This window comes from Desmodus rotundus, chromosome 11, assembly GCF_022682495.2.
Source record: "Desmodus rotundus isolate HL8 chromosome 11, HLdesRot8A.1, whole genome shotgun sequence".
In the NCBI taxonomy this organism is placed as follows: domain Eukaryota; kingdom Metazoa; phylum Chordata; class Mammalia; order Chiroptera; family Phyllostomidae; genus Desmodus; species Desmodus rotundus.
This window is the reverse complement of record NC_071397.1, coordinates 4,698,659-4,766,906: the sequence shown is the minus strand read 5'-3', so window position 1 is coordinate 4,766,906 and position 68,248 is coordinate 4,698,659. Positions and strand designations below refer to the sequence as shown.

The window sequence follows — 68,248 nt, the reverse complement described above, 5'->3', positions numbered from 1 at the left end:
AAATACCAATGGCATGTTTTACAGAACTGGAACAAATAAGCCTGAAATTTAAATAAAACCACAAAAGACCCCAAACAGCCACAGCCATCTTGAGAAAGAACAAGGTTGGAGGAATCATGCTACCTGATATCAGCCTATACTACAAGGCTGTAGTAATTAAACCAGCATGGTACTGGAGTAAAAACAGACATAAATCAACAACAGAACAGAGAGCCCAGAAAGAAGCTCATGACTATATGGTCAAGTAATATATGACAAAGGGGGAGAGAACATCCAATGGAGGAAAGGCAGTCTCCTCAACAAATGGTGTTGGGAAAATCGGACAGACACATGCAAAAAAATGAAACTAGACCCCCTTCTTACACTGTATACAAGAATAAACTCAAAATGAATTCATGACAAATGTAACACTTGAAACCATAAAACCCTTAGAAGAAAACACAGGCGGCAACGTCACTGACATCTCTCTTAGGAATGTTTTCTCTGATCTCGTATCTCCTCAGACAAGAGAAACAAAGGAAAAAATAGACCAATGAAACTATATCAAACTAAAAAGGTTTTGCACAGCAAAGGAAACTATCAACAAAATGAAAAAAAAATCCAATGAAAAAAATGGGCAGAGGACCCGAACAGACACTTCTCCAAAGAGGACATACAGATGGCCAATAGACATATGAAAAGATGCTCAATGTCACTAATCATCAGAGAGATGCGAATTAAAACCGCAATGAGATACCACCTCACACCCATCAGAATAGCTGTCATCAATTAATCAACAAACAACATGTGTGGGCAAGGATGTGGAGAAAGGAGAACCCTTGTGCACTGCTGGTGGGAATGCAGATTGGAAAGTAGTATGCAGATACTTCAAAAAATTAAAAATGGAACAGCCTTTTGACCCAGAAATTCCTCTCCTGGCTATATATCTGAAAAAAACCAAAACACTAATTTGAAAGAATTGCACCCCTATGTTCATTGCAGTGTTATCTACAATCGCCAAGATATGGAAGCAGCCCGAGTGTCCATCAGCAGATGAGAGGATAAAAGAAGTTGTGGTCCATATATATAGCGGGATATTACTTGGCCATAAAAAGGGATGAGATTTTACCATTTGCCACAGCATGGGTAGACCTAGAGTGTCTTATACTAAGTGAAATAAGTCAGTCAGAGAAAGACAAATACCATATAATTTCACTTATCTGTGAAAGCTAAAGAACAAAGTAAATGAACAAACAGAATTGAAACGACTCATAGATACAGAGAATGGACTGGTGGTTGCCAGAGGGGAGGGGGGCTGGGGGACAGGGAGAAAGAGGTGAAGGGATGAGGAGTACAGATTGGCAGTTATTGTACAAAACAGTCACAGGGATGTGAAGTACAGCACAGGGAATATAGCCAATGTTATTGTAATAGCTCTGGATGGTGCAGGTGGATACAAAAATATTGGGGAGAATACTTTGTAAAGTTTATGATGGCCTCACCGTGATGCTGTATGCCTGAAACTAACACAATCACTAAAATAATACTGAATATAAACTGTAGCCGAACGTTTTTCTAAAAAAGAGCTTGCACATGCTTCCTCCAGCCCCAGCCCTCAGGAGACACCTGGACTCAGGAGGGATGAGGGAGGAGGGAGCAGGAAGGCCCCCACCTCTTCCTCCACTGTGCCAGCAATTCCCACTGATCCTTTACTGTCTCCATAGTTCTGCCTTTTCCAGAATGTCGTGTAGTTGGTCTCATGCAGCCTTTTCAGATCGGCTTCGTTCACTTAGTAACACGCACTCAGGATTGACAGCTCATTTCATTTTATCACTGAGTAGTATTCCATTGTCGGGATGTATCAGAGTTTATTTCCTTATCTTAAAAATAGAATTAGCCCTGGCTGCTCTGGCTCAGTGGATTGAGTGCTGGCCTGAGGACCAAAGGGTCGTTGGTTTGATTCCCAGTCAGGGCATGTGCCTGGGTTGTGGGCCAGGTCCCCAGTAGGGAGTATGCGAGAGGCAACCACACATGGATGTTTCTCTCCCTCTCTTTCTCTCTCCTTTCCCCTCTCTCTAAAAATAAATTAATAAAATCCTTTAAAAAATAGAATTAAGTACAGATACACTCACACACAGGCAAACTGCACACAGTCATTCAGCTCATTTGCAGACTGACAACTGAAAACAGTGTGAACGTCCAGAGTAGAGGCCTGGCTGAGGGAAGCACCGCCCACCCACGCTGGGACACTATGCAGCTGAGCAAAAGGAGGCGACCTCCTGCCGTGCTGATGCCTGCAATCTCCAGAGACACATCACTCCAGGAGGTCAAAATAGCTAAGTGCCAAGTAGTGTACGTGAAAACCGGTTTCACTGTTTATGTGAAAGAAAAGTAAGCTATGGTAAATATCGTGTTAGTCCGTGTTCAAAAAGATACCTCGGGAAGGCCTCCTGAGAACGAGAAGCCACGGCTGCCTCCAGGAAGGGCACCTAGGGGATGCGGTGGGGAGGAGGCTTTGCATTGTATATATTTTTATATTGTGTGATTTTGGAATGGTCTGTATTTTTAAAGTGATAAAAGTATTTTTTAAACAAGATTAAAAACCCAAATGCAGGGGATAATAAGAGCCCCTACATCACAGGGCTGTTAGGAGGATCTGATGATGCAGGGCCCCACCCACGGCCACTGCCCCATCAGTGGGCACTGTTACAGAGGCTGTGGCCATCTCTGCGTGGGGAGATGACAGTGCAGACCCAGTTGCCGGGGAGCTGACTAGAAATGCAGAATCTCAGGGTCCCCACACCGACTGAGTCAGAACCTGCATTTTAACAAGACCCCCCCCCCCCCCAGGGGACTCCTGCACGTATACACGTTTTGGAAGCACTGGTGTGGACGGTAGGGAAAGCCAAGTGGGGCCAGGCTGATGCGGGCACCCCAAAGGCCTCTAGTGGCTGGGAGGGGCCCTGGGCAGGAAGGCTGGGAGGCTGGGAGCCCAGACGAGACAGCTCTCACCCCTCGCCCTTCCCTGTCCACACGGGCTCAAGCCCTGCCTGGGTTCCTGGATGGAGAACCCAGGTCGGCACCTCTTGCTACTCCCCATACTTGGGCCCACGCTTGCGATGATGCCCTACGGTGGTTGGGGCGCCTCTCACCTTCATCCCGGCCACGTCGATGCGGGTCCTCACCTGGAACTGGGCGCCCACCTGGATGACCCTGGGCACGCAGTACAGCAGCATGTTGTTGAACTGCAGGGGGCACAGCAGGGGCGTGGGCTGCGGCGGCGCAGGAAGACGCCCAGGCGGGCTTCCCTGAGGGGGCCCAGCACCACTGTTCTCCCACCCCTCTTGCCACACTCTGGGCCAGCTCCCAGGATGCCACAGGTGTGACAAAGGGGTTGCCTGGCCCCCAATCCAACTAGGATGTCACTACAGGGTTGCCCCACCTGTGAGCATCCAGGGACCACAGCTGAGCTCAGGAACCTATGAGGCCTTTCTCGCCGGGGCTCAGGGGGACAGGGGCTTATGCAAGGGTAGCTCCCTCCTCCTGACCACCAGGCAGGACCAGTTTCCAGATTTCCAGGAGACCCCTGGCTTCTTCAGTGCAAACCCGGGCAGTTCTTCCTAGTATCTAACTTAAATCCCTCCTGCTGTGTGCTCCTAGAGCACAAATAATACCACAGGCTTTGGAGCCAAACAGACTAGGTTCAGATGCTGACCCTGTGGCTTCCTAGAGCATGTCTAGGAAACCCCTTTTTTGAGAATCCCTGAGGTCTGGAGGCAGCACTTGTCCAAAGTCAGCCAGGTGCCAAAGCTGAGGAGGGCGGAGAAGCAGGCTCTTCCCTCTTCCCCCTGCAGCACGGGGTAGACCCAGACAGGCGGGACCTGGGCAGTGTGGCCCATGACTTCCCTCCCCCGGGCAGTGGGCCCCCCAGCATCCCCCTACCAAGAAAAGGTACCGCTCCATGGGGTCTCTGCGGCGGAAGGAGATCTTGAGCACCGGGCCCTCACGGAGCAGGGTGTTGGAGGGGTCCACTATGTCGTCTTCGAGGCCCAGTCGCTGGTACACTTCCCACAGGTCCTGCAGCCGCTCCTAGGGACAGGGGTGTACCCTCAGCCCATCTCCTTCGAGAAGGTTTGCTTTGTGTGGACAGGGGTGAGAGGGTGAGGGGCAGCGGGGCCAGTGACAGGGATCAGGGGAGGAACAGATGCAGAGACCTGGGGGCGCTGGGGGCGCTGAGAGCACAGGGGGAGGTGAGAGGGCCCTGGGGATGCCCCGCTGTCCACGCCGAGGGCCGGCTGCTCACCATCTCTGTGATGGCTGCGTTGGAGTGCTGCGCTGCGGAGAAGATCATGTCGAGGGCTTCTGAAGGGGTGGGGAGCAGAGCCAGAGTCACCGCCTGAACGTCTGGGCTGGTGGCCGAGGCAGGAGGTCCTTGAGGCTTGACAAAGTAGCCTCGGGCCTGCTCTGAGCACCCTGGGGTAGCCCTGGCTGTGCAGCCCAGCACATGAGGTGTCTGGAGGATGGGGGCCACCTCCCACCCCAGTGGCGGTGGCAAGACTGGAAGCCATGGAAAGATAGGGCTTAGGTGGTTGGCTTCTGGGTCTCTCACTGCTCCCGGAACCAAGCCAGAGCCAGCGGGTGCTGGAAAGGCACGGGCTTTGGCCTCCTACAGGCCCGGCTTCAAATCCCAGCTCTGCTTTCTGGCTGTGTAACCTTGGGCAAGTCAATCACGGGACCCTCTCTGTTCCTTGTCTGTGAAAACAGCTAATGCTAAGGGTGACGTCTGCAGAGTACCAACGATGGAAGTCGACGACTGATGCTCACTATAGCCATTTTAGCAGGTGCTCATTAAATGCGTGGGAACAGCGCAGGCCTCCCCAGCCCCTGGGTCCCCTGGGGGTGTCCTCACTCTGGGCATCAGCCCGGTCTGGGGACTCGTGTGGCAGCTTCTGGACATATTCCTTGAGTAGCAGCTCATAGCGTGGGATCCTCTGCACGGGTTCCAGCATGTGGTGCTGCAGGGTCAGGCTGCCCGAGGCCTCGCTGCTCTTGGGGAGGCACAGGGGAGGCACAGTGTGGGGTGAGAGCAGGGAGGGGCGGGGAACTCCTGGAAGCGCTGAGCCTGGGAGATGCCCCAGAACACGGGGGCAACTGAGCTGCTGCCACAGGAGGGGGTGGCCCTGCAGGCTCTGCCCCGCCCCCCCGCCCCCACCTCACCTGAATTCGAGTGAGAACCTCCTGGAAGGGAGGAGACTTGTCAGTCCAGGTGGCCAGCAGCTCAGCAGCTCGCTGAAAGTTCTTCACGTACTCACTGTACATCTTCAGGAAGGGGGCGAGTTTCTGGATCACGTCACCGATGCGGGGGGTGGCTGTCCTGCAGGAGGGGCGCCCAGGTACTGTCCTTGGCCTGAGGGCCTCCTCTTGATTCCAGGCAGAGAAGGGTTAGGCCAGCCTCCCTGAAACCCCCAAAATAGCCTTTCCGCTGCCCTTCTGGGTGCAGTCATGGGGGGCATATCACCCTCCCACACGTGTGAGGGCAGGTGCCATTCTCTCCCACGGACTGGGCTCCCCCACAGGCTCAGCACTGTGTGCGCTCAGGACGGGTGTTCAGTGACCATGTGATGCTCGTTCTCGTAAGGACAACGAGGGCCACGTGCCACGCACTGCATGTCTCCATTCAATTCTCTACAGGCAGAGCAGTCCTTGGCCCATCTTAGACATGAGGCCATTGAGACTCAGAGGGTAGGAACATATCCAGGACCGTCCTGTGGTGGGGCCTGAAGGTCGTTCAGCCCAGGGCCCATTAGAGCAGAGCGGTGAGGAGCTGGCTGCCCGAGTCTGACTCTCCACTGTGCCCCTTACTCTCGCTGTGTGTTCACAGGCAAGCCGGCTAACCTCTCTGTACCTCGGTTTTCCCTTCTGGGAAAACGGAAATGACGGTGGGTAACCTCATAGGGTTGTCTTTCAAAAATACATATTATGAACACGTTTAAGCAAATGAAAGTAAAAAGAATGTAACAATGAGCTCCTACATATTCATCACTGGACTGAACAATTACTAACATTCTGCTTTGCTGAAGAATTTTAAACGACATCCCAGACATTGTGGCATTTCTTTGGCAAAATATATAAAGCAAGTAATTTTACCGCTGAATATTTTAGTGATCGTTTCTGAAAACAAAGAGGGTTTCTTGCACGACCACAATGCCATCGTCACACGGGGGGCTGACAGGAAGATTGAGTTAATAGGTGTGAAGCCCACGTAGGAAGGGCCAGGCACGTAGGAAGCCCTCAGTTAGGTCGGCCTCCTGGGTCATCCAGCCTAGCGGGGACCTGATCCATCCCCTTTCCAGGACACACACACACACACACATACACAGAGCCTCCCAGGGCTCATTCATCCAAGCGCCTCACTGTGCAGAGAGAGAGCCCAGAGCAGGACACTGTCAAGGCCACAGAGCCAGTGCCCTGTGGGCTGTACCCCAATCTGGCCAGGGCTGCGGTCAGGGGACTCGGGGCTCCTGGTGGACCTCACCAGTCATCCAGCCGCCGCTGCAGCTCTGGGAGGAAGAACTGTGCGTGGAACTGGTAGATGGATGAGATGTTGGAGAAGATGAGCCTGACCACGTCCTCAGGGAAGGCCTTGCTGCTGCGGGCCTCCTCCAGCAGCTCCTGGAAGAAGACCTGCAGCCACCACAGGGTCACCGGGCCTGCGGCAGAGGGGGAGCCACCCACAGCGCCGGGGGGGGGGGGGGGGGGCGGCGCGGGGGACAAGCACAGCCCCAGTGTCAGGCTCCCGGCTTTGAGTGCATTCACCTCCCTACTCCCCCATCACCCTCACAACAGCCCCGGAAGACATGGGCGGGAAGATGGTGTTCTGGTCCCTTTACAGACAGGCAAACCCCGGCCTAGACATTCAGGGACTTGGCCCAAGGCTGGCAGCTGAAGAATGCCAGAAATGAGCCCGTCTGCGGTGTGTCAGGAAGTTAGACTTCGTCAGGAGAAAGATTCCTCTGCTGATGTTTGGAGATTGGACCCTTTAGCCCGGGGCTCCTTAAGACAGTGGGAAGGGGTGATAATGCGGAGGGTGTTTGCTTTGGGATGACAGATGAGGACCCTGGGTGGGGCCTGGAAGGCCTGGCTGGTGTGTCCTCTGCGCAGGTGAGGCCCAGGTACCACGTCTGGAATGGGGAGTGGCGCTAATGGGCTATTCCTGATTTCTGCCCCAACTCTAGCCAGCGGGGTTAGAGGACTCAGGCTTCCCAGAATCAAATCGAGGCGTCCTCACTCTCAGTTCTGGTGAGGTGCGTAGAGAGGGAGAGCAGGGGTTGGGTGAGGAGACCCGGGTGCTGGGACTTGGGGGGGGGCGGGGGGCAGCCCAGCCACTGGCCTGGTCTAGCAGGTGGAGTCGCGTCACGTAGGCCTGCTCCGTCTCCAGCAGCTCCCGGACGATCCTCTTCTCCTCAGGCTCCTGCAGGAGGTTTGGGGGAGAATGAGAGGGCAGCTTTGGTCTCCTCTGATGGGGAGCTGGGGCATGGTCTCCAAAGACACCCCCGTGAAACACACCCCCGGCGCTGGAGCTCTCCCACAGTGCACCTGGGCTGGCGCTGGGGTCACTTTAACTGAGAGAACGGGACAGAAGTGAGTCTGTGCCAGTTCTGGGCCACAGCCCCAAATGGCCTGGAAACTTCTGCCTGTGCTCTCTTGGGAGCCTTGAATCCGAAGGTCTGGTTGCCCTGCTGGAGAGACCTCATGGAAAAGAGACGCCCTGCCGCGTTCCAGCTGAACCCAGGCCTCGGAGGTCCCAGGCTGGAGAGTTGAGCTTTGTGGGCATCCTGGCCCCAGCCACCATCTGACTGCAGCCATGTGGGAGACCCTATCACGGACTGAGTTGTGTGTCCCTCAAATTCCTATCTTGAAGCCCTAACCTCTGATGTGACTGTGTTAGACACAGGGCCTTTAAGGAGGTGGTTAAGTTTAGCTTCAGGTCCAAGTACGGTGCAGCCGTACTTGGGCAGGAATTAGTACTGACCTCTGTTTCTAGTTGGGATTGTTGCCTCCTTCAGAGGGTAAACTGAGGCCGCACCTGGAATGGGTACCTGGTTCACAAGTGGAGACTGTTCCAAGTTGCGTGGCCTTGGACAGGTTCCTGAAGCTGTCTGAGTTTGCATGTCCTGGCCTAAAAGGCTATTCCATGCAGGGATATGTGAAATAAAGCCGGCAAGTGGAGTGCACACTAAACAGCTAATCAAAAGCCTTTAACAGGGACACTTTAGCTTCCAGATGGGAAAGAGTGTGTGGGGAAGAGGTCAGTGGAGGGGACCCCCCAGCTCTCCACTCCTACCCCAGCCCCCAGGCACCTGTGTCCCTGGCCCGGGGCAGGTCCTGGGCTGGCAAGATTTCCTCCAGGCCCCACTGGAGAGCTTGTCCTTCAGGGAGCTCAGGTACCTCCTGCTGACTGTCCTGGGCCCAGACCCCAAGGCCTCCTCCGTGTTGGGCTTCTCCCATGGTCCAGCAGGTGGGGGAGGCTTGGCCTCCAGAGTGTGGGCTCCGGGCGCTGCTCCTGGCATCCTGAGAAGAGAGCAGACCTGAGGGTTTCCTGTCTGTAGAGTGGGGAGAGGAATAGCAGCCCCCTGGCCAGGATTTTGGGGTGATGAATGCAAACCACAGGGGTGCCATGGCCCCTGAGTGCCTGACCCTCAGGAGGAGTTTGCTAAGGAAGACGTCCACTTCCTTCCCAACACTTTCTTGGAGGGAACTCCAATCTTCGAAATGAGTCAGCATGGACTGTGCTTGGTTCTCTGGGGAACTACATACTTCCCATTTAAAATGCAGCTGGGAATGCACACAGTGGCTTTGAAGTGCCCTGAAGCCCCCTGGCCAGCAATCACTCCCACCTGTGGACCTCACCCCTGCTTTTAGTCTCTGCAGCAGGAAAGGCCTTAGAACCTCAGTACCTGCTACATCGAGGGAAGGTGGGAGCCAGAGAACACTGTGAAGGGAGGGTAGAGCTGCTGAAGCTGAGGCTTTTCAGTGGGAGCTGTGCCCTACACACCTGTAGCGTGGGCGGGGGGAGAAAGACAGGCTGGGAGATGGACAACCTGCCAGGTACAAAATTTGCAACATTTTTTGAGAAAGCTTCATTACCCCCATTTTTCAGCTAAGGAAACTCGGGTGCAGAGAGGATAAGTCACTTTCAGCTAGGGAGTGGCAGAAGTGAGATTCAGATCAGGCAGGCTGGCTCCTGAGCCTGTGCCCCAAACTGCCCCCGCCCATTCGAGTCAAGGAGAAACGGGTCCAGAGAGCCAGTGCGGCCTCTCCCACATCACACAGCTGGTCCGTAGCGGAGAGAAGATTGGGGCCCAGCGCCAGCAGCCCCTCACAGGCTCTCCTGCCCCTTGCTGGTGCCCCAGTGCCTGGTTCCTCAGCCTGTGTCTCTGCAGCCCATGGAAGTAGCCAGGCCTCAGCCTTTCTGTCCTACGTGTGGTTTCAGCTTCTGCATTTCTCTCCCAGTGCCCAGGCCCGCTTCTCTTTCCTCTTCACCCCTCAGTTTCAGATCAGCTAAAGCGCTGGAAGACCTCCCAAGAAAGCCCTGGCCAAGGCAGCTGGCATGGGCCCCTCACACAGTAAGGGGTGGCTCTCACCCTCTTGACAGGGTCCGCTCTGACCGCGTTCGGGTTTGGGGGCTGCCTCCTCCTGCTAGGAGTGTTGCCAGGCAGGGCACACGTGCTGAAGGTCCCCACTGGGCATGCCTGGAGTGTCGGCTGGGCGATGCCATCCCTCCACACCCAAGGGGGCTGCTAGAGCTGTCCTCGGTGCTGGACACACGTGCTTGGCAAAGGACCCTGGGGGAGGCAGGGCGAGGTCACCCAGCTCAGGAAGCTGAATTGCCCGCTAGCTCCACGTCTAAGCCACTCCCGCCGGCCAGCCCACTGGAGGCTTTGTCTGCTCGGAGTGCCCTCCGCACCGCGTGTGGGCCCCTCCCGGGGCCTCTACTGTCCGTCCGTGAGCTGGCATCGTGTTCATGCCAGGAGCTTAGCATGGGAAGAAAACAACCTTCCTGACAGGGATCGTCCTTTAGGCTCCCACGTTGGCTACAGTTCCTGTGTGGGGCTGGGCTGGGCCCCCCGCAGCCCCTCGGGACAGAGGCACTCTTGCCCGCAGCTGCTGCTGGTGTGGGGCTGACGGGCCATTGACTGGGCTCCTGCTGGAACTGCCCTCCCGGAAGACAGCGGCCTCACCACCCAACGTCCACATCCAATGACTAGTGCCTTTGGGGTAAAAAGACTCAGCCCTTTGCCTCAGCTGGAACAGCCTGAGGGGCAGCCCAGTCCGGGGCTCCCTGAGCCAGGCTGGGGCCTCTCTGGCAAGTGCACGGGGGTCCAGCTTCTCCCTCTGCCCCATGCTGCATTCCTCCAGAGATCTCCTGGAATAAATCTCTCCTCAGAGCCTATTTCCAGAGAACCCACCCATGACAGTCCCTAACATGCCTGCAGAGTGGGTTAATGTCACACGCACGCATGCACACACACACCACCCCTGACAGAGCCACCAATGACCTCCACGCATCGGACCCAGCCTTTCTCTTTCAGACGGAAGGCCCTGCATCACCCATTGCCAGTGAACTTGAAGCACTTAAAGGCTCCCCACCTTTCTGTGCTTTTATTTTCTCATCTATAAGATGAGGATAGAAACAGAACCCCCCCCCCGCCCCTGCTAGGCTGTTCGATGATTGAATGAAGTGATACAATGCACTCAGAACAGGGCCCCCTCGGTAAGCAGACCATACAGCCTGGTTTGTCTGGTACAGTCTCAGATTTTCCTAGCACCCACCCCCACCAAAATAATTAATGGCATTCACGTTCAGTGTCCAGCGTGTCCTGGTTTGAGTGAAAAATTATATGGTTATTCTAGTCATAAGGAATAAGTGCTTCATAAGTATTGGCTCTAATTTCCGCTGGAAGGGCAATGGGTGGGGTTCTGCAGCCCACTCTCACTGACAACTACACGCTCCTGGACTCTCCCTGACACACCAACCTACACTCTCATCCCTACCCAGCTCCTCCATGCCCGACAACGCTCTCCTGTGCCCTGAGGAACCCGTGACCAAGCAATGTAGGAGCTGTCCAGTCAGGAGGCGGTGTCCAGGACAGGGCCCAGAGAGAGAGAGCTGCTCCTTGAGGGCCCAAGGTGACCCTGGTCCTGCTCCTCAGCCTGCACCGCCCAGGGGCCCAGGGTGGGCAGAGGAGCTGAAGGGAGGCTGCCAGTTGGCCATGGTGATCCTTCCCACCCCCACCACCCCATACCTGCTGTTCTCAAACACAGTCACCAGGTTGGACACAGAGGTCAGCTTCTCCTTACTCGCCGCCTCCATCCTGCAGGCCTCCAGGGTCCCCGGAGGCAGGGAGAGAGCCCTCCAGCCAGTACACTCAGCCACCCCCACCTGGGGTCACAGGTGGGCTAAAGCATCCGGAATCTGCTCCTCTCTTTCCCAAGGGCTCAGCAGGCCCAGGGGTCAGCTTCAGAGTGAAGAAAGAGGAAGTGGTTCCAGAGCTACAGCCCTGAAGGGGAAAGGCTGGTGCTCCCCGAAGGGGGTGGAGCTCATTCAGCCCCACGCCCCCTCCCAGGGGCTGACCTTTCACTCCTGTAGACCCCCACTTGCAGAAACCACACAACAGGGGTCAATGGGGCCTAGAGGCAGTTTCTGGAGCTGGGCCCTTGGCTGTATTCTTGGCTGGAGCATCTCTAGCCAACCACTCGCACAAGGCTCAGGGGCTTCTCCTTGGTCCTCTCTCAGCAGCTTCTTTTCTGCTTCTGACCTTGTTCACTACTGTAAGAAAACAGCTTTTTTTTTTTTTTTGATTTAATTAAAAATAACCAAGAGTCTGTTAAGGGCTGGCGGGGAGGAGTAGGTGGTGCTCTCACCTCCCTGGTGGGGTTCTCATTTCAGTGGCTGCTGTCTCCACCTCACTGCCCTGGGGGAGGGCAGCTTCCTCCATGAAACTCTGATGATAATAACAGTTAACACACACTCTTCAGTGTTTTACAAGTATTTTCTCATTTAATCTCACAAGAGCCTACAAGGTGGATCCCATTATTATTTCCAACCTACAGAAGAAAAAAGTGAGGGTCAGAGAGGTTAAGTAACTTGCTCAGAGTTACCCGGTAGGAACACGAAAGAAGCCATGTTTCCAAAGCAAAGGGGAAGGTCCCACAGTGCTAGCAAAGATTCCGTGGGGAGCCTTGGTGACCACGTTCTGACTGCTCCCAGCACGTGGGGCGCCTCTGCCTGACGTCTCCTCCACCACCTGGTCTTCCAGCCTTTGTAGCACAGATAGCCACCGCTTCTGCCTCCCTTGGAGCCTCTCAGGCCCTTCGGGGCCCTCCCACTGGTCTCTGGCCTCTGTCTTCCTGAGCCAGGGCCCTCCGTTGAGACTGGTGCTTGTCCTGCTGTGGAGGGACTTGGTACGCAGAGTGCAGGCCCAGCGCCAGGCTCCCGCGCCTGTGAACCACCGCACCTGTGAACCACCGCGGCCCACACGGCAACAGCTCACTCTCTGAGCTTCTCCTGCACAACTCCTGCCGGCAGATGCCTGGCTCCTCCCCACCCTAAATTTTACTAATCCTCCTCACTTCTTGGTTTTACTTTTTAGTACGGAATAATATAACGCACCCCATGAAGCTATGACCCGCACCCAGCAACCATCAGCTCTGGCAGCCACAGAGGCATTCACATTCCCTCCCCTTTCTCACATCATCTGAAGCACATCCCAGACACCAGATGATTTCACCCATGAATATTTCCTGCGTACCTGAAAGACAAGGACATATACACAACCCCCTCGCCCCCACACACATACATATAAGGGTAATGTATTCTGTGCACGCACACACACATATATTTCATACATGCTGCACACAGCTGACCCTTGAACAATGCACGTCTGAGCTGCCCTGGTCCACTTACACACACAGATAGTTTCAACTGGCCACGGTTCAACCGACTCTCGCAGATCAAACCCGCTTTCTTCAAGGTTCAACTGTGTTTTCCATCATGTATGTGGAGGGCCAACCTCAAGCGCATTCGGATTTTCGGCTGCGTGGGAGGTCAGCACGCCTCACCCACGTTCAGGGGTCAGCTGCGCATGTTTATGTACATATGAAACGGTATTACCATTATCATTACTCAGAGATATTTAGAGATGTATTGATTATATTCAGTATAATCAAACAGCGAGTCAGCATTCAAAGACCCAGTCACTCCTGAATACCACATGCTGTGGACCAAGCTGTGTCCCCCAAATTCACATATTTCAGCCCTGGCCCCCAGTGTGGCTGTATTTGAGAAAAAGGCCTTTGGGAGGTCAGTAAGGTTAAATGAGGTCATACGAGTAGGGTCCTAATCTGATAGGCCTGGTGGATTTATAAGAAGAGGAAGTGGTCTCTCCTCCCCCACTCCTATCCCCCCACCCCTGCATGGCTCCCAGGAAAGGCCAAGTGAGGATAAGTGGCCGTGGGAGCAGGAAGCGATCCCTCCCTGGAAATGGAGCCCTGCCAGACCTTGATCTGGGGCTTCAGGCTTCCAGAACTGTGAGAAATAAGTCCTGTTGTTTTTAAGCCTCGCAGTCTGTGGCATTTTGCTATGGCAACCTGAGCAGAGTAATCCGTCACCATTTTAAAAAACTCAGGATCCAAATAAGGCCCACATGGCACAGTGAGCTGTCCCATCCATTAACTCCCCTTTCATCCGCAGATGCACCACCCCCTGGTCGCCTCCCTGCACAGTTCAGCTGGGAGGATGCTGCCTGCTGGCCGGACAGGTCCCTCCCTCAGGACGAGGACAGCACGGGTTCCTGAATTTCCTGTTTGTGACAGCTAGATGTAGGGGCTTGACCAGGTTCGTACTCAAACACCGCCTCTTCCTGGAGGCCCTCCCAGGTCTGCGGGGGCCTCCTCCCTTGGTGCTCCTCTTCCCTCGACTACAGTGCCTGGTTCCTCTTCTGCCTCCGCCAGACTGCACCCTGGCTCCCTGCAGGCAGAGCCAGGGCACACATGCTTCCTGCCTGGTCCCCAGCCCAGCCCAGTGTGCCCCACACAGTGGGGCCTCAGAAGGCACATGGAAAGGACAAATGTCTACCGTGAGCCCAGAGGCTTTTTGCGCACTTTAGCCTCCAGCGCCTGAGCTTCCAGCACAGAGTCTGGGCCTGAACAGCGGGACCAGCCCCTCACACGGAGGCAGAAGAGCAGATAGGGGTTCCTGCAGGAGGCCACCTAATAGCCCAGCTCTGAATACGACACAAGCTCCATCAAAGCTGCAACTGCCCAGCAAGGAGGGCCAAGACGGCCACTTCCCCCAACATCTTCCAGGGCTCTACCTCCTGCGCCCCCATCTCTCTGGCCTTGGCCCCTCACAATTCTGCCAGCCTTTCTGCCTGACTTGTTCCTCACCTGCAGGCATCACCTGAGGCTCAGCTGCAGCCTCTGGTCTCCTCCTTCACACACACCCAATTCAGAATCTATCCCAAGGTTCCTGTCCTCCTGCCCAGACTGAGTATGCCCAACACCTTCAAGACATCGCCAGGGACACGTTCCACCTTCACTTCCAACTTAACTCGCAGTATCTTAACCAGCCTATGATCCCGCGGAAGGGTTCCCAAACTCCCAGTCTGGCTCCTACCAACCCTCCCCGCCATTTCTTCCTCAAGCCCACCCCTACCCCCGCCCCAGGTCTGGACTGTGACCTAAAGTGGTGGCTCTGTGCTGCGTCAGCTGAGCTAAGCAGAACCGCAGATCCAGACCCCCCTTTCCTGCAAGTTGGCCATGGCTGCAGGAGGGGAGGAAGCAGCTGGGGGCTCCAGTGCAGCTGCACCTCTCACAGGTGGATGCAGGCGTCTGGGCTCTCAACGCATCTCTAGCGTGTCTAGCTCCTCGGGCCAGGTGTGTGTTTAGCTCCAGGACAAAGGGTGTAACTTCTTCTGCAGGTCACCTGAGTCATTGAAGTGGGTGGCTTGGAAGTGGTTGCCTGTTCATCCTTCAGAGTCCCCGCTCTTCTTCACTGGTTCAGATCAGTCTTGCTCCCCCAGCTTTGCATCCATCTTTGCTACCCCACTGCCTGCCCTGGTGATTGTAAACTCACAAGCATCAATTCTTTAGGTAGCTTCCCCACTGCAAGATAGATAAAAGACTTAAATACAAGTTGCAACACCATAAAAATCCTAGGCGAAAACACAGGCATTTAAATTTCAGATATCTTCTTAACAGTATTTTTGCCAATATATCTCCTAGAGCAAGGACAACAAAGATAAAAATAAACATCAAATTAAAAAGCTTCTGCACGGCTAAAGAAACCATCATCACAATGAAAAGGGAACCAACTGTATGGGAAAACACATTTGCCACCATAAGGATGGACAGCCAAGATTTGGAAACACTGTCAAGTGCCCACCAGCAGATGAGTGTATGAAGAAGCAGTGGTACGTTTATACACTGGAATACTATGCATCAGTGAAGAAGAAGGACCTCTTACCTTTTGCATCAGCGTGGATGGACCTGGAGATAATTATGCTCAGTGAAAAAAAACAGTCAGTGAAAGACAAATACCATATGATCTCACTCATATGTGAAATCTAATGAACAAAGTAAACCAATAAGCAAAATAGGATCAGAGGCATAGAAATATGGACCAGACTGACAGCTGTAAGAGGGGGCGGGGGAGGGGGGACTGGTTGAAAGAAGGTGAAGGGATCAGCCAAAGAACTTGTATGCATGACCCATAGACATGGACAACGGTGTGGGCATTGCCTGAGGGAGTGGTGGGGGGCTGGGTGGAGTAGCGCGAAGGGGGGAAATTGGAACAACTATAATAGCATAAACAATAAAACATTAAAAAAAAATCTGACCTATATGCCTTGGACCAGTAACTGAACTTCACTTTCATTGTCTGTGAAGTGGGAACAATTACACAGGGTACCCACGTCCTGTGGTACTGTGACATTTAAATGGGACAATAACGTGGGAGGGCTTAGAGTAAGGCATGGTACAGAGTAGGTGGTCAGCGAGTGTGGCTACAAACACTCCTATTCCTGGCCGGAGACCTTTCCCATGGCTCCCCCGCCTTGACCAATCAATTCTTTGCTAATCAGTTATATACCATGTCAACAGCCTGTTCACTTCCTTCAGGAAGGCTTCCTTGATATCCACCGCTATAAATTCCTTTCCTTCCTCAGAGACCTGGTGCTCCTCTTCGATTACTTTCATTTCTTCCGCCTCATTCTTTACATCATAAATTTAGTTGACAGGTATTCTTGAACACCTACTATGTGCCAGCACTATGGTAGAGGTTATGGGTTAATCACAGTCCCCTGCCCCTTGGGTCACAATGTAATGAGGAAGTTGGGCCTATTACCCATGAAAATACGATGTGGGACATGCTTTGAAAAGGAAGTTGTGAACACCCAAAGAAGGGGCACCGAAGGCTCCAGAGAACAAGAGCGCTATTAAGGAAGGCTTCCTGGCAGAAGCAATCTGAAGGGTAAAGGCTGAGTTAGCTTTCCGGGTGGACAAAGTAAGAAAAAGCTTTCAAAGCAGAGGAACAGCATGTGCACAAGGGTGTGGACTTGAGAAACCAGGGTGAGACCAGGAAAAGATGGGAGCGTCCAGCACAGCAGGGTGTCCAGGGGCTGGGGAATGGCGGGACACAGGCTGAGGGGGCAGGCTTTGTCTGCTGAGTTGAGGGGCCTGCCAGCTGAGAGTGAGCACAGAATTTTAAGCAGAGGAGCCCCTGGTCCAGTGGGCATGAACTCATGTCCCTCTGAGTGAGAGCAATGTCTCCATTTCAGGGCTGTCGGGGTCCTTGGCATGGATGAGTCTCATGCTTTCTCTCCACTCCTCTGCTTTCAAGCCCTAAGGAGGACTGAAGAGCTCAGTTCCCTGCAGCCCAGATGCAGAGAAAGAAGGAGGGAGGGAGGGGGAGGGGGAGAGGGAGGGCGGCCCACAAACAAACTGTAAGGCTGGGCAGTCCGTGGCTGGCTGGCTGGCTGGCTGGCGTGAAAGCGCTGCCCTGGGATGCAAAGGGGGCTTAGTGTGCACCCTGGGGGCACCCAGAAGGCCTCTCCCTGAGAACCCAGGGCAGCAGCAGGCATTTGGGGGCTGCCAGGGAGGAAATATCAAAATTTGGGGCCTGGATGCTACTATTGTGGGGTGTGTGGGGGGTGTGTGCATGTGGCATGTGTGTCTGTGTGCATATGTGGTGTGTGTGATGTGTGTGTGGCATGTGTGTGTACATGGTGTATATGTGTTGTGTGTGCCATGTGTGGTATATGTGGTCTGTGTGGTATATGTGTATGTATGTAGTATGTGTGTGGCGTATGTGTGTATATGTGTGTATATACCTGTATGTGGGGTATGTGTGTGCATGATGTATATGTGGTATGTGTGTGTGGTATATATATAGTATGTACTTGTGTGTATGGTGTGCATATGTGTGATGTGTGTACAGGTGATATGTGCTATGTTTGGTATATGTGGTATATGTGGGTGTGGCTGTGTACTATACGTATGGTATGTATGTGGTGCTTATGTGATGTCCGTGTGTGGTGTGGTGTGTGCAGGGGTTCGTGAGGGTGTAATTTTGTCAGGGGAGAGTAAGGACTCCCCAGTGGAGCATTTATTCCCTGTAAGCCAAGGCTCAGGAGGACACAGGCCGGCCTGGCATGTTCTCTAGGCTCCCCCTTGCCCCCAACCCCCACTGCCTTCCTGGCTCTGCCTCAGCCAAGCACAGCACCTGCCAGAGCTTAATGGCCTGTGACAGACAGGCCTCTGAGCAAGGGATGACACGGCTCCTGGGAAGATGCAGACAGCCGGCTGAAACCTGTTTCTGGGGCTGGTGTGGCCCTTGCCAACCACCCCCATGCCTGCCTCACAGCCTCCTCTTCCCCCTTGGCTCCCGCTCCCTCTCGGCGTCAGGAGGCCCTGGCAGGGGTTGTCTGGGTAGTCACGTATGAGCAGAGGCCACTCCACCAGTGCCAGTGGGAGTGGTGGGCAACTGCCACCAGCCCTGGACTTGGAGGGAGGAGGCTGAGAGAAGCTAGCCTCCCTCACGGACTAGACAGGCCTGTTCCCACGCCCACACAGCCAGAATTTCCCCCATTCGCTCCCTCTGGTGCACTCCGTTTGCCGGGGCTGTCTTCTGGGGGCGCTTGGGGCTGCCCCTGCCCCTTCAGGGGGTCTGGGTCCAGCCCAAAGGCTTCCTGCCTTCCTGCCCTTCACCTTTTCCAGGACGCTCCCCACATTTGGCTTCCGTGCGCCCCTGGCCCCCAGTGGTCTGGGTGTTCCTAAACCGTGTTGCCGGTCTGACCGTGCCGCTCCACGAGGAACATGAGGAGGCGAAAGTCAGCCTCCCTCAGAGCACTAGCCAAGGGCTGGCCATCGAGGTACAGGGTTCCCTCAGGGGTGCAGAGACGAGGAAAGACGAGACAGCAAGTGTGTCAGTCCTGACGTGGGTGGCCTGAGGACGTCAGTGAAGAACGTAAACAGCTTTCTTCTTTGGCAGAGTGTGAGCGATCCCGTTTCAAAGTCGGCATTCTCAGGAATTGGACAAGGCCTGCACCAGGCCCTGGCATCCGCCCCACTATTCAGGAAGGACTGAAGGTCACCAGAGGCAGACAGCAGGTGGGGCTGCGGGCGGTGTCCTGGGAAACCAGGAATGAAGAGGAGGGGCGGCGAGTGCGTCTGTGAAATAGCAGCGGGGCTGGACTAACCATCAGCCAATGTGCAGGAAGCAGGAGCCTTACCCCCCCATCACCCGGCTCCCCCCACCCCCAGACTTGGAGGGGGCAGAGCAACGGATGTGTTTCTGGGGAGGAGAGGGGGCCCCCGCTGAGCCAGGCCCAGGGTCTGGGCAGGAAGGCGCCAGAAGGGAGCCAGCAAAGCAAGACCAGAGCCCGGGAACGGTGCCAGGCCGCGCCTGAGAAGGCGCCGCCGGGAGAGCGCTAGCACTCGGCCCGCATGCCGGGCTCACCCCCTCCCCCTCGGGTCAGGTTCCAAACAGCTGCGGGCCTTTCTCCAGGACCACTGGGGCCTCCCACAGCAGCGCACAGAGAAACATGAGCAGCTTGGAGACGATCGACAGGTTTCCAACTGGAGTACGATTGTCCTGCCAGTCAGCCGCCCCGCCCACTGGTGACCTTCCTCCCATGACCCAGCTCCCAGTCTGTGCCACCTCTTCCCAGGTTCCCACACAAGGGCAGGAGTTATTCTCTGCCCGCCACTCCACGTTAATGCACCTTCTCTATCACTTATTTCCAGGAGAGCTGTTACGTAACCAACCACTCAAAGGCTCACGAAATCCAGTTCTCCCATCATAGAGAGCTGCGTGCTTCCTTCCTCCCTTCTCTCTTCCTTTCTCTTTCAGCAAGCAGTGCCTGCGCTCAGAACTTAGGGAGTTATGACAAACAATACTCGTAAACCTTGCCTAGGGCCTTAGTCCTCGAAAGACCCTGAGGGGGCAGGGCCTTGGCTTCCTGCCGTGTCCCCAGATGTGAGCACAGCGCCTGCCAGCTGTTGTAGTAGGCCCTTCGCAAATCTTTTGTGAGTAGGGAGCAGACGGAGGGGTTGTGGGAGAGTGTCGCGTTTTCTTGCCTCCACCGTCTGCCCTCTCCGAGGTTGGCTTTGGTGTCCCCCCAAATCTCGCTGTCCACCCTGACGAGGCTCCATCGAGGCCGAGCCCTCTCTTCTCCCCCCGGCCCTGCCCCTTGAGCTGGAGCTCCCTGTGGGTGAGCCATCACCGTCTCCCTGGAGAATCAGAAAGATGTGCTGGCTGAATGGCCACTCCTCTAGCCTCAGTTTCCCCCCACCTTAGGAAGGCCACCTTCCTGTGGCCTACGTTAGGGATACGTCTAGTTTATGTCTCGCTGGGTGTGACAGCCAAGTACATAGCCAATGCCTCAAAGCCCGACTCACTCTGCTCTGGACACTTGGCCTCCTCGCTGCCCTCCCGCCTGCCAAACTTTCACCTGAGGGCCTTTGCACTTGCCGTTCCTGTCTAGAACTCTCTTCTGCCACACAGCTGCGTGGCTCACCCTCTCACCAAGGCCTTTCCTCACCCCCATGTCCTTCCCAAATTGTACCACCACCCATTCTCAGTCCTCCTCCCTGCCCGATTTTTTTCACTTACCACTTTCTAGTATACTAAATTCTCTATTATGTTTATTGTCTGTCTTCCCCATCAGAATGCCAGCTCCACGAAAGCAGCCGTTTTTGTCTACTTTGCTCACTGCTATAGCCCCGGCATCTGCAACAGCACCTGCCACGTAGTGGGTGCTCAACAAATAGTAGTTGAAGGAGTCAGGAATTTTCACTCTGTCCTGCCTGGGCTGTCACGGGGCAGAAGCTCCAGGATGCTCAGCTTTACTGTGAGGCAAAGTTCATTCCGCTTCTCGTCCCCGCTGGCTCCCCCAGCCCTCATCTCCTGGACAGGATTTGGCTTCCACCTGGTCCCCACCAGAGTGGGAGGGAGCACGCCATACCTCCCTTACTGCCCGGGCACTTGGGTAGAGGAGGAATGGGACCTACAACCTGGGGTGGGATGAGAAGGCATACTGGCGCTCCCTGTGACTTCTTCCTTAGCACGAGGAAAAGGCTTCTTAAGTGGGGCCTTCCTGAAAGTAAATGAGATGAGATGAGATGAAATAAAAATAAAAGTAAGAACAGCCCCGGCCAGTGTGGCACAGTCAGTTGGAGCGTCGTCCCATAACCGAAAGGTTGCCGGTTCGATCCCCAGTCTGAGTGTCTACAATCCCTGGTCTGGGTGTCTCCAGGGGTAGCTGGTCGATGCTTTTCTCTCCCACCGATGTTCCCCTCTCTCCCTTCTTCTCTTTCTAAAGGCGATGAGAAAGCATCCTCCGGTGAGGATAATAACTAACTAACTAACTAATAAAAGTGAAAAATAAAAGAGGTGCACATTAGAGTTGTCATCTGCAGGGTATCTCTAAAACACTTTGTTTTCAGACTCTCTCAGAGATTCCTAGTCAACAGTCTGGGCTGAGGCCTGGGCTCTATTATTATTATTTCTTTTTAATTCTTCAGTGCTTCTCCTATTCAGCCAGGATCGGGAATGAGGGGTCTGGCTCATGTCCCGGCCACGTTCTGTTGTCCCTTAGAGTCCCAGTGCACCTGGAGTGAGCGTGGGTACCCTAGGATGCCAAATGTGGCTTCTCCAACTGGGGGAGTTGTGGGTGTGCATAGATATTCTTCAATTCACCCAGCAAGCTCACACGCACATGCACTGTTCTACCAGGAAGCAAACAGATTCTGAGAGATGGCACAGTAGAACCAGGATGTACAAACTCGGATGCCAGCTAGAACCGTGCAGGTCACGCAGCTGTCTGTAGCCGCAGGTGTGGTTGAGACAGGGAGATGGGTGCAGAATCCGTGCCCTCCTCCTGGGGCCACTCTGCTCTGCTCCAACCCGCACTGGTCAGCGGGGAACGCAGCCCCTGCAGTGCCAGGTCTTCTTCTTTGTTCTCCCCAGGAGAAATTAGAATTCAGAAATTTTTAATAAAACAACCCATATTTTCACTGACAAATCCCGACGCTGCCAACAGGTCACTAGCCCCAGTTGTACAGTTGGCAAACTGCCATAGCTTGCAAGGCCCACCCCTCTGACATCGGGGTTCAGTGTTTCACACGACCGCTTTAGGGTAGGTCCGCCCCTTCCTGCCGCCTTTCACGTTCAAGCTAGTAGGGAATGGCTGCTCGCTTCACAGCCACATGCTGCTTCTCGGTGTCTCCCTCAGCTCTGCCGAGACGCCTCAGAGCTTTGAAATAAGGCTTGTCGCGGTGGTGTGCTGCAGCCTGTCCCTACAGGGGCGCCAATTGTGCCCCTTCCGTCCTCACCCCGCGCTCTATGACGTCACAGCAGCAGCTTCATGGTGGTGAGAACATTTATATCACACGAATCAGCATGTGCCACCAATCAGACCTTGTTTTTCCCAGAGAACCAGTTATTAAACACGTTGGTAAGTGTTTAGTCCCAGCACACCGCTGCGCAGGAGGATTCAGACTTGGCCCTGCCCGGCGGGGAATCAGTGGGGAAGGGGTCAGATGCATCTGTAGAATCCACAGGGGTGTGTGCAGTAGGCGTTTTGACAGAACCTTCCCTTTCAGATCCCTAGATACCCACTCAGAGGAAGCAACAAAAATGTGAGTCCTGAAATATTTTTTCCGTAACTAAGGAATAATGGTCACACAATAAAATGCCCAGATTTTGAGCGTATGGTTTATTGAGCGTTTACTAATGCACCCACTCACATAACTACCACCCCAGTCAAGATGAAGAATGCTTTCATTCCCCTAGAGAGTTCTTCATGCCTGTGTCTAGTCATTCCTCCGTCACAGGCAACGGCTGTGCTGGTTTTTATCCCCACAGCCTAATTTTGCCTGTCTTAGAACTTCATGTAAGTGAGACCATACAGCAGGTGCTCTTTTGTGCCTGGAATATTTCTTTTTTAAATAGTGTTTTTTTTAATTTATTGATTTGAGAGACAAACATTGATTTGTAGTTCCACTTATTGATGCATTCACTGGTTGATTTGGCACACGCGAGTATGCGCCCTGACCAGGGATCGAACCCACAACCTTGGCATATCTGCACGATGCTCCAACCGAGCTACCCAGCCAGGGCTGTGGCCGGGTTATTTCACTCAGAATAATGTTTTCGAGACGCATCCTCATCATTGCCCCTTCAGTGCTGAATAGTCTCCCACTGAATGAGCTCTTGGTCCCCAAACTCACCCCAACTCTGGACAAGGGCCCTTAATGTTGGATTTTTACTGACTGCTGCAGGAGAAGAAAACTCCTTCTCAGCGCTTAGGACAAGCAGACATCGAACACGAGGGATCTAGATGGACTCACCTTTCCCCACCAAGAGGACAATGACAGAGTGGAACCCAACCCGGGCACCCGACCCTTCCTGACCCGAGGTGAGCCCTGCGCACGCAGTGGCACGCTCCACATCCCCAGAGAACTGAGGCCCCATTTCCCTTCTTACACCTTATGAAGTTAATCTCAAGGCCTGGGGGCCTTTCAGTCCTAAAGCCGGCTCCCATGTTTTTCCCAGAAGGCTCCGTGATTCCCCATGCTAATACATTCCTGGTGGCCTGCACGGTGTGCCAGTGTTCTTGAGATGATGGTCGCAGCTACAATGCACCTTCTTCTAGCATAGCCAGGACAAGAGGTGTTTCTGGAATTCAGTGGCCCTACCTGAGCACAGTGCTCTGCTCCCTCAATTTACAGAGTCCCCTTGGGCAGGAACTGCTGGTGTTGTCACCAGCTAGTCAGAGCCCTGTTCCTTCCAGGGTGGAGGGAGGTGGTCCCGCACCAGCAAGGTAATCCACCGGCTTCGTGCAGAAACCGTTGGGCTGTAACCAGGAAGAGCTGTCACAAAGAAGGGAATGGCGGGAGGCTGGGAAAGTATTCAAGGCCCTCCATGGAGGAAGTTTTCAAACCCTGGATATTTCGACATTAATAACATTTACTGAGTGTGTGGTTCTGTGACTCGGTCACATTCTTCATCTCTGATTCTCACGGCACACCCAGGGAAACCGAGGCTCCAAGAGGCTTTCGATGGCGCAGCTGGGAGCAGTACTGCTGGGACCAGCACTGCCCGACAGCTCTGACTCCAGATGGCTCGCTTCGCTTCCCTCACCGGGCAGGCCGCTTCTAGAGAAGTCGGCGACCGCGGAGCTCCCAGGCTGGACCAGGCCTGCGGAGAGTGTGAGCTGGGAGAAGGTGATGAGTTTGCAAGGAGGTGCTGTCTCCATGGGAAATGTGAAGACTCAGGGGACAAAGACCAGAGTGAGGCTGGCATCGGGCTGCCGTCTGGCTCACGAGTCCAAGGTGCCCACATTGAGTGTGTATCCATAGGTGTGGGCCAGCAGGGGGTGTGCCACAGCTGCTGCAATCCTGCTTTCTTCGCAGACCGTGCATCCAGAAGGCCTTCGTGCCGTCAACCGTCTCGAAGTGACTGGTCCACCTGGCAGCAGCCCCTGGAGGCCCAGGATCATCACCCTGGACACCTGTCCATTTCCTGCTTTCACTTGCACCTAAGAGCGTGAGGTATTGCATTCAGGCAGACCTGGGTCTGAGCCCTGGCTCTGCCTCTTCTCAACTGTGTGACCCGGGCATGTTACTGAGCTTTGGGGCTGTTGCCTCACCTGTGGAATGAAGGCGATCCTCATAGCCCTGGCCTCGTATTGCAGTAATCGATGGAGTTAATACTTGTAAAGCCAGTAGCAACCGTGTCTGTCAGGACCTGGGCACCTGCACAGGTGTGCCTTGCTTCACTCAGCAGCAGAACTCCTGAATACAGGACAGCTGGTTGAATTTAGCTCTAGAAACGGCTTGGTAGGATCCTATCTCCTTTGGGGAATTGTGGGGGCAGGCATGCCAGAACCTGAAGTTGGCTCCTTTTGAAGCTTGGTCCCTGGGTGGGGGGGATAGGACAGAAGGGAGGCCAGTGCTCCCTACCCTCACTCAGGCCAACAGGTGCACAGAGGTGGCAGCCAGAACGTTCTCACCCAGAACTGCTGAACAGGGAGCCCACATCCAGGCTTCACACCAGGGTAAATTCTTCTGATACCACAGTGCCTTACCTGTTCCCGGAGGAGGCCTGAACTCTCATGCCGACTTTGGCATCACCTCAAGTTCACTCCTGACCTGATTAGTGTGGTGTCAATTTAATTGCAATAGCGGGTACTTACTATATTGTATTCTCTTTTATTGGTTTCCCACAGGATTCCAGGGACTGATGGTTTATATACTTGGCAATTCTAGAAGTCTCTAAGGGTCTTATTTCTTGTTAATTTTCTGCGATTTCTTGGATCTTCCTTTGGAGCATATGGGTCTCGCTAAAGTTCTCATTCTGTCAGTGGTGTTACAACAAATAAGTTTGTAAAAAGATTTTTGCTTTTCCTATATTTTGTAGGAAACATTTAGTGGGTTTCTGCCCTAGTCATACTGTGCCAACTACGAATAGGACAGTCCCTGAGCTCGAAGAACTGGCACTCTCACAGGGGAGACTGACGGAGCAGCCGCGGCACCACGAGGCAAGCCCTCTGGGGTGGTGACTGCAGACGGAATGGGACCACAGGGGGCACTAACCAGCCCAGAGACACCGGCTGTGAGTACTGACACTCTGCCAGTTGCTCAGTAGAGTCAATTCCGGGCAAGACTTTCTGTCATTCAGCCAGTTCAGTGAGTACGCTTTCCATTTCTAGATGACCTGATTCCTTTGCGAATATACCTGTTCTTTTTGCACACTGTCCTTCCCCCCTCCCCGCCGCCTAGTATTTCCTATTCTTTATCTTTGCCTTCAGTGGGAAATGTTATTTTCTCCCTTTAAGTTTCTTTAGGATTGCTCTATTATGTGAAGTTCCCAGGAGTAGTCATATTCCTGTTTGGCCCATTCACACTGTCACTATGGAGTGTGTTGTGAGCGGTTTGTAACTTTTTCCCTCCTTTCTCTTGGTGTTCCTGTGAGCCCTGGAACCACAGCCATGGCATAGTTTCACATTCGCTTCTGTCTGGTTTCCGGGGGGGGGGGGGGGTCTAACTGCTTGAACTGACCTATTTTTACTTTAATTTCTTTGCTTAGAGAAATGATTCAATCACTTAAAAACAATGTACTGCACAGTTACTCTGTCCCCATATTTGGTGATGTGGAAGACACAAAATGATGCAAGACAAAACAATGTAGCTGCCTCACACGGAGCCATGGTCTGGAAGGACCACATATACGCAAAAAGTTAGGTGACCATGTAAGGCAGAGAAAGTGAAAGGGCTAACAGTGGACCCACAGACAAGGGCAGAAGGAAAAGCAGACAGCTGGGGGGAAATGGGAAGGAAAAGGTTTGTGTGAGGAAGTTTCAGAAAGCTAACTTCTGTGTGGAGAGTTAGTGTGCTGCTCTAATGTGATTAATAAACGAGGTTGTGGATGAACTTCACTTTAAGGTCCCTGTTGGGAAAGCTAGATCAGAATCCAGGAGAAGGAAGTCATTTAAAGTGCTCCTGGGGCAGGGGGTAGGTTTAGTGAAATCTGTGTTTAAAGGAGAAAACACAGTAACCTGAAAGGACTAGGAGGTTCGCAGTGATTCAGACCAGTATACATCTGGGTTAGGGAAGCCAGTGTCGGGGAGAAAGGGAGGGAGGGAGGGAAGTAGACTGGCAAGATTTGGGTGTGGAAGGTTTGTAGGGTATTGTCAAGAGTGGCAAGGGGGAAGGGAGTTTTTGGAACATAGAGCAGAGAGTTGGGAAGGGCAGACTGCAAAAAACCTGTACAAAGTGGCCAGCTGGTGTAGCTCAGTGGACTGAGCACAGGCCTGAGAACCAAAGGGTCACTGGTGTGATTCCAAGTCAGGACACATGCCTAAGTTGTGGCCAGGTCCCCAGTAGGGGGCGAGCGAGGGGCAACCACATATTGATGTTTCTCTCTCTTTCTCCTTCCCTTCCCCCCTCTCTCAAAACATCTCTGGCTGGCGTTCCCTGGGTTGCAGGCCAGGACCTGCGTTGCAGACCAGGTCCCCAGTTGGGGGCATGCAAGAGGCAGCCGATCCTTTGGATGTTTTCAGTGCTTCTCTGCCACATCTATGTTTCTCTCCCTCTTTCTTCCTCCCTTTCCTCTCTCTAAAAAAAAAAAAAAAAAAAAAAAAATTTTTAAAAGAAGGCGGCAGAACTTTCTCAAGTGAACACAGGATAAATATAGGCAAAGGGGCCAGGTGCCCCACTGCTGCGTTCCTGCAGACTCTGGGTTACCCGATTCCTTTCCATTTAAACAGAAACTTTCACTGAGCACCTTCACAAGCGGCAGGGCACGGTTGTAGGTGTCACTGCAGGGTGTGCATGTTTACAAACAGGAACAGGGCATTTTCCGTAATAAATACAGTAGATCCTCCCTTACTCGTACAACGAAACCGATTTTACTAAAGGTTAATGGTTACAAACATGAGATAACTTCCCGTGCATCTCATTAACGCTCAACTGCTATAACCAAAAGAAATTGAACAAAATGTTAATACCTTCCTCCCCGGGTTGTTGTAAGGATGACACTGGAGTTAACATGGTGCAAAGTATCTAAAAATGTGTCTAGCATTAAGTTAAGTGTGATTTTAGGGCCACTTACTATTGTTCATTTTTATTAACTAAAGAATAGACTCCGACCTAGCAGGCACAGTGCCTGCTGTGTGCTCACATTGAACGGCAGATTAAACACCACCTCCCGCCCCCGGGATCTAGTGAGGGAGATTGGCCAAGTGCTTTAGAGTAAAACACATTTTCTAACCTTAGGCGCCAAGGCCCAAGCGCAAAGGAAGCTGGCCACATCGCTAAGGTGCTACTGGAGCTGGTCTGGTGGGGAACCCGAAGGGGTAAGACGGGTCTGGAGACCGCACAAGGGTCGCCCTGCAGCAGAAAGCTTCGCAGGGTACTCTGCCTGGGGTCTGCCAAGGGGCGGCCACAGAACTGCAGCGAACACTTGCAAAGCCGGGGAGGGGGCTTAGAAATGCTGCTGGCCACGTAGGGGTGGCCTGGCTTTTGCAGCCTCCAAGCCCCGCCCCCACCACTCTCCAGGTTTCTCGGGGGAGCACCCAGGCCTGCAGAGGCCTACACAGGCCCGGAGCCCGCGACTCTGGCCGCCCGGGACCACGGGCCCTAGGCCTGCCATCCAGGGTGACGCCGGGTCCCAACTTCCCTGGGGGAAACGCATCCCACGCAGACCACCCTCCCACGATCCCCTGCGGCCGAGGAGCAGTGACGCCAGCGAGGGGCGGGGCGCCGTCCGTCATGTGACGGGGAGTGACCTCGTCGTCGACGCCATGGGGGCCTCGGACCCGGAAGTGGCGCCTTGGGCTCGCGGCGGTGCCGCGGGGATGGCGGGAGCTGGAGCAGGAGCCGGAGCTCGTGGCGGAGCGGCAGCAGGGGTCGAGGCCCGGGCTCGCGACCCGCCGCCCGCACACCGTGCGCACCCACGCCACCCTCGGCCTGCGGCGCAGCCCTCTGCTCGCAGAATGGACGGAGCGTCAGGGGGCTTGGGCTCCGGGGACAACGCCCCGACCACCGAGGCTCTTTTCGTGGCGCTGGGTGCGGGAGTGACGGCGCTCAGCCATCCGCTGCTCTACGTGAAACTGCTCATCCAGGTGGGGGGCCGGGGGCACCGTAGGGAGGTGGCGGCCCCTGTGGAGGTGACAGGCCTCGATTTGGACAGATTGGGTCCGAGGAGTCGATGAGGATGGATTTGGGAGAAGGGCAGAGGCAGAGGTTTTGGTGGGCCGAAGGAATAGAAGAGGAGGGAAGCAGGGAGGAGTTTTGGGACGCAGGGTGCGCAGGTTTGGGGGTGCAGGAGACTGGGCGTAGGGTTTGTAGCGACAGATTTGGGAGGGTGGAAGGAACAAGGCATTTGGGGGTGCAAGGAGAGGGCGATGGGACAGAGAGACGGGTTTCGGGAATGAAGGAATGAAGAGATGAACTTGGGATAGGAAGGAGGGTGTATCAGTTTGGGGTGACTCGAGAAGCAACAGAATGGGAGAGGGGCGGGAAGTTCTGGCGAATGGGTAGGGGGGAGGGTTGGGGGCCAAGGCAAAGTATTTAGAAGATGTGCACATATTTGGGGGAGAGGAGCAAGAGCTCTGGATTTGATAGGGATAGATTTAAAGTATTTTGGTAAAACAAAGGACAGGGGACCAGGGCCAAAAATTTAGGAGAGGAGAAAGGGCATCAGACTCCGGGGGGAGGGGACGGGGGCAGTGAAATTCGTGGTCGGGGAATTTGGTGGGAGAGGGCGAAGGCAGAGGATTTAGCAGGGGAGAGCTTCCCGTTCGCAGGAGATGGGGGCTCTGGATCTGATGGCGGCGACGGATTTGTTGGGAGGAGGGGACGGGGTGACGCGTTGTCGGGGGGAGAGATAGGGCGACGCATTGGGGGAGGGGATTGGTGGCGTTTTGTTTGGAGAGAGAAGCGAGGAGGAGGCTTTTAGGGGGAAAGGCATGACGCATTTGGAGGAGAAAATGGAAGTCCGGTTGGGGTTGGGAGATGGGAATCACGGTTCTCGTATATGGCGGGATGAGCTGAAGAGGTTTGAAAATGTTGGAATTGGGAAGAAGGAGCAGTTGGGACATATAGTGACAGGATAGGGGAAGGCTGGCAGAAACTAAGGCCAAGATAGGGACGTCTCTGGAACGGTGCCATGCAGGTGCCTTGGGTATATCGGTGGTGGCCAACAATGCCTTATAGGTGAAGGAGGCTTCCTGAGATTGAGCTGGAAAGAGATGGGCTGGAGGGATGCTTTTGGCAGAACTGGGGAAGGGGCCAGGGAGATGCTCGCTATTTGGATAGGGATGGTTTGGGCCTAGATTGATGAATGACGAATTAGCCTAGAGTTTTCCAGTGAAGAAAAGTGGGTGGGGGGTAAAAATTGAGATGGAGACCCAACCAAGATTTGAGGTTTGATTTAAATTGAGGCAAATGGGTGTCCGATTTACTGTCTATAACTGTACTGACAGAGTGAGAGATACAGTTGGAATGAGAGGGACTTGAATGGGAGTAATTGAAATCTAAGGAATAGGGGTGATAGATTGGGGGGGTGTGGCCAGGAATATGACAAGGAGTGGGGAGATTCAGTCAGGAACATCAGGGTGCCTGACTAAATCTAACTGTGACTGAGATTTGGACATGGTTGGTGGGGGGAAGGTCCAGACAGGTGTTAGGTGGTGATTTGGGAGTGAGGGCTGCTCTACTTAGGGAATTGTATTTACAGCAACTGAGATTACAGGTTTGGGGGAGAAATGGGCACCTGAGATGCAAAATAAGGGTACTGGGAGTTGAGTTTTTCAGTTGATAGAGTGAGATGGGAGAGGGCTTGGATTTTAGGGTGGCAGATACGGGGGTCTGAGGAGTGGAGGATGCTGGAATATAGGAATGGGGGTTCCATGTGAAGGAAGCAGAAAGTGGCTTCCTCATTTGGACCATTGAAGATTTGGTTTAGAGGTTTGAGAAGAAAATTGAAGGAAGGGTGACTTGAAGAGAGAATGGGAATGAGGGAGAAGGGGGAATTGGGGAATGAAAGGAGACAAAAGGGTGAGGACTGGATGGTGGGGGGTGAGGATGAGAGAGCCTGATTGGGGTGATAGGTGGCCTGTCTGATTTGAGCTCAGCTGGTGCTGACATAATGGGTATAGCTTGGGAATCAGAGTAACATTTTGCAAAGAAGCAGATACCAGTTTGGGGTGGGTAGCGGGATTGGAGTGGCAGATTTGGGGTTGTCTAGATTAGGTACATCAGAATGCAGTGCCTCAGATCAGGGCTTGTGGGTGTTAGGTTCCAGGGTTTGGAGATGTAAGGGTGATGGACTGGCTTTGCCAGTATCCGATCCAGAGCCACAGCTTTGGGCTGGGTTAATAGACTTGGGGATGAAATTGGACTGGTGTGACTTGGGCGCAACTAATGAAAACTTGTGGGCAAGGAGAACAGGGGTGAAATGTGGCCGGTGTGCCTTTGATAACCCGGGTGGAAGTTAAAAATACAGACTCAATAGATCTGAGAGCTATGGGGACATGCGGGGAGGGGACACAACAGATTAGGGGTAAAATTGGAACCGGGGGACTCCCAGGTTGTGACTGGACTGGGTAAGACACTGCAAAAGCACTAGCTCAGACTCGGAGCCTCAGTGATAAAGGGAGTTTTACACGTGCACGAGAATGAAAACAAAACAACTCCGACCCTTCGAGCTTTTAACCCAGGAGGGAAAGGTCTAGAAGGGGAGGGCTAACTGCTGGGGTGAGTGGGCTCATCCCTTTTCTCCCAACTCCCCTGGGATAGAAAATCTTTAAAAAAGGTTCTTATCCATAAGGGGTTTCTTAATTTATAATCAGTAACCTGTCACTTAGCTCAGAATCACATCCACAGGGTTAGTGTCAACTTTCAAAAGCACTAAGGCAAACAAGAAAGGAAATCAAGCCAGGAAAGCACTAGAAGCATACCTAGTCCAGTTTCTAAGGTAGAGCTTCCCAACCCTGCCGGTTCTGCTTTCCACGTTCAAGAGTTGCAGCCTGGTTCATGGGCCCAGCTGGCCTGCTTGGAGGGACAGAGCTGCTGTCCCCTGTCAAGGAAAGAGACTTCTCACACCCCGTTTAGGTGCTGGTCTCCTAGACCCCTTGCCTCCTGCCTGGCAGCAAAGACAGCCTATCATTAATTGGCAGCGTAACAAACAGCCTCACCCCTCGGTGACCCCCGCATCCTCGCGGGGTATGGGTGGCTTGGTCCTTCGCGCTCCCATGAGTTTTAACAGATATAACCAGCTCTACGCAGCAAGAGTAACCATTGCCCCACAAACGTGGGGATGTTTGGCCACAGGGACATGGGTGATTGAGATTAGAACACAGTTGAGGAATATTTTGAGGAGCACCTGGGATTTGAGCAAACAGTTCTGCCTGGGAGTGAGAGGGACAGATTTGTTGCATCTTTTGTGGGTACAGTAAGAAATTTGAGTTGTGGGGTGGACTTTGCAATGAGTCACTTGGAACTGAGCTGTCTTTGGTACTGAGATTTCGGTGTTGCTACATTTCGGATCGAGACTACTGAAGTCCTGAAGATGAGAATTAACTGAGATTTATTCTGAGGTGAACATGGGGTTTGAAGTATGTAAAAATGGGGGGTTTTGCCCTGGGAATATCCGGAATTTCAGGGTGACAATGTTGGGGCATGGAGGTGACTGGGACTGTGGTAGGGGTAGTTTTTGGGACTAGACATTCCTGTTGATTGGGAGATCTCACGATGCTAATGGTTATCGACAGAAACAGCATTAGAGTCTGTGGGAAAAGAGTTAGAGGCCTACGAAGATGAAAGGCAGCGAGACTGAATCTGACCTTCCTTTTGTATGTGTTGATTCTGAAGGTGGGCCATGAGCCGATGCCCCCCACCATTGGGACCAATGTGCTGGGGAGGAAGGTCCTCTATCTGCCGAGCTTCTTCACCTACGGTGAGTGTGCTGCCTGGGCAGGAACGCCCATGCCGACAAAAAAGAAGCATCAGCTGGGGAGCAGGTCCACCTGGCCCTGGGGGACACTGTGGGCAGCATGGCCCCCGGAGTCAGGGCTGGCATGGAGGAGGAGATCCTGGAGTGTGGCCAGAGGCACCAGGGTTTGGGGGCAGAGCAGGTGAACAGCACAGCCCGGTCCAGCTCCTCTGCCTTGGCAGGGGGAGGGCAGACCGGTGCTCGAAGGAGGGGCCAGTCAGGACAGTGGCCCCCCCCCCATCATCCCTGACCCCCACCCACACCCCCGGTTGTGCCCGGAATGGAGTGGGGGGGGGAGTCCTTTTGCCTTCTGAGCAGCCCAGCCCCATTCCTAGCTTTTCTGCTCTCCTGCTACTCTGGCAGGGGGCCTGCTGGGGCCTCCTAGGTCTTTTTCCCTTCTCTCTCCATCCTTTTGCTTATGTTCCCCAGGCGTGGTGCCAGCTCATGGCACCTCCACCCACTGGGTGTAGACCAGCGAGCAGGGAGTTGTGGCTTCACCTCTGGTGTGCCCTGACCAGCTCTGTGAGCTTGGGCAGGCCGCTTAACTGCCCTGGCCGCGCAGTCCCTCTGCAAAGTGGCATCACCTGGCCCTTCGTGCACCTCCTCCCTGCTCCCAGCAGCCCTGCCTGGCAGGAGGCCTCTCCACCAGAGGCTCAACACAGTGGGGCTTGCCTGACACCACCTGGCCGCCTCTACTGCTCATCCTCTGGCCCATGGGCACCAGCAGCCCAAGGTCTTTTCAAGTCCACTGTCGCTGTCCTTCCCCTAGTCCCTACCCTCACAGACTGACCGTGACGGGGACTTTGTTTAAATGTGCCTTTGTTGTCCATGTTCACAGCCAGCCGACCCCCTCATGCTTCCTCTACCTCCGCTCTCGCCTGTTTGGTCACTCCAGAATGTTCTCTGGAAATCTTTCTATCTACTGAATAACTCGGGGCTCCGCCTCCTGTCACCTTGTTTTCACTTCACACACGTTTAGCAGAATCTGATGTGATGTTTGTCTTCAACTCTTGTCACCGTGTTGCCGAGTACAGTCCAGGGCCAGGCGGAACGTGTCATTTTATGGGGAAATGTGTTCATATTTGTTTTTCCTTAAAGACTGTCACTGTGGGGGAGGGGAAATCAGAATTAAGAAGGCTCCCCCACCCTAAAGTAGAGTGAGGCCGGTGGCCACAATCAGCACCGGATCTGTGGGCAGCCAGGGTGGCAGGTTGCCAGCCCCTCCAAGGCGGTTTCTCTGTTGCTGGCTAGGTGTGCTCTCGCCACGTGAGGGGCTCAGGTGGAGCCCAGACCGGCTCTGTTCACAACACACGGTCACTCCCGAAAGCACTCAGTGCAAGGGGTCTTAGCCACTTTCCTGCCCCTTGCAGAGATGAGCAGAGTTCCAAGGTGCTGCCCCACCCCGGTTTACATACGTGCTGTTTCGGTCCAGATGTTGTGGCAGATGCCCGCTGGGTGGTTCCGGGCACCGGGTGGCTGCCCCGCCGGGGAGAGGGCTCGGCTGTCGGGACGTCTAGGGCCTGCCTGGACAGCACCTCCTCCTCCACGCATCGCGGTGAGGTTGAAATGAGAAGAACTTCTGGAGAGTTTTCCAGGGCCTGCAGAGGACCCCTGTAATGAGGGAGTCCCTGGCCAGCCGTGGGGCCCTTTGCCTCTGTTTTCTGCGTGCCTTTCTCCGCTCTCACTTGTTCATGCTTCGTCTCTGAAGTGGGGAGAAGTAGGGTCCTTAATTCCCTTTTCATTGGCAGGCAAGTCGGGTAGAAAGAGGTTAAGTGTCTCGCTAGAGATTACACCCCGGCTTTACCCTTCCGCTCTCCCTTTTACTGACCGGAGCTCCCCTCCCCCAAAATAAACCTTCCTTCTGCCTGTTCACTTTGAAGCAGGGCGCCTTGCCACTCCATCCAGTGCCCTCTCACCTCCCACTCCTCTCTTCCCAGCTCCACCCATCTCGGGAAGCCGAGTCGGCAGGTAACAGGTGCTCGGGGCCCAGTGAAAGCAGGAGCTAGCAGCGACACTGGGTTGCTGGTTGGCAGACATGTTGCAGAAGAAAGGCCTGACGTGCTGGTTCCTGCCACTGTGCGGTGCTGGCGAGCTAGTCGTGAGTCTGCGGGGGGAGCCCATTGTCTGGGAGAATGTTCTGCCAGCTTCCAAGTATGCAAAAAATACATCGCTTTTTGAACATAGCTTAAAAGTTGATACTACGTAAAATAAAATATTTAAAAAGTGGTCCTTTCAGAGACCCTCATGAAAAAACACTGACTGACTGGTAGGGTCCAGCTTCCCTGACTGCTTAAGTTTTTTCTGTGAAGTACTTCATTGGTGCCTCTGTTTTGGTTACTTCTCTGCTTATGTGTCCCCCCCCATCTTGATTAATAAATGCCAACCGGCGCCCTGACCATTGACCAGTGTGGCCCGGTTAAACGTCGTCCTGCAACGCAGAAGGTTACCGGCTCCATTCCCAGTCCGGGCACGTGCCTGCATTGTGGATTCATCGCCTGTGGGGGCCTGTGAGAGGCAGCTGATCGATGTTCCTCTCTTACCCTCCCCCCCCCTTCCCCTCTCTCTACAAATAAATAAAACCTTTAAATAATAAGATAAATGCCAGCAGGGGCCAGGTGGGGTCCTGGGCAAAGTACAGTGACAGGGTGGGGACACCCTTCCGTGGCTTTGGGAGCTTTCCTTCTGGGAGCCCTTTTTCTTTGTTCCTCCGTTAGGTTGCAAACTGTCCCTGACTATGGGAACTCTGCCTCCTTCCTCTTTTTTTCTTTCCCCCGAGAACAGTATTTCTTTATAAACTACAGAGTTGGTGTCTGGGTTGCAGCACTAAAGTTGCCGAGTTAAAAAAAACTGTACCTGAGTTTGCCAAGTAGATATTTCAAAGCTAAAAAAAGGAAATGTGTGATGTTGCTGTCAAAAATATGTTCTGAAGGCTTTTACACAAAGGAGCAGGGACTAGAGAAGAAATTGGGGTGGGGCCTGATCACTTCCAGGGTCCTGGACAGATGCCCCCCTCGGTGACTGACGGCAGCACGTACTGAGGGACGGGCACCTGGTCCGGGTGTGAGTGTGACTCAGGAGTGGGCGTCCAGACTGGGCGTGACACTGCCACCTCTGCTTCCTTGTAGCCAAGTACATTGTGCAGGTGGATGGGAAGATAGGGCTGTTCCGAGGCCTGAGCCCCCGCCTGATGTCCAATGCCCTCTCCACCGTGACTCGGGGCAGCATGAAGAAGGTGAGCCCCGGACAGAGTCACGGTTCCCCTGAGCTCCCTGCCACCCCGAGGCAGCCATGTGCACCGGTCCAGCGGCTCCATTCCCAGATTGGTGGGGCCTCCACCCCGGCACTGCAGCCGGGCTCCTAACCCTGGTGGCCCGACGCCGAGACTCCACAATTGGGGGGGGTCCCTGCCCCACAGCCCTCCTGCTTTCCCACAGCTATGGCACCAGGCAGGGCCTTTCCCCCCGAGCACTGGCCCAGGGGGTTACCTGAGGCTGGCCCGGCTAATGGGCACTCCACAGAAAGTTGTGGAAGCTGCTTCCTAGCATGTCTGCCCCGGGAGCCACATTTGAGAGGCATGGCTGTATTTTGCTTTTGGCCTTCTTGTTTTTCGTGTCTCAGGTTTTCCCTCCAGATGAGATCGAGCAGGTTTCCAACAAGGATGACATGAAGACTTCTCTGAGGAAAGTGGTGAAGGAGGTGGGTGTTGGGATTGGAGGGGGCGAGGCCCTTAGAGGGAGGTCAGGGTATTTCTCACCGCCGAGCTGGGCAGGTCACTGAAGGGTCTCAAGGTGGGGTTCTTGTGCTGGCATGATTGTGCTTGCATGGGTGGGCATGTGGAAGGAGCCCCGCTGTGGGTGTGTAGGGAATCTCAGAAAGCCTTGAGCCGTCACGGGGCCCAGCCTGGGACCCGGTAGCACTCCTGGGTGGAAGGAATTGGGGGGTGGGTGACAAGTGGGGCCGTCTGAGGTAGACTGACCCCCCGTGGGGGCTGCAGGATGTCAGGTTGTTCCCCATGTGATCTCTTAGTTCTGCCGGAGTGCCGGTTCCGGAGACAGGCTGAACCGAGTGTCCCCCTCTGCTCTCTTGCAGACCTCCTACGAGATGATGATGCAGTGCGTGTCCCGCATGCTGGCCCACCCCCTGCACGGTGAGCAGCCCCGCCAGAGGCCGCAGCTCAGCCGTGGGATGACCCCTGGAGGACTGTAGCTGGCGGTGGGGGAGGGGGATTCCATGGCAACCCCACTGGGGAGAGACACCTTCCATGGTGTCTGTCACCTGCCTCACTTTACCTGTAAAGAAACCACATACCGAAAAGACTGTGTCCAGACAGAATAATCCACAGACGGAACCCCAGTGCCAGGCCTGACAAGTGTCATTTGCTTCACCTTTAAAGGTCTAGGCAGTGACATGTCCATGCCAGGAGTCCTGTCCGAAGGGAGCTGGGGCTCTCCCCGGGCAGAGGAAATGGGATGCCGTGGTCGTGGGGTGTGACAGGGAAGCCCAGAGCCCCTCCTGCCTCCTGCCCCCAGCCCCGGGTTGTGTTGTGTGGTGGCCTCCACAGTGCAACACCCCACCTCGGGCCGTCATGGGCTGTGTGTGTGTTTGCCTCGGGTCACCTGGGGTTTTCTCTTTCCCCAGTCATCTCAATGCGCTGCATGGTTCAGTTCGTGGGACGGGAAGCCAAGTACAGGTGGGTGATTCTCCTTGGGACAGGTAGGCGTGGCCTCCTCACCACTCAGAGTCTGCCAGGACAGGCTGTGCTGGGTCAGTCACTGCCCCTTTTCTGCCCGAGTTCTAATGTGCTGACTTCAGGGGAATGTGGTGGTCTCCATCGTCTGTTCCCAGGGGCATTCTGTCTGTACCTCTTGTCTGGGCTGCCCAGGACGAGCCTGGGCGCCCTGCAGAGGGGGTGAGTGGGATTAGAGTTGGCTTGGAATGGAGTCCTGGCAGCAGAGCTGATCCTGCCACTTAGGACCGAGCCAGGGTTCCCTCCTGGGCTCCCTCGGTTATGCCGTAATGATCTCTCCGGCTGTCATAGCACCTGGCTTACAGCTCGCTCCTCTTCTGTCCGCTTCCGTTGACTACCAGATGCTTACCCAGCACCCGCGTGCACTGCGCTGCACAGGGGTGCTGTGGGGGGAGTAGGTGTGACGTATCAGGCCTTCCATGAGGCAGGGGGACACGCCCATGGCCTTCCTCTCTAAGATTCTCGTTTCATGGCTTCAGTTCTCTGCAACTGTCCTGTGGGGCCAAAGCTCCAAGAAGCTGAGCAGCTGCTGTGGGGCCTCATTTTGGGTTCACTAATGGGAAACTGGCCCATTTCCTCAGACTGAAATGTGAGGTTGGCAGACAGGATCAGGAGTGGCTGAGCCACTGTCCTGGGAAGAAAGGTAATGGGGCCTGGCAAGACTCAGGAGCCTGGGACCAGCGCTAGCCAGGGCTTCGGCTCCCCCTGTCTCTCTCTCCTAGGCCACCACTTCACCTAGGCTTTGCAGGGCTTCGTATGGGACAGGCCACTTGGCGTTGGTAGCCACAGGTCACAGAGCTTGCTCTTGAGCCTCCTCTGCATGTCACACCGAGGAGCCCATTCTCTGGTCTTCTGCAGGCTGTGGTGACCAGGCCACTGGTTTCCAAGCTCCTTGCTGGGGGGAGGGGTAGGCAGTTGCCTTTTCCCAGGCTGCTTCTGGGCTGTCTGATTCCAGGGCCTCCTGCTGCAGGGCCCGGTGTTCCTCTGCCCTCTGGAGAGGTGGTTCTCACCACGTTCCACTCTACCCGCTTTCTCTCTGTCAGTCATGCAGGCTTCTCTGCCCACAGGGTGCTCAGCCAGAGATAAGCACTAGGGCCAGGCCGGAGAAGCGCCCATCCTGGTGCAGCAGCCCAGGCTTGGCAGGCTTATTCCTAAATTCCAGACCCATGGAGAGCAGTGGTTGCTCACTGCTAGGGTTCCGGTGGTGGTGGTGGCAGTGGTGGTGGTGGTGGCAGTGGTAGGGTTTCTCCAGTTTCCATGACCTAGGTAAGTGCCCCCACCCCCCAGACAAGAGTGCTCTAATCTTTTCCATTGGTTCTGCCTGGTAACAGAACCTTCCCTGCCCTTCCCTGCCAGGACTGGATGGCTCTGAGCAGGGGTGAGGAGGTAGGGGACGGCCTTCTCCAGGTGACTAGGTGACCTCTGTTCCTGTCTTGCTTTCTTCACAGTGGCGTGCTGAGCTCCATTGGGAAGATTTTCAAAGAGGAGGGACTGCTGGGATTCTTTGTGTACGTGAGTTTGAACCCCGCAAATCTGGCTCTACTAACAGGCTCACTCTCAGCCTCTCAGGCCACAGCTGCTGGCATCAGACTAACCGCAGACCCTGCCCCCCCACCCCGCCCCGCCCTCCCCACCGGAGTATCTACACTTTCAGAGCATGCGCGAGCCCCGGATCGTCGGACCAGAGCTGCCTGGCCCTTTGCAGATCACAGCTCATTCACAGATGGTGCAGTTTGCCTGCTGCTGGCTGGGCTGAGCCCACAGGCCGCGTCCATTTGCCCCAGGGCTAGGGGAGGGCATGCGGCCAGATGTGAGCTAGACCATCGTCCCTGTCTCACTGCTGAAAATAACGGAGAGTCTGACAGGGACTGGGGGTCAAACACTGGCAGCTCACAGGCTGACTCCGGCTGATGGCTTCTGTTTGACAGCATTTCTGACAAATCAGCTCTTCACATTTAACACTGAGGATCAGCAACATAACAGTCCCTATTTTCGGCTTCTCTTGGAAAGCAGGAAACCCGGCCCCCTGGGCCTGTGTAATGCAGAGCACCTGTCAGCAGGGCACATGGTCTCCCAAGGGCCACAGACCCCCACCTTCCTTGGGTCTCTCACCCGCCTCACTTTACCTGTAAAGAAACCGCACACCGAAAAGACTGTCCAGACAGAATAATCCACAAACGGAACCCAAGAGCCGAGCCTAACAAGTGTCATCTGCTTTGCCTTTAAAGGTCTAGACAGTGACGTGGACACGCCAAGCATGGGGCCGTCTGGGACTCGTGCTGTGGGCATGTCGTGGGCCAGACGTTTTTATGTGTGATCACTCATTTAACCCAGAAACGACCTTGTCTCTGCGGGTTTCTCATCAGGAGGTGGTTTTTGCCCCCAGGGTCATTGGTTCTGTCTGGAGACATCTTTTGGTTGTCACACCTGGAACCTGGGGGGTGGAGGCCAGGGACACTGCCACTCATCCCGCAGTGTGGAGGCCAGCCCCTGCAGCAGAGAATTCTTGGGCCCTAGACATCAGTGGTGCAAAGGTGGCGAGCCTTGGTTTATACACACACGTGTGTGTGTGTCTTTGTGTGCGTACACGCACGTGCATATACACATGTGAGTGCCTATTTGCCTGCGTGGCTGGTACATCAGGCTTTAAATCAGTGCATCTCACCACCCCTGGCATTTTCCACACTCGTCATAAAGTTTTTCTCTGGTGTGTGAACAGCATTCCCATTGGGTTACTTAACCACCAGGTTCTCTCTGGACGGGTTTGTGGGACGGGCAGCACACGCAGGTGCGACAGGGAGTGTGCGGCGGTCCGTCTGGGCACAGGTGGAAGCAGCATGATGAGAAACTGCTCTCACGGGTGCTTATTCTGTCAATATTCCTCATAACATAGCTGTGTTGCATGTATTTTTTTTTTGAACTTTTAAAATATTTTGAAATAAGATTTTTAAAAATTCAAAAATCACAATTCTGCTTCCTCTCCCAGGAGAGAGCCCTTCTGGAAATCTTTTCAAGTCATCCCATATCTAAACCAATACGTACAATGAAGATCCATAAATTGCACACAGGACCCGCTGATCTCAGTCTGGCTTTTTGTCCTCAGCACTGCATTTTTGGGAGCCTCCCAAATCTTTTGGCAGAGGTGTCTATCACAAATGCCATCACTGTAAAAGTCAGTCTTCCGTGGAAGGCTTGCACAGACGTCTTCGTTAGAACACGGCAGGGGCGAAGGCCGCAGATGTACCGAGCGAAGTGTTCTGTGAGAGCTGATTAGGTGAAGAGACCAGGAGGAAACTGCCAGCGTGTAGGCACTCTCATAATCCCCCTGGACAGTCCCGGGTTTAGTAGCACTCACATCCTGAGGCCTGGCCTGGGTGGTTTGAAAACTGCTTGGGAAACCATGAACTAATCTGTGGTGTCAGGCGGGGCATAGAACACCCGCCCCTGGAGAAAGGAGCGCTGCCTTCCTGGTGTGGGTAACCACTGCCCCACACGGCCCTGCAGGCTTCCTGCCTGACGTGTTGGATGCCAAAGGTCAGAGCTTGGAACGTTCTGCTTCCAGGGTGTGGAACCTCCAGGAAATGGTCTCCTCCCTCCCCAGCTCATCTTTGCTCACCTTGTCTTTTAGCGGCTTAATCCCTCACCTCCTTGGAGATGTGGTTTTCTTGTGGGGTTGTAACCTGCTGGCCCACTTCATCAATGCCTACCTGGTGGATGACAGCGTGAGTGACACCCCAGGGGGGCTGGGAAACGACCAGAATCCAGGTTCCCAGGTTGGTTGGAACAAGCACTTGTCCATCTTTTCGTGTGCTGCTGGTGCCCAGGGTCTGGGGCAGACTCAAGGACTCTGGGGCTCTGAGCATCAGGTCCCAAGGGCTAGAGAGGGCCTCTGGGACGTGGTCTGAGGAGAGGACCTGGCTGTCCCCAGGTCAGCTTTGCCTCCAGACAGGAAGCCTGCAGGACTTTACGGAATGCCCAGCCCGGGCAGATTGAGAAACAAGGCAGGCCCCAGCTTATCCACGGCCCATGTGACTAAGGACCCAGCTAAGGATCAGGAAACAGGAATAGACGGGCTGACAACCCTTCGACTTCTGCTCAGTATTTTTTACTTTCAAAATCCTTTTGTGGACATAATGGCATCTGACCCTGACGACAGCCCATTCGTGAAGGGAACAGGGCAGGTACACCGCCCCGTTCCACAGGCAGAGAAGTTAAAGGGCTCTCCAGAGGCACTTGGCTGGGAACCAACAGGTTAGGGACTAGATTTTTCCTCTGCCGGACAGGGGGTGCTCCGCCCCTTGAGGTTTCTCAAATCAGCTAGGAAGTGTACTTCCCAGGAGCAGCCCACTATTTTGTTAGCAGTGGCCTACACAGCCTGCTGTGCATAGGCCTCTCCGCAGGTTGGGCGGGCGTGGGGAGGCCTTGGTCCTTTGAAAAGGCACTGTCGAAGAAAGGCATCCGGGGACGTGATGGGTTGGCTGGTTCTGCATGAATCGAGGCCAGAGTTGGGGAACAGTGATGGGTGGGGGGTTTCTGGTAGCCAGTCATTGTAACAGCAGAGATTGCCAACCCCAGGAAGGAGGGTGAGGGAGGGTTAGTCACCTGTCTGCCAGAATCGCCAGTGGTTGGGGGGAGCAGCGGCGGGTATGTGGGTCATAGTCTACATGTGTCTGTGTCTGGGCAGTGTGTGTGTGTGTGTGTGTGTGTGTCTGGGCACACGTGTGTGGCAAGGAGCGCCTCATCCCTGCTGAGAGCCTCCTCTCAGGGATTTGTCAGCCTGTTTGACTCAGGTGGATGAGTCTTACGGCCTTTGAACGTGAGCGAATTCAGGGGGCTCTGTGGAGGCCAGTTCCTGTCTTCAGTTACAGTAGCCATGACCCTGCCCTTTCTCAGGGGCCTCTTGTGGTGGGGGGAGCTGCTACAGTCACGTAGAGCCAGGCTGGGACAGCCGGGGTGTCCCAGCGGGTTGGTTTCTCCTGCTAGGCCGGCAGGTGTTTGAACCAGGGCTGCTGCACTTAATGTCACCGCCAACAGCAGTCGACAGTCATTGGAAGTGTTTTTCAAGTGCTCTTCTGTGTGCAGCTCAAAGACTAAGATGAAGCTGCCACTCAGGCAGAGGGCTGAGCAGACGTGCACCCAGGGTTGCAGGGCGTCCATCTGGTGGGATGGCCCTGCCATAGGAAGCTCAGGAATAGGTAGCCCCCCTTCCTGGGCCAAGTAGGCTTTAGGAGTTGGGACCTGAAGACAGTGAGAGCTTGCTGAGGTAGGAGGTGACAGGAAGCCCAGACTTGCCCCTCCCACTTTGCTACAAGACTAGGATTTTGTGCCTGGGTAGTTCAGGTGGCTGCCAAGCCTTGGACATTAATCAAGGCAGACACAGGCCAAGCCCTCGGAGCTCGCAGCTCGGTGCGGTTACACAGGGCAGCAGCCAGGGGTCCCACTTGCCTGGCCTTCAGGTCTGCTCCTCGCCATCCCCAGCCAGGCCATGGATGTCCTTCAGTCCGGTTCTCCTACTTGGGCCTCGCAGGTCTTCTCTTGGCTCTGCTACAAGGCCGTGGAAGCTGCTGGCAGGCCCAGAAAGGAACATAGTGTGCACAGGGGGAGTGCGAGGCCAGTGTGGAGGGGGGTGAGGGGACCACAGACCAGGTAGCATGGTGAGGGTCTGCATACCTGGTATCTGCATCCTGAGGTGCCTGTGGCAAGCCAGTCTTCCTTTCTGTCTCTTCAGTTCAGCCAGGCCCTGGCCATCCGGAGCTACACTAAGTTTGTGATGGGGGTAAGTCAAGCCCTCTGCCCGCCGCACTGCCCTGTGGGCCTGGTGGGGGGGGCTCAGGAGAGACCGGCCGTAGGGCAGGGCGTTGGCACAGTGAGTCCTGTGCTAGCCCCCGGGAGGTGGTGCAGGGGAGGCTGTTGCTGACGCCTGGGTGTCCCTGGGTTTCAGATTGCAGTGAGCATGCTGACCTACCCCTTCCTGCTGGTCGGTGACCTCATGGCTGTGAACAACTGTGGGTAGGTGTGCGCCCCTCCACCTGGCTCTCTGCCCCCCCTCGCCCAGGGCTGTGTGGGTTCATCTCGCTGGGCACCCCGTCTTCCTCTGGGGTTCACTGCACCCCTTTGGGATGACTGGTTCAGAATGTGGGTGGCGGCCGCTCCAAGCCATCCCTTCTCGAGGCCCCCTTTTCCCTGGCTGGTCAGCTCCCGTGTTCTCTGGGTCTCACATGCCCTCCTTCCCTGGCAGGCTGCAGGCTGGGCTCCCCCCCTACTCCCCAGTGTTCAAATCCTGGATTCACTGCTGGAAGTACCTGAGTGTGCAGGTAAGCAGGCTCCCGAAGGGGTGTTTCCCGTTCCCACATGTTCAGCACATGAAATGGTTTCGTGGGCGCTTCATGCTCGGAAAGATTCGGGGTTGTCATGGACTCCAGTGTTGGGAGTGGGGAGGATGTAGACCTGATTTAAGGCATTTAAATTGACTTTTCACTTTATTTTAGGAAGGATTTGAGTTAGTTAGATCTGAGTTTACTTGAAAATTTGCATCAGAAAAGGTCCCCTTTTCTGCAACTCTTAAATGCTCTTAGAACAAGTAGCAAGTATGAGAGAGCCGTGGAGAGGTGGGGAAGCCCAAGAGCCTGTCTTAGACTTTGAGTGACACGGCTGGAGATGCAGCCACAGGATGGAGACCAGCTCCTGCCAGCAGCTGGCTGCTGGAGGCCAAGCCCTCCTGCTGGACATCCGGTGCCCGGGGGAGTGTGAGGATTGAGCGGTGCCACAGGATGAGGGGGCCACTCTTGGGGTTTCGTGTTCTATGCCCAAGCACCTTCCGGCTGGCTGGAGCTCCAGGAACCAGAGGTCGAGGATCCTGGTGTCCAGGGCAGATTCTTGCCTTTTCCTAGCCTTGCGTTTGCCTTGTAAAATGGGTCAGTGGCCTGGGGAGCAGCCACTGCAGTGACTGGCCTCAGGTTAAGAGGACAGACAGGGGGAAGCAGCAAGGCAAGAGAAGGGTGCAGTTCTTCCTAGTGATTTCGGTCTGTTCTACGTGTATCCCATCCAGTGGGTGTTGGAGGAGGCCCAGACCACTTGGGCTTGGAAGCCAAATGGGCAGTACTCCCCAGTACCCACCTCTTTGGGGGGTGCCTACCAAGTAGCCCACCAGCACTGGACACCCTGTGGCATGAAGTGAGCCACTGCAGCACGGGGCATATTGTGACCTTGCCGTTCCATAACGCGGGCCTAGGCCCTCCGCCCCGGCCCTGGGCTCTCTGAGCTGCTGGAGCCCTCTCTGCTTCATGCTGGCCTTGCTCTGGGGCAGGATGTGGAAGACGACCTCCCCTTCCACTGACTGACCTGGCTGCTCCTTCCGATCCAGGGCCAGCTCTTCCGCGGCTCCAGCCTCCTTTTCCGCCGGGTGTCGTCAGGGTCCTGCTTTGCCCTGGAGTAACCTGCATCACTAAACACACGCTGTCCCAACCTGGCCACTGTGGGTGAGGCCTGTCCATCTCGGGCGCTTGTAAGACAGCTCCAACCCAGCGACACCAGATGTGCTCCTGCCCAGTTGGGCCTCGGCGTCTGTTCGCCATGCGTCTGTCCAGAAGTGGGGGTTGGGTGGGGGTGAGGCTACGCCCAGTGACTGGTCACCTGTTAGACCTGGGGAGGGGGGGGCAGGGCTAGGGAACTGGGGTGGAATCCCCTTTCTTCACAGATTTGCTACATCTGCTTTGTGCAGGGGTCCAGAGAATGGCTCGTAGAGGCCCAGGTTGGATGGGAAAAGGCTCACGGTGTCAGATCCCACCCCCACGCACCCCTCGGTCAGCCCCAGCCCTCACCCTGCAGCTCAGCTGGGAGTGCTGCCCTCCCGCTTGTAAATAGGGCACGGTCCCTTTTCGAGAGGCCACCATCGTGTCCAGGCCTGTGCTAGGAAGCTGTTGCTAGGTTCTGCCTTTGTTCTCAACACTACTTTTCTGATACAAAGGCAGCACCTTCTGAATGGGAGATCATGTGACCGCTCAGAATGTGTCCCCTCATCAAGTACTCATCGGTTTAATGGTGACGCTTCGTGCGTGGGATCTAGTTACCTGTGCAGTCGTGCACACCCAGAACTTAGGCAGATCAGTGTCTTTAGTCCTACCCAGTTTAAAAGTTCCTGATAAGATACTACCTTTCCTCCCTCAAATAAATGTACTGGTGGTGATTCGGAGTTTTGTGGGGAGTCTCTTACTTTGATGAGCTTAAAACCCACAATCTTTCTCAGTCCTTGGTGTTAGTATGAGGAGGGGCTGTAGAGCCACAGGGCTGGAGCAGCCCAGCCTGGGGTGGGAAGTGCCAGGCCCGGTGTAGATCAGCCTGGGTGGGGGGCCAGGGAGTCCGGATGATTTTCTGAATCAGACCGTGATGAGATGCCAGTTCACAGATCAACAAGTGGTCCATGGGCCTGTCGCCATGGAGACAGGCTTCCCATCTTCAGAAAATGTTCACCCAAACCCCTGATTGTCATCTCCTCACTGTTTGGCATTTGCAGTTTTTACTGAGTCTTTTGGGGTAGTGGTCACATGATTACAGAAGGGGCCGGCATGGGCGCAGGATGAGCACCAAGCTCTGCCTTCTCTAGAAAGGACGGAACACCCCTCCGTTCACTTCTGCCGAACGCCGGGTTCAAAACAGGCAAAGCTTACAAATAGAGCGTCCTGTCCTGGAGATCGTGGGCGCCCGTCTGATGAGGTTTGAATTCCCGTGGGAGTCCAGCTAGGTGTTTCTTTGCCCTTGCCCTAACATTGCGGTCTGCTTCCCCACAGGGGTGGGCCACGTCACCCTCAGGGAAGGCCCCGGGACACTTGCAGAACTGGCTTCCCCCAGTGGCCTAGTAACAGTTGACTCGAGAGCAGCTTACTATGGACCCTTATTCCCCAAGAGCACATGGAAGTGCCCCGGTGGTGTCCTGTGAATGTACCTTGGTTGGGCCACTTAGGTCTTTACTCACTTCCGATAGCCACAGTAGTAGGGCAGGAGGCACCCGGCTCGGTGGGCCAGGCCCTGCCGGCACCGTTTCTGGAGAGAAGGAGGGCTCTTCTGGGGTGAGTCTGCCTCACAGCATGTTGCCTTTCCGCCGCCCAGCGTGGCCTCCCACCACAGTGACCGCCGTTAGGGGTAACTTTTCCTCTTGCTCCACGTTCGAATCCTGTTTCTGGACTGATCACGTCTTTCGGTCCCCCAGCTTTAGAGCTGCTCGCCTGTCTGGAATCCTGTGCTGAGCTTGCCCTGAAGGGCCCCTCCCTCTATATTTTCAATGGAGCAGAGTCCAGGTTTTACCCTCAACTTCTGAAGCACATTTTCAGCTCAATATTCAGATGCATGTATTGTGTATATTAAAGGCTCCCTTTGTTCCCTGGTTCCCTCAGCCTTTGAGGGCTGAGGCTTCACCTGCCCTCCGAGCACCTGGCATGTACCCTGTTGGGCCAGGAAACCAGAATGACAAGATCCACATTTGAGAGAGAAGATCAGGCAGGAGGGAAGCTGAGCTGTTGGCAGAAGGAGGGGTGACGGAAGCAGGAGTGTTGTGGGAAGCCAGTCACCCTCCTCCCCTCCAGGAACACTTAATCCTGATGGACAAGGCTGGAAAAGCCTGTGACAGCCCTTTTGGGTCCCCCTGTGAAAAAGCCTGAGGTGGCAGAGGAATCCTAAGCTGGGCCTCTACTGTGGTCCCTCTCGCTGTGTCGTTCCCCAGATGCCAGGGGGCCATGCAGCATGACGCCGGAGCCGACCCCTCCGCACCTGGATAGGAGAGGCCTGAGTGCCGGCCCCCTGCCCTCTGAACGTAGCCTCCCGTTGTGTCCTCGTGGGCCTGTACTGACACACCTCTCCCCACCCATTTGTCACTGGCTGGCCTGACTGGAACACCATGTTATTTCCCCAAAAATAAGCTTCCAAAGAGGTCCCTGTCCTTGTCTTGGATAGGTTCCCTCATGTGACAGTTTTCCTGAGGGCTGACCACAGGTGTGCTTTGAAGGAGGCAGGGTCCATTCAGGAACTAGGAAAGATGGGTTTGGACCGCCACCGTTCTGTGCCCAGAGGCTGCCACAGCTGACCGCCTCAGGGGACCCAGGAGGCAGCGTAAGGAAATAGGAACACAAGTTGGACCAACATCTGGAAATCAGCGTAATACACTTTTATCCATGCATAAGGAACAAAAGCCATAGGATCACCTCAGTAGACACCAAAGAGGAATTTTGGCAGAATTCAATACCCTTAATGATAAAAAACATTCAAAAACCTAAGAAGAGAGACCTTCCTCACCCCGATCAGTGATAGAACCTGGTAAGTATGAAAGCCCCACAAAAAACACTGAATGGTGAGAGACCTAACGTTTTCCCCCTAAGATCGGGGACAAGAAAAAGATGTCTGCTCTTGCTGCTGCTTAACACTGCACTGGAGGGGCTAGCGGGGGCAGGTCGGCACGGGAAACGTTCTCTGATCAGAAAGGAGGAACTAAAACCGTCTCTGTAGATAACAAGATCTTATATATAAAAAACCCTAAGGAATCCACTAAAAATACTTTACAATAAGTGAATTCAGCAAGTTGTAGGATTCAAAATCTATATGCAAAAATCAATTGTACTTGTGTACACTTGCAATTGAACAAAGTGAAAAGGAAAGTAATTTTATTTACAATAGCATCAAAAATATCAAAGTACTTATGAACAAGTTTAATGAAAGGACTGGAAAACTTCCACTTTGAAAACTATAGAACATTGTTGAAAGAAGTTAAAGGAGAACTAAATGAATAGAAAAACATCCTCTGTTCACGGATTGGAAGGCTTAACAGTTAAGATGGCAGATTGCACCCACCCTATTAAAATCTCTGCTGACCTTACAGAAATTTGACAAGCTGATCCTAGAATTAATATGGAAATTCAAGGGGCCCAGAATAGCCTATACAATCTTGAAGAAGAACAAAGTTGGGGGGCTTGCACTTCCTGATTTCAGAACTCACCACAAAGCTACAGTAATCAAGATGGTGTGGTACCGGCATACAGACAGACATGCAGACCAGTGAGACAGGAGCGAGAGTCCAGAGATACACGCTGACTTTTATTTTGACTGGTCTTGACAAGGGCAGCGACGATTAGATGGGGGAGAATAATCTTCAGTGAAAGGTGCTGGGGCGGTGGGGTGTGTACATGCATAAGAATGAGGTTGGATTCCCATTTTATGCCACATAAAGAATTAACTAAAAATGTGTCAAAGACTTAAATGTACATGAAACTCTTTGAGGGAAACATAGGCATAAGTCTTTGCAACCTTGGACTGGGCACTGGTTTCTTAGCTATAACATCAGAAAGTACAAGGAACAAAATGAGAAAAAAATCAGTAAATTGGACATTGTCAGAATTTAAAACGTGTTCAAAAGATATATATCATCAACAAAAATTGGAAAGACAGCCACAGAATGAGAGAAAATGTTGAAAAGGGGAGAGACCATTGACTTATGGGGTTTTGGGGGGAGGGGGCTGGTGGAAATGTGTCAGAGTTGACGGTGGCTGACGGCTGTGCAGCCCTGTGATACACTTAAAGCCACTGAGTGGTACGATTTATTTTTAGAGAGAGGGGAGTGGAGGGAGAAAGAGGGAGGGAATCAAAGAGAAACATTCATCAGTTGCCTCTCACACGTACCCCAAATGGGATGGAACCTGCAACCCAGGCCTGTGTCCTGATCAGGAGCGGAACCAGCGACGATTTGCTTTGCAAGAAGATACCCAACCCACTGAGCCACACCAGTCGGGGGTGAGGGGTACAATTTAAATGAGTGAATTTAATGTCATATGAGTTCTATCTTAATGGAGTTACATTATATCATATCATACACATACATGGAAGGCGCGCAGCCTTGGCCTGACTTGAATGCTTCCTGTGTGCTGACACTGCCTTTGGCCTAGAGACCGTCCCTCTGCCCCTTGCCAACCCCAGCTTGGCCCCAAGTCGTCCTCAGTTGTCTACTAACACACACACACACACACACACACACACACAGTTGTGCTGTTCTGCCCCACTCGCTTGTGGGCAGTCCTGGGTGTTGGAAGTGGAGGGGGACTCCAGAATCGTTCTCAGGACCCCTCCAGTTACTAAGGTTTAGCAAAGCCAGGCCAGAGCTACGTTTCTGATCTGTGTACCAGGTGGGCCTGGGTAGCAGCATTCCTCTGAAGAGACGGTTGTGCTACCCCTTGACTCTGGGCCCCGAACCCAATTTGGCCCTGCTGGTGACTCCTGGGGCTGGGAGTCACCAGGCACCCTTGCCTTCCTTTGGCCTTTCCCCTCCATGCCAGCAACCTGAAGATTTGTGGGGGGGGTGGTATAGGAAGGAAAGAAAGGGTGCCCCAAAGAACTAAATGGAGTTGTTTGGGGACAGAGGGAATGTGAGAAGGAGCAGGTGCCACAGGTTGGCAGGGGGAAGTGTTGAGCCTCTTCAGGGCCACCCTCCCTTTGCAAACATGGAGACTGTGCACTCTTAGTCAGGAGTTGGAGCTGCTTCCCTTTCCTGGTCTCTGCCTTCCCCCCATAGGACCCCACCAGGTGGGGCTTGTCCATCTGCCCCTCACCCCACCCCACCCCCACCAGCTACTCAGCAAGTCTAGGGAGAGGAAGGCACCCAGGGAGAACCCTCCACCTTGCATAGACAGTAAGTCCCAGCCCAGGCAAGCAGGTATCTATCTCCCCAGAATCCCCACCTGCCCACCTGGATCGACATAGGAGGGGCAGGAGGGGTCCAGGCCAGATGTGCAGTTATCAGGCAGCAGCCTTCGCTCACCGCCAGCCAAGCCAAGACGGCTGGGTGAGCCACATGCCCTGTAGCTTTTCCCTTCCAGAGGGCCTCCAGCCAAGAAGCATATTTTATTAGGGGGTCTGGGGACAGGGTGGGAGAGATGGCAGAGGACAGCTGAACTCCTTACCCTAGGAAGGCACACCTGGGAACAGCCCAGGATCCAGGAAGAGGCCAGGGAGTTCCTGGGAAGCCCTGAGGTCTTCTGTCCCTAGAAGACCAGGACCAGGGCCGCAGAGACACTGCTCAGAACAGACTGCAGCTAGCTGGGGGAGGCCACCCCAGAGGCATAGGCTTTCCTGGGACAGTGCCAGGGATTGGCACTGGCCTGGAGTCTGGCCAGAAGCTGGGTGAAGGGGCTGCTCGGCCACAGAGCAGGCCTTGTCCAGGAAGCTGGGGTCTCTTAGAGAAAAACAATCCAGAATGAGCACGAGGCCAGGATCCCCCCCACCAGGCCTTGCCTTTGAGTGGTGACCCCTTTAGAAGATTCCAGCCAACACCAGGGAAGGCAGTAGTAGCAGACCCAGGAGAGGGCCCCAGATGCGACCAGGGCCCAAGTTCATCCCTGAATGGATTACAGGCTTTTCAGGGTCCTCTGCACCTGTAGGAAAGAAGAGGGATTGCCTCAGCCTAGAGATAGTTCTTCCTGACCCCCACCCCCACCCCCCAGGCATGCAAATAGGGGCCCAGCATCCAGGGAGGAAACCCCTATTCAGAGGGTGCATGCCCTGACCACCTACACTGGGGACGGAGTGTTGACAATGTGGAGTCAGGAGGGAAGGTAAGATGCTAGAGGCTTTACCTGGCAAGGACTGCAGGGCCAGGATTCGTCCACCCATGTCATCAGCGGTGGTAGAGGTATTGGAGAAGTTGAGCAGGGACTTGGAGAAAGTGTGCTCCATGTGGTCCAGTGTGGCCTGCAGCTCACCTGGCTCATGGTGGGCTGGAAAAACTGAGGCTGCGACCTCACTGGAAGAAGGCAACTGGGCCTCAGTGTGCCCCTCCCCCTGGGGGTGGGGCAGCAGCTCCTGAGTCTCTGTGAGGGACACCTTGAGGTGCAGAGAACTCTCTGGGCTCCTGGAGGGCATTGTTGTCTTGCTGGACTCTTTGTCTACCGATTTGAGGATGGGATCATTGGTCGACTTGGGGGAGGTAGCTGGCTCCTTATCCAAGGACAACAAACTGTGAGTTTCCAAAGACCAGGGGACCTTAGTACTTGTTAAGGGAAGAGGAGCCTTGGTTACCATGGAGGGCGGGCCTTCCGTTGCCAGGGAAGATGGGGCATCGGTCTCTACAGCAAGTAGAGCCTTGGTTGTCAGGGTGCCTGAGACCTCTGTTACCAACAAGGATGGACTTTCTTTTGCTAAGGAAGAAGAAGAGATACCCCCTTTTGTAGAGGTTGGGGCTTCAGTTGCCAGGGAAGACAGGGTCTCAGTTACCGGTTGAGGCAACTCTTTAGCCTCCTCTGAGCCACTGATGGGTTCTGCTAAGAGAAACAAGGCCTGGCATTAGTGCTTCAAGCAGGACCCCATATCTCTCACCCCACCCCAATCCAGGTGAGGCAACCAAATATCTTATAGAGACACACAAACACGCATACACCCTCTCCAGCGAATATGTCCCCCATTGATACTAAATGTTATTTCTTCTGATCGACACAGTTGTTCCTCCATCCACCTCCTTGTCCAAGTCTTCCGATCTCTGCGCTTGCACTTCCACTTTTTCAGAGCACGTCTCCAGCTGGGTTCCAGTTCCTAATACGCCCATTCGAGTCCTTCTGATCACTCCCACTAATCGGCCCCGCCCACCCCGGGCTTTCCTCGTCTGACCACGCCCACCAGCGCAGCCTGACTTTCTGCTACCTTCTGCTTCGAGGGTTGAAATCCAGTCACTCAGAATGACTGACTGGGCGCCAAAGTGGCTGTGCAGGAGGGCAAAACGGATTTGGGAACCCGGATGGGTGGGACGGCCCAGGGCCCCAGGACATCGCATCCCGCCGACCCCTCCCCTGTCCACGCACGATCAGGAGCCGCGGGAGCCTCCAGACCATCCGGTTGGTGTCCCCTCCTTTTTCCTCTCCCTCCCCACCCCAACCCCAACTCACCACAGAGGGAGTTCTCGCAGCGGTAGTCGGAGGGACATTGGGAACACGGAGTTCCCTCCTGGTAGGGCCTCTGCCCCTTCACGTTCCCCCTGCAGGAGGCCAGGAGAATGCTAGGGGTTGGGGGGGGAGCCCTGTCGACCCCTGACCCTAGCCCTCATACACACCTAGACCGGAAGTGCCCCTGGGTCTTACTTGCCCCCAACTACCTTGCTGGGCCCACAAGAGCAGACTCCTAGAGGTGCCCTCCCAGGTCCCCCAAGGGTATAGGGCATAGGCTCCAGATGATCCCCCTCCCGTGTCTTAGACTGTGTCTAACCCAGCTTCCCCTCTGCTCAGCCCACCAGTAGGGCTCCCTCGGACTCACGGGGGCTCATAGTTGCAAACCAGCAAATGGATATTGGTCTCCTCTACACCCTGGAGCTTCTCACAAAAGTGGGAGCCACAGCCAATCTTCTCTGTCTTGGCCCAGACCACCTGAAGGAGGGCAAACCCAACAACAGTTCAGCAGGGGTGGGACTGCCCGGCACCGTGTCTCTGTCCTAGTCTTGTACAGGTGGGGAGAGGAACAGTCCTTGTGGCCAATGAGATCGCAGCTCCTGAGGACAAACAGCTTAAGGAGAAAACGCCGAACTGGGGGGTGGGGGGTCGGGGGGGCCGGGGAGGTGGGTGGGAGGGGAATTCGTCTGGAACAGACTCTCTCCCCTGCCAACCACTATTTCACGAGGCCCCTCTTCCTCTGAAAACCTTCCCTTTTGATATCTCTCATGAATTCTTCCTGCGGGCTGTTCCGAGAGGCTTTTTTGCATTTTAAACAAGGTGTATATCAAAAGGAAACAGATGGGAGAATCTTAAACATCAGCAACAAGCAGCATCCAAGGAAGCGAACAGGAGGAGCCATTTTGGAAGGGGAACTTTCCCCAAATCACAAGTAAGCAGGGACCTGCTCTGCCGTCTCTAAGTGTGGGTCTCCTAGCTGCTGGAAGGGGTTGTATCTTAAGTATAAAACTTAAAAAGTCAAAACAGCCTGTGTGCACAGCCATGGGCTGAGACCAGCAGCTCCCCTTGCTATTTCTAGGACCAGTCTGCCCAGGACTCACACAGTCCGAGGCCAGTGTGTGTGTGAGACCTGGCCCTGGCTGTTAATTCTGCACACCCTCCAGGACCAGGATCTTTCTGCTTATGTCGGCTGAGGGTCCCCCATTGTTGACCATCTCCCAGCAGAAATGACCGAGTGCATGTCCACTCAGCCCTGGAGAACCCTGGGGTGGAGGTAGGGCAGACCCACTTCTGCTGGGCTCTGACATCAATCACTGTGGAAGATGGGGGTGCGGAGGGGGTGTGAGAGGTGGCAAGGGGCAGAGGGGGGACTGCCGTTCCCTCACAACTTCCTGATCTGTGTGGGTGATGCTGGGATTTCCTGCCCTAAAAATTAGCACTAAAAATATCACTCAAATGAGGCACTGGAAAATCAAATCGGTGGATTTGGGTGGGAAGATGGTTGGCCTATTTTTGTCTTTAAAAAAATAAAACTTGCCTTTGTGTCATTGTTGAACAACAAATAAGCATTAGGAAGAGGAAAAAACAATTCAGTAACGCTAATGGTAACCCCCACACACCCGAACACTTCTCATCTGCAAACGCAAACTTTCAAAATGCAGCGGGAATCCCAACGTAAGCGAAAAGTGGCTGCTTTCAGGGGACTCCCTGAAGCCCTCCCTTCGTGATGACTGGCCCTTATTTACACGTAGTGTTTAAAAGCAGAAGAAAAATTAAACAAACAAAACTGTTTATTCTCTTTATTTGTCCTTGGCAGGTTGGAAGCAGCAACGTACGCGCTATGCGCAATGACAGAAGAGGGACAGTGAGAGAAGATGGGGGGTGGAGGGGGACACTTACTGCTGGGGCACAAGCTGACTTAAGGCAGGGGACAGGACTGCTTAGGGCTCCGCCAGGACCTCCTGATACTGTAAGTGCCGTTCAGGACACGGCTCTGAGACACCTAACTAGGCCCCTCTCAGTACCAGGAGCCCCCCCGCGGGCAGCCTCGCTTCTCCCGCTGTGGTTTTTAACCAGTCTGAGCTGAAAATGGGAAGCAGACTTCATCAGAGGCCTGCACAGCCATTAACAGCTGTGCAAAGACGATTTTTATGAAGGATCTAAGGGGGCCTAGAGGGTGGACAAGGGCACACCCGGGAGGTGACCGGACGGGTGGCCCTGCCCCGGCTTGTGTGCTCCCGCCCCCCGCGCGCCCGCCGGCCTCGCACCTGCGTGTAGTGGCCGCACATCTGGCCCGGTTCGCAGTTGGCGGCGCTGAGGTTGTAGTGCTCCCGCTCGAGGTACCACTCTTCCACCGCCCGCGGCACGTCCATGCCCTCGTCCGTGATGGCGAACAGGTTCTCGCCGCGCCGCCCGCGCTCCTTGTTGTGACCCCACACGCACTGCTGAGCGTAGGCCTTGGCGAAGGCGGCCAGCTCCTCGTCCCACCTCTGCGGGGAGGAAGGTGGGGACACCTCAGGCCCAGTGGAGGTGGAAGAGGGGGTCGGGGGAGGAAGGTAAGGATGCCCACAATTCTGGACAGAGACGGGAGGAGTCCCTCGCTAGCTGAGTGACTCCTGGCTCTGATCCAGAACAGGTCTCCGCTGCTGGTGGGCTACTGTAGGGAGGTCAGAGGGCGCCACCCCAGGCCGTGAAGTTAGCCAGACTTGGGACGCTTCACCAGCTGTGTGATTTTGTACAGATTGCCTAACCTTTCTGAATTCTCAGGGTGTTGGGAGAAGGGAATGAGATCATATTTGTAATAATGTTACTATTAATTAATATTAGTATCTAAGTGAAAGGTGGGCAGTGACGCCCTGCCTACCTCCCAGGGCTGCCTCAACTGCTCTGAAGACCACAAGATGTCCAGTGAGGTGTGGGGCTGTTTATCAGCCATTCCCCTCCCCCACCCACCATGCGTACATCTGACTTGGGGTCAGCAGTCCTCTCAGCTCCCACTCTCCCCTTGGGGTAGCCCAGCCTCCACGGCTTCGCCAGCAGCAGGCTCCCCTCCTGCATGCTCTTCCCAAGTGCTCTCACTTCTTGTCAACAGAAAACCTCTCCCACCCCCCAAAAAAATTGGTCTCTGTGTGACTCTCACTGAGAGGCCTCTTTTCAGAGCCTCGGTGGCCCGAAGAGCTGTCCAGTCCCAAAGGCAGTCTTCTCCAGTGGGGACCTGAGGTGTGACAGCCAGAGGATAGCATTTTAGGCCCAGGGCCTCTGAGGCTCTGCGTTCCTGGCTGGGGAGGCAGGTTCCGTGTGTGTGTGTGTGTGTGTGTGTGTGTGTGTGTGTGTGTGTGTGTGTGTGTGTGTGGCGGGGGGAAGAGGGATTAACAAGGTGTCTGACCAAAGGGGTTGAGGAGGGAGGCCTGGATCCCATCAAACTTTGTCCTGGCCTCTCCTGGAAATGGAGTGCCTGGTCGAAACTCTTGCTCCACCCTCTGGGGACCCATCCAGCTGTGGGAGCCAGGCAGCCCATAAGGCACCAAGGGTTTGGGTGACTCTGAGGGGAGGAGGCCGTGTGTCCACACCCACTCCCCACCCACTCGAGGTTCTCAGTAGCAGCTGCCTGGGGTGTGGATGGGAGCACTGGGCTGGAACAGCCCCGCTGATGTGACTTTGGGTGAATCCCTTTCCCTCTCTGGGCCTCTTTGTCCCCAAACACTGGTCCCTGAGGTTCTGTCACACTCTGGCAGTAGTGGGAGCTAGAAAGTGGTAAAGGGGCTGGGTGCTGGGGCGGGAATTAGGGTGTGTGGATGACCCGCTGGGCTCCACACCAGACTGTAAGCTCCTTTGGGGTAGGGCTGTGACGTCGCCCCGCCGTCTGGCACAGTGCTGGCACTCAGCAGGTATTTGCCAGCTGTTGATGACGGAGACAGAGCCCTGCTTAAAGTGATCTCCTCCACCGAGCCCGGCTGTCATTTCCATCCTGACTAGGTGCCTGGGGTCCCACTATTACAGAGTCATTGCTTTGGGTCTTAAGGCTTCTCAGTGGTTCAGAGACCCTTGGGGAGTTTCAGGAGTCATGGCACCCGCCCACATTGGCCAAATGGTCACCAAGTGACAAAAAGTCCATTCATTCACTCATTCACTCACTCATTCATTCATTCAACAGTCTAAGGCACCATGTCAGACTGAGAAATCAAGGACCGAGAAGCCCAGATTCACATTATCATAAGCCAATAATTGGGCAATCATGTGACAAATGACAGATACGCAATGGATATTACAGAGGCAACAAAGGGCTATTTAGCCCAACCTGAAGGTGCAGAAGGAGACAGTAAGCTAAGTGTTAAAAGACGAGGCATTGGCCAGGTGGAGAGGGGAGAGGCATCCCCAGCAGAAGGCACTGCATGAGCAAAGGCATGGAGGTGAGAAGCAGTGTCTTGGCTGGGGGAAGGACAAGCAGTTCCTGAAGGAGAAACTGGGCAGGAGAGGAGGCTAGAGAGGCAGGCAGGGGCCAGACACACAGAGAGAACCTTCTCAGGGGTCAGAGGTTTATCCTGAGGCCCTAGGAGCCAGTGGGAGCCAGTGAAGGGTTTTGAGCAGGGAGGGTCAGGCCTGTGTGTTGGATCATTTATTCTGGTAGGAGGCCAGAGACTGAGGAAGCAGGTAGAGGCTGATCTAGGAGTTCTTGAGAGAAGAAAGGAAAGACTGAACCAGGCTTGTGCCAAAGAGATGGGGGCCGAGAGGAGGATTCAAAGAAAACTGAAGCTTCTGGGAGGTACGAGTGGTGATGATTAGACGTGGAGGCTGAGGGAGAGGGGTGAGTCCGCGATAACCCCCACCTGCCTCAGCCACGATCGTTTCTTCTGGTTAATCAAACACTTACTGAGCGCTTACTAATTCTCAGGCACTATTCTAAGGGCTTTGCACATATTCACTCTTAATCTTTACAACCACCCTACAAGGAAGGTGTTATCCTGCCCAGTTTACAGATGAGGAAGCTGAGGCACAGAGAGGTTAAGTAATGGGACTGAGGTCACACAGCTAATAAATGACAAAGTTAAGATGTGAACCCAGGCCATCTGGCTTCAGAGGCTGCATTTACCACTGCTGAGGTTGCCCCGGAGCCTTGTTCCCACCAGGCAGCAGCATACCTGAACTGCTTTCCAGAACGTTGCCCACCCCTGAGGCCCATCTCTGAGGGCAAAGCAGCTCCCAGCCTGTGTAGCTCCCAGCCTCAGCCAGCAAGGCTCTAGGGCTTTAAGGATCCACAGATGGAGAAACTGAGACCCAACAGCGAGTTCCAGGCATCAGTCGGGGATTTGTCAGCAGAGCTGGTGCCGGGCTCCTGAGCTGTGTCTGCCGTCCCTGGTCGCCCAGGCCGACAGGGCTTGAAATGCGGGGGGTGTGTGCTGTGTGTGTCTGTAGAGCCCCTCCAAGATCTTCTCATATGTCATCCTGCTGAGCCCCACGTGATAGGTCAGGAAACAGAGGCCTTTGACGTTAAAGGGACACAGCAGAGTCACTTTGCCAGAGCAAACGTGGCCGTTAAAACTCCAGTCTTGGACCCCCAGGCTCACTGCTATGTCCCCCAGGTGCGACCTTGCCCTGGGCACCAGATAGGGCTCCCTGGACACTGCCCCTCATCCCTCCGGGCCACCCGATGGTGGCTGGAGGGGATGGGCCAGTCTAACCCTCAGAGAGGGCAGGAAGGGGTGAATTCCTCGCTTTACCTCTTTTAATCCTGGCCGTGAACACCCTGCCCCTAAGCATCTTGCCTCTAACACTGCCACAGATAACTCTCCCTCCCTGGCAGAAGTAGCCACCCCCCCAACCTGGCTTCTGTCACCTGTAGGCATGTCCGTGTATGTTCACTACTTCCGCAGGTGGCACTGCTTGTACACAATAGTATTTTTTACATTTTAAACTTCATGTAAATATATCCTACTATACACACACACACACATACATATATAGCTGAGATTTCGTCCCCCCCACTCGATATATGTCTATGACATTCATAGATATATACTGATATATATGTAACTCCAATTATGTTGAGATATATACATGTATATAACCCTAATTATAACCCCACTTTACACATGAGGAACTGAGGGTCCTTACTGGGTTAAGGGGCTCACCCTAAGTCATGGGTCCTGCAGGTGGGCAAGAGGCAAGACAGATTTGAGCCGTGTGGTCCAGAGTTCTCACTGCTTCCGCTGCTGCTTCCTGTGCTCACCCCACCTCCTCAGCACCTCCCTCCTACCCCAGGTGCCCCGTCCCATCCTGCTGCCCTGTTTTCTCTTGCTGTGTCCTTGGAGGGTATCTAAAAGACTGTTGTCACCAGATGTCCCCCTCCCAGGGGCACCTGCATTTTAGGAAGTGCGGGGAAGGAAGGGGTCATTGGAGTGGGAAGCTGGGGTATCCAGGCCTGGCTCTATCAGCTGAGTGATCCGCAAGCCCCTAAAGGACCAGCCTGTCCCTCTGAGCCTGTTTCTTCATCTGTGTGAGGGGCTGTTTATGAAGACCTGTGAATCATACAGTGTCAGAGACTCTGTTGCTGACCTGAGAGGTGAGTCCCTGTGATAGCTTCAGCTAAGGGGTGGGAGGGATCAGCGGAGGGCCCTGTGCAGCTCCCCTTCAATCCTGGCAGGTGGGTGCATCTGGCCACACTCACCATTTGCAGCATGTTGGCGGCCGATGGGGACACCTGGGCACGGTAGAGGTTGTGCAGCTTGACCATCACATGTCTCTCCTCATCGTCGAGGGCTCTGGCAGGGCCTGTGGTGGCCACCAGCAGTAGCAGTGGCGGCAGCAGAAGCGCCAGGAGACCGTGGGTGCTGTGCATGGTGGCCAGACCTCTCTGCCTATCCCGCCCAGGGGTCTGGCAGCTAGATTTAAAGCCCTTCCCACACAAGCACCACCCTGGCTGGGGCGGCGGGAGGGGCCGTCTGGAGGCCCAGCCCGGCTCACACAGTGTCTCAGGGAGGGCTGGGTGCTTGGGTCCTGACCAGGGTTGAGTTCACTCCCAGCGTTGAACTTCCTCCGAGTCCTTGGCAAAAGCTTCCTTTCTCTCAGTAACAGGGGCTCAGGCCAAGAGCTGTGTGAGTGCCGCAGTCCCTCCAGAGCTGTGGACAGGTCCTCCAGGGGCAAAAGCACAGTAACCTCTGCAGAGGTCACACCCAGTGGGTGCTGAGGACAGAGAAGAGGAAGGAAACCGCATGGACCCCATCCCCAGAGGACTGGACAAGACGAGAAAGGTACAGGTAACTTGTGGAAGGATGGAGGAGCACCGGAGGTCTCTGGTAAAGGCTGAGCCAAACTAAGTCTGAATCTTGGTTCTGCTTCTTTGCTATCTGTGCTTTTGGCAATTTTCTCAGCTGAATCGGTGACAATAATAATACCTCCCTCATAGTGCTGGAAGGAGGATTAAATGAGATCGAATGTATATCAAGCACCCAGTACAGTATCTGGCACATAGTAGGCCCTCAGTAACAGTAGACAACAACCACCCACGTGGGCGAACTTGGCTGGCACCCAGCACCATGGGGAGCCAGCGTTCTTGCCCTTGGAGGAGGGACTGAGGTGTTTCCCACTTGAGCTGTATCCTGTAATAGGGCTTTTCACGATGGAGAAAATTTTGGCTTTCGTGCGCCCTCTGTGAATGCATGTGCTCGAGGTGCTCGTTTGGAAGTGGGATGCTGGGACCACTGCTGCTCTGAACATGTAGAGAATAGAATGTGCCTCTTTGAAATCCAGAGAGCAGAAAAGCAGGGGGGCGAGTGAGCTGATGCAGCAGAAGCTCCGCGGGGAAGCCCTGGGAGGCAGAGGAGCCCAGACGTCAAGCACTGGTGCCATAATGTCCATGCAGGGGCAGGGACTGAGGTCCTGGCCTTCATGAGGTAGGAAGCTGGAACCAGTACTACTGGGTTCAGCTGGGGCCCTTGAAGCCCACACTCTCTGTGAATGGGGACCGAGGAAAACCCTGCTTACTGGCTTTGGAAGATGGCAAGAAAACCCTTCAATGCTCTGGCTTCTGAGTAAAAACAAAAGAAAAACGAAATAACTTGGATTCAAGCACAAACAAATAAAACTATTAGAACTGATTTAAAAATTCAGCTAAGTTTCACAATACAAAATCAACCCACAAAATAAGCTGTGTTTCTATACACAACCATGAACGATCCAAAAAGAAAATTAAGAAAATAATTCCAGCCCAAGCTGGGTAGCTCGGTTGGTTAGGGTGTTGCCCCATATGCCAAGGTCACGGGTTTGATGGCCAGTGAGGACGCATATGGAACAACAAGTTGATGTCTCTCTCTCCACACCACCCCCTCCCTTCTTTCTCTAAAAATCAATAAATTAAAAAATAAAGCCATTGAAAGTTTGAAGAAATACATTATTTAAAAAATTCCATTTACAATAGCAATAAAAAGAATAAAATATTTAGAAGTCACCTTAACCAAGGAAGCATAAGACTTATAGATTAAAGAGTACAAAACATTGCTGGAAGAAATTAAAGAAGATAAAAGTAAGTGGAAAGACATCTCACTTTTATGGATTAGAAATTTTAATACTGCCCGAAGCAATCTATCAATTCAATTCAATCCCTATCAAAATTCCAATGATGATATTTTGCAGAAATAAAAATAATCCACCCTCCAAAAATCACATGGAATGTCAAGAAACCCCAAGTAGCCAAAACAATCTTGAGAAAGAAAAGCAAACTTGCATGTCTCACACTTCCTGATTTCAAAACTTACTACAAAGCTACAGTAATCAGAACAGTGCGGTTTTGGCCAAGACCACTTAAAGGCAGTCTTTTCAACAAATTGGGTTGTGGAAACTGTATATTCTCATGCAAAAAAATGAAGTTGGGCCCTTTCTCTGTATCATCTTCAAAATTCACTTACAAAGATAAAAGAACTACACATAAGGGTTACATCTACCAAACTCTTAGAAGAAAACATAGGGAAAAAGCTTTATAACATTGGATTTGGCAAACATTTGTTGGATAGGACATCCAAAGCATAGGCACTGGAAGAAAATGTAGATAAATTGGACTTAAAATGAAAAAGTTGGGTGTCTCAAGGATGCAATCAACAGAGTGAAAAGGCAATTCATGCAATGGGAGGAAATATTTTCAAATGATAGATCTGGTTTGGGATTAATCTCCAGATTATATCAAGAACTACAACTCAACAACAAAAAAACCCCAAACAACCTGATTAAAAACTGGGCAAAGGACTGGAACAGACATTTCTCCAAAGAAGATATAGAAGTGGCCAAAAGGCACATGAAAAAGATGCTCGATGTCACTAGTCATTAGGACTAGTGACAAATCAAAACCACAGTGAGACAGACATCACTCCACATCCATTAGGGTGACTGTTACAAAACACCGGAAACCACCCAGAAATTAGCACGTGTTGGCAAGGGTATAGCAAAGCTGGAACCCTTGTGAATTGTTCTTGGGAATGTGAAATGATGCAGCCACTGTGGGAAACAGTGTGGTTCCTCAAATAATTCAACAGAATTACCCTGTGACCCAGCAATTCCCCTTCTGGGTATATACCCAACAAATTTAAAGCAGGGATGTGAACAGGTACCTGCACACCGATGTTCGTAGCAGCACTAGTCCCAATAGCCAAGAGGCGGAAATGATGCAAATGCTCAGCAATGAATGAGTGGATGGACAGAGTGTGGTCTCTGCATCCCGTGGAATAGTGTTCAGACTTTAAACAGAAGGAGATTCGACACATGCTGCAACCCTGCTGGACCCCGAAGACAATTACGCTCAGGGAAATGAGCCAGACACAAGAGGACAAATGTTCAATGATCCCATGTTTCGGAGGACCTGGAGCAGTCAAATTCACAGAGATAGAAAGGAGCGTGGTGGTTTTCTGGGGGTGGAGGACAGGGAAATGAGTTACTTTTTGAATAGGTACAGCGTTTCAGTTGGGGAAGATGAAAAAGTTCTGGAAACGGATGTGATGATGGTCACACAACAGTGTGAATGTGTTTAATACCACTGAACTGTACACGTGAAATGGTTAAGATAGTACATTTTAGGTTGTAGATGTTTTATAATAATAATAATAACAGCAGCAGCAGCAGCAGCAGCAACCTGGGGATTCCTCAGCTGGTCCGGGGAGGTAACTGAGGGTGGGGAGGTAATTTCAGCAGGAGGGAGCTTCCACAGCCCAGGCCGCGTGGGCCATCCAGGAGGGGAAGAGATCCCCAGGTTCCAGCTCACAATCAGAACTTATAAAACACACGAGGAACTGAGCTACTGCGAGAGTAGCATGTAACACAAACAGGAGGACTTCTGTCTCCAAAGCTTGAGATAGAACAATCCGGAAGACTTTCAAGTAACTATATTTGAAACAGTTAAGGAAATAAATGAATAGCTGATAAAGGGGAAAAAGAAAGGCAGAGGGGAGCATAGCGTGGGAGAGAATTAGAAGAGTTCAGGAAAACGGGTTGTTGTCTGGGGAGGGGGAGAAGCTACTGGGAACAGATCAGAGTGGAGGAGAGATGCCTGAGAGAGAGCAGATGAGACCTGCGGCCCGGGCCACGGGGCAGCTTCCCAGGGTGTTCGGCTGCTGAAGCTGTGAGATGGATCCCGAAATTTCCTCTGCGGACAGAACTTAGTGGGTCCGTGATAGTTTGGCCTTGAGGTTTAAATAAGAAGACTTAGAAGAAAACACGGACTTCCCAGGGAGGTAAAGTGCTGGCCTGGGAGGTGCTGGACTCGGCAGTGGGAAGGACAGTTCTCAGACGCCCCCTGGGCAGGGCAGACACTGGCTGCCCTGGCGTGGTCACCTCCATGGCCTCTGCCTGGCTTCCCTACAGCAGGGAAAACTGGCTTCGTAGGCTTAGCACAATGGGCAGCACTCATTCATTCCCTCATTCACTCATTCATTCCACAAGGCTCTCGGAGCTCCACCGGGCCAGGTGCTGAGCTGGGTGAACAGGACAGACCCAGTCCTTGCAGTCACGAAGCAGGAGGCCCGCACCATATATGGCGTTGTGGATAAGAGCGTGGGCTTACCAGCGGGGTGGATTGGGGCAAGTTATTTCCCTGCCTGTTGGCCTCAGTTTCCTCGTCTGTAAATCGGACTTAGGACAGAGCCCATCTCCTAGGATGGCTGAGAGCATTAAGTGAGTCAGTACCTGGACTGGGCCTGGGATAGTGCCTGCCATGCACCGAGTGCTCACTGACTTAGCCGATAGGAATGTATTCTTTATTATCATCATCATCATCAGGGGCAGAGTTTACAGGGCCTCAAGCTGTAGCAGAGGCTGGAAGCTGGGAGGGGAGTCCACACCTCGGAGGGGTAGGGGGCTGGTGCAGGGGCTTGTGGACTGGGGAGGCAGAGAGCGGGGAGCCTGGTTTACCTGAGGGGAGGGTGGGTTGGGAACAAAGTCTGGTGAGGACCAGAGCCAGTAAGAGTGTTTGGGGACCAAGGGTGTGCAGCCAGAGAGCCCCACTCTGCACCTGCCCCTTCCCTCACCACGTGGGTGGTCTCAGCTACTCCTCATGGCAGTTCTGAGGTGGGTCTCATGGTCGCCCCACAAGGAAACCCATGCTCAGAGAGGCAAAGTGATTTTTCCAGCATCGAGGGGTGGGGGTCCTGGAGCAGTGACGGGGTGGGGCCGGAGCCTGGGACCTGTCACTACAAAGAGAAGGTGGTCGAAGGCAAGCTGACCGAGGAGAGAGGAATGGAAGATGTGGAGTTAGTGGAGGGAAAGGGAGGGAGCGAGAACAGAATCAGGCGCATGGAGGACTGGCTGTGGTCGGCATCACCTGCATTTTTCTCCATAAACAGGACTCGAAGGAGGGAGTATTTTCTTTTGAATATCACCTATGTATTTGAGATCAAGTCCCACTTTGAACAACAGTAGAACTCCGTCACAGCAAATAAAGACAGGATTCCGGGGCAGAGTTCCACCTCCAGCATTTGCTTCTGGTGTTTCGGCAGGTGCTCCTCCCCGCGGGGTCTGCAGCCCCGGCCTCTCTGCCAGATGTCCGGATGTCCCCACCGCTCCTCAGCACAGCAGGCTCAGGAAGCAGGAGTGAGCCTGGAGAAACTCCCACAGCCTCCTGATGTGGTGGGCTGGTGTCTGTGGAATCTGGGACCTGAAAACTGGGGCTTGTATTTTGTATGTCTGCTTTTAATTTCGTCTTTCTAAGAATTAATTTTAAATGTTTTATTTTGAAATAATTTTAGACTCACAGAAAGTCACAAAAATAATGCAGAGTCCCAGGAACCCTCCCCCAAGCTTCCCCCGTTGGTGACATCTTCTGTAACTATGGTACAATATCAAACCCAGAAAACTGACCCTGTTTTCTGTTAACTGATCTCAGACCTCATCCAGATTTCACTCCGTGTGTGTTTGTGAGCGTGTATGTGTACATGTGTGCGTGTACGTGTGGGTAGCTCGGTGCCACTTGATCTCAGACTTGTCACCAGGACACTCCTATACGGAACTCAGAGCCACGCCCTCCTGCTACCCCTCGACTGTCAGAGCCCCAGCCCGAACCGTCCCGTGGCAACCACAGCTCTGCTCCGCGTAGCTATGGTTTTATCATTTCCAGAATGTTATGTAAATGCGACCATGTAGCATGTAACCTTTTGAGATCAGATTTTGCAAAATCTGCTAATGGGTTACTTTTAATATTTGTCCTACTAATTACCAACCCCTCGATGGGCTTTTTCACTAGGCACGAATGCGCTTGAGACCTGCCCGGCGCTGCGTGTATCCATAGTCGGTTCCTCCACGTGGCAGAGTAGCGTTCCGTGTGCAGCTGCGCCGCAGTTTCCTTAACCATCACCGGGTGGAAGACGTCTGGATTGTTTCCAGTTGGGGCTATTTAGGAATCAAGCTGCCGTGAACAGTGTGTACGGATTTTTGTGTGGACCGAGTTTTTATTTCTCCGAGATAGACGCCGAGAATGCGACTGCCAGGTCATACGGTAAACTGCAAACTCCTCTCCAGCTGCGAAGTACGTGTTTGTGTTTATCCCCGTTGGGGGATTGAGTTATGTCCCCCTTAAAGATATGTTCAAGTCCTAACCCCCAGTACCTGTGAATGCGACCCTACTTGGAAATAGGGTCTTTATGGATATGATCCAGTTAAGGTAAGCAATTGTGGGTTCAGGGCGGGCCTTAAATCTGTGACTGGTGTTGTCATAAGAAGGACATGTGGACGCACAGACACAAGGGAATAAGGCCATGTGGCCACGGAGGCAGGGACTGGAGTGACAGCTACACATCAAGGAGCAGGAGGATTGCTCGCAGCCTCGAGAAGCGGGAAGAGGCCAGGAAGGGTCCCTCCCTAGAGCCTGTGGAGGGAGCATGGCCTTGCCCACACCTTGGTTTCAGACTCCTGGCCTCCGGAGCTGCAGAAGAATACACTTCTGTAGTTTTAACACACTCCATGTGTGGTTCTTTTACGCAGCCCTAGGACACTGCTGCAGCCACTGCGACGGGTGTGCAGGGAGAGCTCCCTGGGGTTCAGTTTGCATTTCCTGGTGGACGAGGACAGTGGACAGCTCTCCCCGTGCTCAGCTCATTACTGTCCTCTGCAGTGAAGTGTCTGTTCCTGACTTTTGTTCGTTTCTCATTGGATTGTTTTGTTGGTTGGTTTGTTTTATTGCTGTTGAGTTTTGAATTTTTTTTAATGGCTATATGCTTGTTACTTATTTTTATGGCATTTTACAAATGGTTGGCTTTTTGATGAACCGGACGTTTTATAAGAACTAGCCGGTCCCTCTCCACTGATAGTCTGCGAAGCACGGGGCTGGTATCTTCCCTTTCCCATCCTTGATGAAACAACAGCACACGGCCAGTATTGGGTCCTGCCTTCTTCCCCAGATCGTTTATCATAAAGAATTTCTCCAACTTGCCACACATCTTTATAACTACCGCTTCCGATGTTTGCAGAGTGTTCCAGAAACTACCTGTGCCATCATTCACACAGCCAGTTCCCAGGGTTAGACCTCAGGTAGCTAACCATTTGGGGTCTTGGACACACCTCTGAATCACTCACCTTTGGGCACAAGGCTTTTTCTTAGATTGTGGATATTTTTTCCATAGTTGCCATGCTCACCATGGTAGCTCAGCTTGCTCTTTGGTTAGAATTTAGATGTCAGGGTCAGGCTGATTTGTGGGTTGCTACATTCTGTGTTGTCATGGAGACAAAAGGTCACTGGCACTGAGTCCACCCCCGACCCCAAGCTTGGCTTTCCCGGTCCCAGCCACTTAAGTGTGTAAAAGTCACCACAAAATATTACTTTAGTTCCTCCACAGTGAACTCCAAACCTGGGATAGCAGCCAGTAAGAGCAACACGGAGAGCATCTTAAAGGACACACAGGTGCCTCAGACAGCATCAGGACCAGGCAAAATGCTGGAATAGACTGTCTGATTTGGGCCTTCTTTCTGCACGCCCATTTGGCCTGTGCTTCTTCCCCCACCCCGGCTGCCCCTCACCTGGAAGGTGCCCTCCTGGTTTTTCACACCAGCTTTTCAGGCAGCAGCAATGCCCCATCTCTGTGACTCCCCCCGCCCCCCCCCCCCCCGCCCCCTGCCCCCGCGTTCTGGTCTTGATTCAAAGTATTGCCCCTCATCTGGTTTCTCTCATCTTGCTTCATGCTCTCTTCAGCCCTGAGCAACCGGGGCAACGTCTACAGCCTGTTGTGGCCATCTGGGCAGGTCTGAACCTCTCCAGGCTCCTACTTCCCGGCATTGTTGGGAAGTAAAGACGAGAGGAACCATCCAGGACTGGCCGCACCCCAAGGCTAGGCATTGCTGTCACCATGCTGCGTATGTGAGGGGCCTTGGGGGCCGAGACCCGTCTCTCATTTCACCCCACAGCGCCTCACACTCTCCTGGTTTGTGGAGCTTTCCCCTGCCTTGGCCTCCCGTTCCCCCGTCACCCATCACCCTACGACCCCCAACACCTCCTTCTTGTCGCTCTTGCCTCAAAGTAGATGTGACACCTGTTCATGGGAACCCTGTTCTTTTTCTCTGGAGCAGTTCCAAGGACCCCTCTCCACACAGTCTTCCCCTGAAGAGGGGGGCATGTCTCAGGGGAAGAGAGCCACCATGGAACCGGGCAGCTGGCTCCTAAGAGTGGGCAGGCCTGCGTTCCTGAGGGCACGGAACTCACTCAGCTGGAAGCCACGGTATCTGCACCTCAAACCCACCTTTGTGTTTCTGGGTGGGGGAAGGACAGGGGGTGGGGGAGATGGGTCAAGGAGAGAGAAGCAGAGGAGGGAGGTTACACGATGGAGGGGCAGAGCGAGGCTGGGAGGAGGAGACAGAAGGACAGGGAGACAGAATGAGAGCCAGAGGAAAAGAGGGAAAAGCAGCACAACGGAGTTCAGAGGAGGAAGCAGGTTAGACCCGCCCAGGCTCTACTGTCATTCACTAGCTGAACAAATCATCTGCCCCTTAAACCTAACCTCACTGTTTTCTTATGTAAAATGGGATATAAACCGTCTACCTCAGAGAACTGCTGGGGTGTTTCAGTAAAGTGAATGTCAACCACTCAGCACTAGATAAAGGTAGCAGCTGTTCTGCGCAGGTGGAAAGAGGCAGGAGGGTCCCAGGCACCCCAGCAGGGCTGGCCAGCATCGCTAATCTCCAGGCCTGGGGTTTTATGGTTCCCAGAATAAGGACTGAGGGACCCTGCAGAGAGGGGATCACCGCCATGGGTGGTGAGGGGGGACCACATTGTATTGTCCCAAAAAGAAGAACCTGGCCCCAAAGTCATAACCAGAGGCTCCCTCTGCCCCTTGAAATGCCAAACTCAGCCAGTGCCCAGAGTCTGCAGCCAGGAGCCCCTTAGCCTAAGCAGGGCTGGGCACCTGGCCCAGACCTCCCCTGGGCTGCTGGCTTCCTGGTGCGAATTTCTGACAGAGCACAGCTGTCCCAGGCCCCTCTGGGATGCTCACGAGACATAAGCGGCCCTCCTTAGGAGTGTGGAGCCAGGCTTGTTTTTGGAGCTCGTGTGGAGGAGCCTGTGGGAAGGGACATGAGGTCAGGATGTGGGGGCAGTGGCTGGGCAAGCAAGAGGGCCACCCAAAACGTTTTGCGACCAACAGCAGGCCAGCCTGTGCGGGTGTTTGTGTCCGACCCCTGCACAGCTGGCTGAAGGCTAGGTAACCATGGTAACGAGGAACAGAGAAGAGTGTCTGTGAGAACGTGGGATGGTGATGGCGACCAGGGAGCAGCTGAATGGCATGCGTGGGACTGTGTGGATGGATACCAGGATGGGGAAGTGCCGATGTATGCCGGACAAAAAATTCAAGCCACGTTGGTCTCCTGCCTGTCCTATACTCGGTCTTCATAACGGTGTCTCTTATATCCAGCCCATCTTTAAAAATGAACTTATTGGTTCGATTCCCAGTCAGGGCATGTGCCTGGGTTGTGGACCAAGTACCCAGTAGGGGGCATGTGAGAGGCAACCACACATTAATGCTTCCCTCTTTCTCCTTCCCGTCCCCTCTCTCTAAAAATAAATAAATAAAATATTTTAAAAATAAAAATAAAAATGTACTT

At 53.9% G+C, this 68,248-nt stretch overlaps 3 protein-coding genes and 2 long non-coding RNA genes across 9 annotated transcripts in view; 3 read left to right on the top strand and 2 right to left on the bottom strand.

Annotated features, from left to right (window-relative positions):
- FGD2 (FYVE, RhoGEF and PH domain containing 2) overlaps nt 1-11,500 on the bottom strand; it is a 22,545-nt gene extending 11,045 nt beyond the window's left edge. The window contains exons 1-9 of one of the 2 annotated variants that reach the window (XM_045193400.2): nt 11,286-11,500; nt 8,340-8,550; nt 7,370-7,450; nt 6,515-6,663; nt 5,197-5,353; nt 4,889-5,027; nt 4,283-4,341; nt 3,922-4,068; nt 3,132-3,224 (exon numbers count right to left, since the gene is read on the bottom strand). In XM_045193400.2, coding sequence (XP_045049335.2) covers nt 3,132-3,224; nt 3,922-4,068; nt 4,283-4,341; nt 4,889-5,027; nt 5,197-5,353; nt 6,515-6,663; nt 7,370-7,450; nt 8,340-8,550; nt 11,286-11,353 — 1,104 coding nt within the window. In that variant the 5' untranslated portion in view covers nt 11,354-11,500. The remainder of the gene's footprint in view (nt 1-3,131; nt 3,225-3,921; nt 4,069-4,282; nt 4,342-4,888; nt 5,028-5,196; nt 5,354-6,514; nt 6,664-7,369; nt 7,451-8,339; nt 8,551-11,285) is intronic. The other variant, XM_053914267.1, reaches the window with a different exon arrangement.
- The window catches only part of LOC128779563 (uncharacterized), a 24,329-nt gene extending 8,661 nt beyond the window's left edge, over nt 1-15,668 (top strand). Inside the window, exons 3-4 of one of the 2 annotated variants that reach the window (XR_008425609.1) lie at nt 13,733-13,876; nt 15,265-15,668. This is a non-coding gene — a long non-coding RNA (uncharacterized lncRNA). Of the gene's footprint in view, nt 1,575-13,732; nt 13,877-15,264 lie in introns of those variants that run through there. The other variant, XR_008425608.1, reaches the window with a different exon arrangement.
- An 11,831-nt stretch (nt 15,669-27,499) lies between these two features.
- On the top strand, nt 27,500-44,976 carry MTCH1 (mitochondrial carrier 1). Of its 2 annotated transcripts, none has more exons than XM_024557831.3 (12): nt 27,500-28,166; nt 31,918-32,002; nt 35,164-35,270; nt 35,657-35,734; nt 36,128-36,185; nt 36,677-36,728; nt 38,234-38,293; nt 40,414-40,507; nt 42,514-42,561; nt 42,727-42,794; nt 43,024-43,099; nt 44,149-44,976. In XM_024557831.3, the coding sequence occupies exons 1-12, from the start codon at nt 27,846-27,848 to the stop codon at nt 44,218-44,220; spliced, it is 1,119 nt and encodes a 372-aa protein (XP_024413599.2). In that variant the 5' UTR covers nt 27,500-27,845; the 3' UTR covers nt 44,221-44,976. The 2 variants fall into 2 exon arrangements, with proteins under 2 accessions (XP_024413599.2, XP_024413598.2); XM_024557830.3 differs by having other exon boundaries at nt 27,819-28,166; nt 40,414-40,558.
- Nucleotides 44,977-47,272: 2,296 nt separating this feature from the next.
- Nucleotides 47,273-58,648, bottom strand: PI16 (peptidase inhibitor 16). 2 transcript variants are annotated; one of them, XM_024557994.4, is made up of 6 exons: nt 58,356-58,648; nt 53,959-54,180; nt 52,059-52,168; nt 51,695-51,783; nt 50,393-51,076; nt 47,273-50,191 (listed from the first exon to the last, which is right to left on the bottom strand). In XM_024557994.4, exons 1-6 carry the CDS (start codon nt 58,524-58,526, stop codon nt 50,070-50,072), a joined length of 1,398 nt encoding a protein of 465 aa, XP_024413762.2. In that variant the 5' UTR covers nt 58,527-58,648; the 3' UTR covers nt 47,273-50,069. The 2 variants fall into 2 exon arrangements, with proteins under 2 accessions (XP_024413762.2, XP_024413763.2); XM_024557995.4 differs by having other exon boundaries at nt 50,393-51,073; nt 58,356-58,646.
- A 90-nt stretch (nt 58,649-58,738) lies between these two features.
- LOC123479488 (uncharacterized) lies at nt 58,739-64,635 on the top strand. The gene is made up of 3 exons (XR_006655126.2): nt 58,739-58,938; nt 63,664-63,844; nt 64,407-64,635. It is a non-coding gene; the product is annotated as an uncharacterized lncRNA (long non-coding RNA).
- Nucleotides 64,636-68,248: the final 3,613 nt, after the last annotated feature.

What these genes read in the sequence shown, in the direction of transcription:
- PI16 (XM_024557994.4), bottom strand. Translation starts at nt 58,526, where the DNA reads ATGCACAGCACCCACGGTCTCCTGGCGCTTCTGCTGCCGCCACTGCTA. An exon ending in CCGCCAACATGCTGCAAATG is followed by an intron (nt 54,181 to 58,355) that starts GTGAGTGTGGCC and finishes TCCTCCCCGCAG; the next exon opens with AGGTGGGACGAGGAGCTGGC. An exon ending in CTGCGAGAACTCCCTCTGTG is followed by an intron (nt 51,077 to 51,694) that starts GTGAGTTGGGGT and finishes TGTTTCTCTTAG; the next exon opens with CAGAACCCATCAGTGGCTCA.
- MTCH1 (XM_024557830.3), top strand. Translation starts at nt 27,846, where the DNA reads ATGGGGGCCTCGGACCCGGAAGTGGCGCCTTGGGCTCGCGGCGGTGCC. An exon ending in GCTGGCCCACCCCCTGCACG is followed by an intron (nt 36,186 to 36,676) that starts GTGAGCAGCCCC and finishes CTCTTTCCCCAG; the next exon opens with TCATCTCAATGCGCTGCATG. An exon ending in GGAAGTACCTGAGTGTGCAG is followed by an intron (nt 43,100 to 44,148) that starts GTAAGCAGGCTC and finishes CTTCCGATCCAG; the next exon opens with GGCCAGCTCTTCCGCGGCTC.